This window comes from Gossypium hirsutum, chromosome D09 (assembly GCF_007990345.1).
Source record: "Gossypium hirsutum isolate 1008001.06 chromosome D09, Gossypium_hirsutum_v2.1, whole genome shotgun sequence".
NCBI lineage: Eukaryota > Viridiplantae > Streptophyta > Magnoliopsida > Malvales > Malvaceae > Gossypium > Gossypium hirsutum.
In genome coordinates, this window is record NC_053445.1 from 34,406,561 (window position 1) to 34,478,342 (window position 71,782).

Here is a 71,782-nt window from a genome sequence, read left to right on the forward strand (position 1 = left end):
TCGCTATCGGATGGGTCTCTGAGGGATGCTGAGATGACACTAGAGCAGCTGTCTTTGCTTGGGCAAAGAATTTCTGTTCCTCTGGTCCAGGAACTGGTGCATTTTCCTAAACTAATTACAATGTAGTATGCATTGGTTAAAATTTTCGGATTTCAAATAGTTCTCTTTGAAAACTGCCCTCTGTTATATGCTCATCATATATTCCGGTTGAATTATTCTTCTAGGTGTTGTACTGTTTTCGCTACTGTGTTGTCTGTTTGCTCAACCTTGTACTCGATCTAATCCAATTGTTCTTTCATTTACGATTAGCTGATATTGCTACATATGATTGCTCTAACTTTTATGGATGTGATTCGCAGGTCGGTCTTATCTCTGACGAAAAGTTGGTTGATCTTCTTGATCTAGCATTATCTGCGGATACAGTAAACACCATAAAGAGCTTGAGGGTGATAATGGAAACTGGTGTGGAGCCTTTAGCATTGATGTCACAACTTGCTACAGTGATAACCGATGTTCTTGCTGGCAGTTATGATTTCTCTCAAGAAAGGCACAGAAGGAAGTTCTTTCGACGACAGCCATGTGAGTCTTAAAAGAGAAAGTTTCTCTTAGTTTATGATAATGCTAAATAATTGGCTAAACCATCTATTTCCACTTGACTTCTAGTAATAATTGTGTGTATATATATTATGCTCCCCCTAAAGTTTTGTATTTGCAAATCCTACAATCCAGTGTCCAAAGAAGATATGGAGAAACTACGACAAGCATTGAAAACGTTATCTGAGGCTGAAAAACAACTGAGGATGTCAAATGACAAATTAACATGGTTAACGGCAGCTTTGCTTCAGCTTGCTCCTGATCAGCAGTATATATTGCCTATTTCTTCTTCTGATACCAGTTCTCGTCATAGTCCATTGCCTCTAAATGATTTGGGTGGAAGAGAAATAGTCCGTAAAGGTGGTGAGCTTGTCGAGCTGCGTAATAACAACACTAGAGTGTTGTCAACGAATGCTAGGCCTGAAAATCTCTATGCCGGAAGTTCAGCGGATTTTGAAACCAGTATCATGAAGGGTAAGAGACATGCTTTTGCTGGGATGGCTCCTCAAAGTGTTGCAGAAAATCACAACGGAACTGAAGGAATTTGGTTGGAAGTGCTCCAAAAGATTCAAGATGATAGTCTGAAAGAGTTTTTATATCGAGAAGGAAAGTTGATCTCTGTCAATCTTGGAGCAGGTAAACTCCTTGTAAGCTTTACGCTCATTTTTCATGTATTGATCATAAAGCCGTAACATACTTTTAGTACCGATACTACTATGACCGAGAAATTTTAGCAACTTGGGGCCATAATGATTCAGTCATTGATGGTCAATGGCTTTATGGAATTTAATGTTCTTGGTCAAGGCAGAATAGGATATTCTGAAATTTAGTTTCAACTCTTCTTTCTCTTCTAGAATGATAGATTTATGATCCACCATCCAAGTTTTGCATATTAATTAGACTTGAAATTTGTTCTTTTCTTTCAGCTCCAACTATCCGGTTGACGTTCAGTTCACAGGTGACTAAATCTAAGGCGGAGAAATTTAGGGGGCATATTTTACAAGCATTCGAGTCAGTTCTTGGTTCTCCTGTGACAATCGAAATTAGATGTGAGGCAAAGAAAGATGTCTATCATGGACTTCTTGATATACCACCTTCAGGGGATGGTCCATCTCAAATAGTCATGGATCCGGAGTCTAATTCCAGAAATAGGATGCCTAGTGCATCTTTTGGTGATATTAGCAAAAAGCCTATGAGAGATAGTGATGCCGGGGTCAGCCCCCAAGCTCAGCTGTTGCACCATGAATCTCTTGAAGCCAGACGGAGTGAAATTGTTGTAATACCAACTTCTCTACGAAAAGCGAAGGATAATGAACATGCCAGCAACGTAGAATCTAACCGAATAGATTCAACGGTGGCCGATGCTGCAGCTTATAGGAAATCGACATCAGCATCTACCTCGGGAAGACGGAAAGCTGGGGAGCTAAGTCAGAGTCATAGCATTGTTCGAAGTAAGGTATCCCTTGCACACGTAATTCAGCATGCCGAAGGACGTAAGCAGCGAAATGAATGGTCAAAGCACAATGCAATGTCCATTGCTGAGCAGCTTGAAAAGGAAAACCTGTACGTATATTCATTGCTTTTATGGGTTGAAGTTGCTTGATAATTTGTTAAGCAGCTCAATCCCTAGTTTTATTATCATAACTATTTTAGGAAATGCTAGGTAATCCTCGGTTCTGGATACAGGTTTGTGTCTGACATGGGTTTATGCAACTTGTTCCATGCTTTTTCGTGTATTTGGAGGATCCTTGAGAGCAATAACTTCATACCCATAATAAAAAATAGGGCAGACATTGGTAGTTCAAGCAACATGAAAAGTCCAAGTAACATGGAATCCCAATAACTTTAATTAACCATTAGTCATCGAAGGATCATACTATGACAAAAATTTAGAATAAATTAGAATATTGATAATTTTCTGCTGTCTTAAACGAAGAATTAACGTGTATTTGTAAATTTCAGGAGATTGGAACCTAGGTCAAGAAGCTTGCTTTGCTGGAAAGCATCTAGAGTAACTCGTCGGAAGGTAATGTTATTTAGACTGGTACGAGTGGTGGATATGTATATGTGCCTTACATAGGTGTATTCGATAGGGTTCTTAAGGGTTATATCTCAATACCCGTATTCAAATACACGTCGAAAATGGGTGTCAGGCAATGGTACTTCAAGAGAAAATGAGACACTGCGATTTACCAATGCTTGATCTTGCTTTTTGAGATGTTTCTTTATGTCCCACAGCTCTCTCGATTGAAGACTCGGACACGAAGACCACATCCAATATTGAAGCTTGTATTGTGTGGAAAATGTCTCTCTTCAAAATCTTCTAGGTAAGAACAAGAAAAAGAAATTTGGATGGCTTGGAATGGTTTATGCATGTATTCGAATTCATATTAATTTTGTAATTAGCTATTTTCAATCTGTTTATGAGCTTGATTCAGTGTCAAATCTTTTTCGTCAGATAAATGAAATTCGATCAGTTCTTGATACATGTATTCAACTCAGCCTCAACACATATTTATAATGAAAGTTTATCATCTTTATGCAGACGTTGATGTTGTCAAGCCTTCTTCCATCTTCCATCCGACCATGGTTGATCACGGATTTGATTTCCGCACTCAACGGCACATATCCATCAGTTCATGAGACATGCATTCAGCTCAGCCTCAGCACATATTTGTTGTGAAATTTTTTCATCTTTATGCAACCATTAATGATGTCGATCCTACTCCCACTTCCAGTCTGACCATGGTTGATTGCGGATTTGATTTCCGTGAGCACATATCCATCATTTCATGATACATGCATTCAGCAAAGCCTCAGCACATATTTGTTGTCCATAACCTTGTCTAACCTTCTGGTTCTGTCCAACCATGGTTGATTGCGGATTTGATTTCCACACTCGATGGCAAATATGCATTCGGCTCAGCCTCAACACGTATTTGCAATGAAATTTTATCATCATTATGCAGACATTAATGCCATCGAGCCTTCTTCCGCTTCCATCCAACCATGGTTGATTGCGGATTTGATTTCTGTATTCAATGGCCCATATCCATCAGTTCACTATACATGCATTGAACTCAGCCTCAACACATACTTGTAATGAACTTTATCATCTTTATGCAACTATTAATGTCGTCAGGCCATCTCCGACTTTCACCCGGCCAAATATTGACTTCAACAGTATGATGGTTGATTGCGGATTTGATTTCCGTGATCAATGGCACATTCATCTGTTCATGATACATGCATTCAACTTGGCCCCAGAATGTTTTTGTACTGAACTTTTTATCGTCTTTATGCAACCATTAATGTCGTCGTGCCGGCAGAAGATGACTTACACCCTATGATGGTCAGTTCCGAATTTGATTTCCGAGTCCGATGACACATATCCATCAATTCATGATACATGTATTCAGCTCAGTCTCAGCACATATTTTTTGTGAATTTTTATCATTTTTATGCAACTATTAACGTCGTTTAGTATATCGGACTTACTAAAAATAAATTAAAAAAGGGATGTTTATTTATTAAATCCTGTAATTTTTACGAATTTGAAATTTAGCTTTTGTATTTTTATTTTTAGGAATCTTATTTCTGATTTCAAAATTCAAGTTAAATTTGAATCTTATATATATATTTTTTTAGTTAAATTTATTGGCATGACATTTTAAAATAAAAAAAAAATTTACTTGACTAAAAATTGACATTGTAATGAATTTAAATTTTACAAAATAATCTTAATAGTGTTAACGATTGGACTTAAATTTTAAAATAAATTTTAAAATCCGAAAAACAGAGATTATATTTCTAAAAATAAAATCATAGGGACTAATTATAAATTTTTGAAAATACAGGGGCTTATGGCGTATTTTAACCTTAAATTTTATTTATTAGGTAACAACGCATAGACCGTTGTGTTTTGTGATGATCCAAAGTTTAAAAAGAAAAGTTTTTTGACTTTCCTTTTTATTGGATTGACCACCGCCCTATTCATACGTGGCATTATCGTAACCGACAATTAGTGATTGTCATTGGAGGCAACGATATGGAGAGTACACGTGGATGAATGTAAGTCAACGATGACGGTTGACCCAGTTGTATCACCGCTTGACACGTAGCACCTCACCTTAAGACTCTCGTGTCCCATTGCCAATATTTTTTCTTTAAAAAGACAAAATCCATTTTTTTTTGGGTTGTGTTAAAATTCGAATTTACATTTTCCTTTAAATTTTTATTTAATTTATTTAGTTCAAACCTATTTGATCTTAAAATTTTAACAATTAGAATTCATCCGACTTGAACTCAAATTACTTTACTCTAAAATTGATTCGTACCCATAACTTTAACGTAAAAAAAAATCTGAACATGAAATTATTCAAACTCAAAATTAATCAAATAGATAACTTGAAATCAGAGGTGAAGTCAAAAAAATTGTTGGGAAGATCGAAATTAAATTATATATTTTTACGATAGTAAAAATATAATTTTACCATTTTAATAACTTATATATTTATAATTTTTAAAGAATTAAATTAATTTTTTATCATTTTTAGGGTCAAAGTACAATTTTATTATTATTAAATTAAAATTTTATAAACTATAAAGAACTTAAATGGAAAAAAATCATTTTAGGGAGACTGAGGCCCCTACCAACCCTAAAATTGCCACTACTTGAAATGCTCTGAATCCAATGTGGTTAGAATCCGAAATGAAAACTTAACACTCAAAGCTAAAATAAAAACCCAAATATAGAAGCATTCAAATTTGAAATGATTGGTGTCGAAAACTTCAAACTTTGAGCTGAAAATTTTAAAACCTAAAATAATCAGAGTTACCATTTAATTTACAACTCTAAACAGAAGTTGAAATTTTTATTACTTTCTTAAATTTCACACTGTGTGAATGAATAAAATATAATAAAATTAAAGTCTTAAATTACTAGTCAATAATAAATATAATTTTGTGGATAATGAAAGATGTAAGTCTAAGCTTGACGTTATTCATGCTTCCTAATATTAATATAAAAAGGATGAATTATGAAGAAAATCAAGGTTAGAGTGTGAAATGCCAAATTTCAATTATTCTTTGAATTTGAAACGCGTTTTGACACCGTTTTATGATTCACCATTTTACATTGCATTTCCATCGTCACATTCATCAAATTAAAATTCGGGCGTTCTGTTTGATTAAATAAATTTTAAAAAAAATTTAAAAAATAAAAATTTGGCTCAACTGGTAACCGTCCATTTCAATTAATTTATGCCCATTCTCGGATCAAGTGGTTCATTGTCAATCTTCGGATTGATATCTTCATTGATTCTCGACCCAATTTACTGAATGCCGTTCAAACCACCTTGATAACCTATAATCTATTTATAATATGTAATCTATCTATTAATATATATATATAAGTGTAAATTTAAAGAAACATTTAAGTCAACATAAATACCTTTTATTATTCATTATATTATAAAATTTATTATTTTAATTAATGCTTAATATGATAATTAATTTTTTTAATTCTCATATTAAACAAATTATAATAATATTTAATATGTCAATCTTAACCCCGCATTGGAAAAGATATTTTATGATAATAATTGACACATTATTATTAAAATAAAATTTGGTTAGACAAAATCACATCAATATTGAATTACGCTCTGTATTTATATTAAATTAAATATATATTTTTAGATTAATTATCATTTATGCCGTGGCATGTTGTTGCCTGTGAATCTAATCTAAATTTTACCATTGAAATTTAAGCTATGGTATTTAACGATGTTGTGACAAAATTTAAATATTTTTTTGTTATAAAAATGCTATTATTAATTTTACTTTTACTTTATAATGTTTTCTAATTATAGCTATAATTTTATGAAAAATGTTTACTTCCTTATCTTGTATTTATATTGTTTGTATAAGAAGATGGTTTTTTAAACATATCCTCGTGGGTAATTTGCTTATGGAGAGCCAATTTTAAATAAAATTTAATGGTGAACAAGTATGATTACAATTAAGAAATAGATAGGCTAAATGTTAGACTCATACCAAACCCCTCTAATATATCCAGCCTTTACAAGAATCTACATGTTTTGATGTTGGCATCTTTGCTTTAAATTATTACAAATGGTGAAGTGTCGATGAATTTGAAGCAAAAATAAATTATTCCAAAATTATGGAAAGAACTACCTATAACAGCTGTCCACATGTAAACCTTCCATTTGCTATGAATTTAATGTCTTTTACTATTTTTTAGGGTAATTTTGATACCTGAAAACACGTACTCAAATGCATGCATGTGTGCTTTTTTACAAAAAAAAAAAAAAATACACCGGAGGAAAAATTATTTCCAAAAATGAGCTGTTTGTTATAGTGTAAACTGGTGTTGCTTTTGTTTTTCTTAAATTCAAAAGGGTGCCATCTAATACATTGGCGGCACCCATTTTTAAAAAAAAATTTCATTTTTTCCTCTCATCATGTATACTCTGGAAAATACTAATTTTTTTTTAAAAAAAATACATATTAGTATCGTTTGGCATAGCGGCGATACCAATGAAAAATTCTTTTTTCTAAAAAGAAACATAATGATTGACTGAAAAGTTGGGCCAGTGACACCAATTCACACTATAACAAATAATCTAATTTTGTAAATAATTCTCTCAACCTATTTTTATAATTAATTAATTTTTTATATATATTATATATATTAAACCATGCATGTGAGGCTTAAATTTTTAGTAAAAAGTCCATATTATGTTATCTTCAACATATATTAAAAGGTGAATTAATGTTTAGAAAATTTGAAAAAATAAGGCTAAGAAAATGAATATAAAAATTTATAGTGATCTGGTCTCAAATGTTTATTTTCACTACTTAATTTTTTTTCAATCCACTAATTGATACATTTTTAGGACAATTTATGACCTTTACACAATCTCTATTATTTAATTTGGTAAAACAAAACCACCATCCCTTAAGGTTTAGACAGGTCTATTCTTAACATTTTTGGGCCCTAGGCAAAATAATAAAATAGGGTTTTAGGTTTCTTAAAAGTTGGAGAATTTCTTTTTAGGTTCCTTAAAAGTTTAAAAAAAAATTGGGCTCCTTAAAAACTGGAAAACAATATTTCAGACCCCTTTTAGCCTTGGGCCCTGGGAGGCTGCACCTCCAGATGACCCCAGAGCCAGACTTGAGTTTAAAAAACCTAAAGTAATCCATCAAAAAATAAGAAATGAAATAAGGAATATCAAACCTCTCAAATGTGAATATTCAATGGTTTGCTTTCACAAATGCAATAAAAACATTTGGAAGAAAGAATGAATAACAACAAAACCCCACAAATTTTTATACAATAAATGTTTGGATTTTTGCTCTTTTAACTTTGTAAACTTGTTTCTTGTCTTCGTTTGAGTGTCCTTCAATTATATTTATACTCTCCTATAGATTTGGAAACATTTGGAGCCATTGGAGAGTTTCTATCCGTTTGAAACATTAATTTCACACATTTAATACAATTCGTAATATCATGTCACATTGCTAAAAAATAACCGCTAGAAAACACAATGTCTTGAGGCCTTGAAGGGATGTCTCGAGACACAAAAAATAAATCTCAAGACTTTGAAGAGATGTCTCGAAACCTTGCATCATTGGACCAAAAATTTGGTTACTAATTTGCATGTCTCGAAACTTTCAAGCCTATGTCTTGAGACATGGCTGAATGTCTCAATACTTTCAAAGTAAGTCTCAAGCATTGATTCTCATGAAGCAAAATTTTGCTTGCATGTCTCGAGATATAGTTGGGAAACTGCGTAATTTAACTTAGAAACATTTTTAAAGAACTTATGAGTATTCAAAAATATCAAGAATAATGAATTTAAGCTTTATAAGATTCAACATTATAAAAAGTTAGATATATATTAAGAATCTAAACAAATATCTTTTATATAAATATAAATATTATTATATAGAGTATGTAAAGATATATCATTTGATACTTCAAATAAATAAATGATGTAACAAATTAAAATTCTTACATGTTGTAAATTTATGCTAACAAACTTTCTTATATTTTTTTATGGGTAAAAACATTATCTTATATACAACTCTAAATAATATCAACATTATACTTAGAATTTTAATTTTATACATAAAAATTTGATTATAATATTACCAATTTAGCCCCATTTTGTATTGGTATATTACATACACAAATAATTATATTAATCCTATATGAAAATAAATTTATGTATTTATTTCTTTAAATATATACAGTTGACTCAAAATTAAAATTCCATGTATACATATAAATCACAATTCAAATTTCTTATGTATACTTATACCAAATAAAAATTAATGTATTAAATTACACATTTAACTAAAATTCGTATATATATTTGAATATATAAACAAATGATGCATTTCATAAATCATCGTACCATAATATATATACACATAAATGGCATCATAGGGATGAATAATTTTATAATGCAATGCATTATATAAATCAATATTTTTTTTAAAAAATCGGATCGATAATTAAATTAATTTAAATAAACAGATGATAAAACACTCCATCCATAACATGTACAACACGTCGTAATAATTTCTTTCGCCACTTATTGTTGTCGGCTTGTTTTGAGTTGGATTTTCGTTTCAAAGGTCAACCTGTTGTAATTAGTGTGAAACATTTTAGTCAAAGAAATATTTTTTAAAGAATATTTTGCCAGATGGAACTCGGGCAGCACCTTACAAAGATACAGCTATCATTCCTTGGACTTCATCTATACCTACCTATAAAAGCTGTCCACATGTTATACTCTTATTTGAAATTTTATGATAATGCCATGTCTTTTACTATTTTTCGGGGGGTAATTTTGGTTGGAAGGGTGAGAAGTAAATTATAAATGTTTGTGGGGTCAATATGAAATTTTACCTCTATACTAATTTATATTCTTACAATTTTAAAAGGGGTACTAAGCTAATATGGAATAATTGTGAAGTTTAGGGATTTACTTGGACAAAAAAAGTTCAAACCCTAATGTGAGAATAGTTGTCAAATTTAGGACCCAAAAAGAAATTTATAAAAACTTATAAAATTGATTCAACTGTCGGTTTTGAACAATTTGCTCAATGACGGTTTCAATCCTCATATCCAGACAAAATACCGACTGGTTTCTAGTTTGATTGGTCAATCCCACTAGTTATTAATGATAATGACTATGTTAAAAAAAGGGGTAAACTACACCCAAGGGCACTGAACTATTAGCAAATTTACATTTAGGTTACTCAACTTCAAGAAGTTATAAAATATCACTAAATTATTCGAAAGTTTTCATTAAAGTCATTGGGCTGTTAAAATCGATACTATATGGCCTTCCCTATTCTCACCGCCACACCAATTGAAAGCTTTCTCCCCCCTTCTCTTCTACAATTCAATTTTTTTTCATAAAATAGCTTTGAACGTTTCAAATCTACGAACTAAAATCTAAATAACTTTCTTCTCCGATCATCGACACTAACCTTCAGATCTACTTGGATCTAAGGTATGTTATTCAACTCATCAATGGGTACTGATCCACCATACCAATTGTTGAATTGTCACTTGGAGCTCGCTAGCCGAACTTTAAAAAAATTACTTAATAGCCCAGTGACTTAAATAAAAACTTTCAAATAGTTCAATGACTATTTTGTAATTTTTTGAAAGTTTGTGACCAAAACATAAACTTACTAATAGTTTAATAACCTTAGGTGTAGTTTACAATTTTATTGTTGTGTATGAACAATTGCCAAGTTCAAAGCCTAACTTGGATCAATAAAAAAAATTTGAATCCCACTATGAGAATAGTTACCAAATTTAATCCCAAAAAGCATATAAGGAAAAAGGCTTGGGCGAAAGTGGTACAAATAATGGAAATGAAGATCTAATATTAATATATTATATATAAGGGCAATTTTATAATTATCTCAAGGCAAATTGACCCGATCACAATAGAGACGGAAAAATTCAAACTACCCGATAGGTTCTAAACCAATCCATTTCAAATGGAGGGATTTTTTTAAAAAGTGGATGATGAACGAGGCATATGATTTTTTTCTTTTCAACAATAAGTATATAGTATGCCCCGCCCCGCTACATTATATAAAATTATTATTTTACCATTGTCTATATAACTATTAAACGAGTGAAATTTTAATAATATATTATAGAAAAAATCCATATATTTTATGTTAATTTTTTTTTCTTTGAAGAACTGTGTTGAAATATTTACTTAGTTTTAAAAATATTAAAAATACGTAACAAAAAATTAAATAAAATAAAATGGAATGAAATAGGAATGAATAGATCCAATATCCATAAAAGTAATAAGGAATTTCAAGATTATACTCAATAATAAAACGAAATGGATGGTGAAATAAAACATGTCAATTATAGAACTATAGTTGTAATAACCCATTTTTGCCCGGCCGAATAAATTCCAAAAATAAATAAAAATTAAAGGTCCATATCAATAGTTCAGTCTTTTACAAACATTGACCCAATAAAAAGTAAAACCAAATTCAGTCCAAGCCTAGATTACATTAAGCCTAATTAGAAACCCAATTAATTACAAGCCCAAACCCGAATTACCCAAAATCAAAACCCAATAACGCAAATGAACCCAAAACACCAAACATTAGCCCGAAACCAATAGCAGATGAAGGATCGGTAAACCCTAGCAGCATTTAGCCCCAGCGCGCGCCGCAGTAGCCAGAGTTCCCCTCCACGTGAGTCGCACCTCCACGTATACCTCCACGCCAGTTGTACCTGCAACGAACACAAGTAGCAAGCAGCACGCAACTAGGATAGCAGAAAAAAATGGGATAACAGACGAGATTTTGGGGGGATTTATTTTCTTTTATTTTGTATTTTCGGCTATAAAAAGAGTCGATTGATTCATTGAAAAGGGGGAAAAAAGAGGAGAAGTATTCTATATTAAAAAAAATACACAAAAAAAGTCATTGAAGGTAGTGACCGAATCTTTTTTTCATTTTTCTTTCTTTGTTTTTAATTTATTTTATTTTAAAAATAGAATAGAGAAATATTGAGAAAGGGGAGAGGAAGGTTACTTTTGCCTTCGGATCCACTCAAATGGGGCCAAAAGTCCAACGAGGCACGTCTCCGGCCATCGTTTGCGGAGGAATTGCGGCGGAGGTGTATTGAGAGGCGAGCAGCATATTTTAAAAAAAACAGGCTGGAAATGTTTTTTTTAATTAAAAAAGTTTGTTTAAATAATGGTATAATACGGTGCCGTTTTTGGCTAAAGTCCATAGCGCCAAAACGACGCCATTGAGCGGCTCTTAACCCGCGCAGTGACCCGACCCAGGGAAGGATCCGTTCATTTTCGTCATTTGGCCAATTTGTGCATTTAGCCCCTCGCATTTTTAATTAATTTAATTCATTTTCTTTTATTCTCTACAATTGATACTCTAAATTTTATTCAATTTTCGATTTGGTCCTGGTGAAACGGTGCGTTTCAGAGGACAGGGTTTATTTCGCCATTCGGTCCTCCCCTCTTTAGCGCGCATCCAATCTAGTCCCGATTTGTTTTGTTATCTTAGAATTCATTACAATTTTGCCTTCAAATTCTGTTCTATCTTCAATATAGTCCAATATTTAATTTAATTCAATTCAATTTATTATTTATTACTCTTTAGGGTTTTAATATTTAAGCTTAATATTATTTTAAATTCATCATTAATATTTTAAATTTATCACATATTATTATTTACATTTATTGTTTATTATTTTACATATTTTCTATGCAAAATCAATATAATTAATATACATTTTTTTATGGTTATATTTTATAATAAATATATTTTTTTAAATTCACTTTTATGTATTTCTATGTTTTAAAGAAATATGGAATAATACTCTTACACATTATTATTATTATATATATACATAATTTATACTAAATTATTTTTATTCTATGCTATGGATTTCATATTATCCTAACTATTACCTTTAAATTCTCTTTTAAATATGTTTATGTATCCTCTTTCAAATTTATTTATGTGTACAATCTATTTCTTTTAAACCTTATTTTATTATATATTTTATTTATTTCAACTTTTTATCTATATTATTATGTATATATTATATTAAGTTTTTTTTACTTCATATATATTTCTTATTTAAATTAATATTTGTATATTATTTTATACATTTTAATTTTTTTCTTGTATAATATTCGCTTCAAAGTTCATTTAAAAACTATTATTTATATAGTGTTTATTTTTTTAACTCTATTTTCAATCTATTACAAACTCATATATTGTTTATTTTAAAACCTTTGCACGCATAATTTATTGATTATAACTTCTCCTTTTGTTATTTTTTTTTATTTTAGTGTATCTTTTAAAATTGATTATTAATTCATTTGATTTTTGAAGGTTGATATTGATATTTGCATAATGTATAATTGAGATTATTGTTGTTATGCTTGTTTATATTTTATTTATTGATCATTCATTATTCATTAGTATACATTTTATCTTCAAATTATCCTTTTGCATTGTACATTATCACTCCATTACATTTTATTCGTTTAAAAGGTTACGCCTAATATCGTTCAAGTATCAAAACTATTTTATTCAAAAGCTTTCAAAATAATACTATATGTCGTTTTTGGAACTTCGAGGATCCGTGCCCTAACTTACAGTTTTCGATATTCTTGTCGAACTAAAATGGCTAAACATTTTTAGTTTTCAAATATACCAAGTTTCAATAAAGATTTTTAAAAGGTTAGCTTATACTCGGGAATTCAGGTGTTGCATCCTAGCTTACTTGATATGACATTTTGTGCCTCGGGATGAGAAGGCCTTTTTACATCCAAGTTTATCCAAGTATTGTTTTAAAAAATATGACATTAATAAAAAGGGGGATCGTTTTCAATTTTTACAAATTTTTGACGTTCGACTTTAAGACATTAATAAATCAATTAGGTATTAATTTTGGGCGTTTCGAGGGTGCTAACCCTTCCTCATACGTTACAGACTCTCGAATCCGTTTTTCTAAAACTCGTAGACCAAAATCATTTTTTAAGTGATTCAATCACATCTCAATAAAAGATTGGTGGTGACTCCAATTTTCATTTTTAAATCGACAATTAATTTTTTTCAAAAAAATAATTTCGATAATAGTGAATTTAGCAATATTTATCTCATTCCGCTCCATTATCATCCATTCGTGTCCCATCCGTCGGATTCAAAATTTTAAAAAATCTGAAACTATGGAGTCGGGTGGAAGCCGTCAGTTGGGAAAAATTTTCAATCCCAGAATAGAATGGTGGATGAGAGTGCCGTTTTTCTTTAGTAAAACCAAACTAAAAAGACAGCAAAGAAGGCCCAAAAAGTCAAAATCCTGGAAAAAGTTTTAACAGTCATTCATTTCTTTAAACAGTAGAGTAGGAAAATGAAAAGGAAATGAATGGACAATAATATATATGCATTTATATATGGATTTATGGAAAATTCATTTCATTTTCCTACATCTTCCTAAACGCGTAATCTCTTTTCATACAAATGATGATCTCTCTTCCGTTTCCACTTGTGTGTATAAATTAGAAGCTTTTTTGAATGGTTTAACGACCCGTTTTTGCTATCATATATACAAACATCCTTTGAACATTCTAACAATAACCCAGAACTAGAATAAGCCTGAAAAATCTTGGGTGTTCTTTGTTTTGTTTTGTTTTTTTCAATTCCTTTTGGATTTTCATGTCATTTGCTTGTTTTAGATTTACCCAGACCTTCGTTTTTGGAGCTTAACGATAATGGCGACGGCGGCTATATTCTCATCCATGAGGCGGCGAAGATCGCCGTCTGTGGAGGCGTTTTTGGCTCCGGTGGACTTATCTGAAGTAGCTCTCGTTCAAACCTTAGTAGCCATCTCATCGGAGCTTGTTTCTTGCTTTTCCGACAAGGTTTTCTTCTTTCAACGAAGGAATTCTCGGTGTTTGATTCGGAAAATCGAGGTTTTGGTTGTTTTGTTGGAGTATGTGAAGGATTCAGAATCTGGGTCCATGTCAAAGTTGCCATCAACAGCCATTTTGTGCTTCAAGGAGCTTTATTTGTTGCTTTACAGGTCAAAGATATTGCTTGATTATTGTGCTCAATCAAGTAAGTTATGGCTTTTGCTTCAAAACCCTTCAATTTCAAGCCATTTCCATGATTTGAACCAAGAGATTTCTACCCTTTTGGATGTTTTCCCATTAAATGATCTTGAGTTGAGTGATGATGTTAGGGAACAAGTTGAGCTGTTGCAAAAGCAGGCTAGGAACCCTAAACTTTATGTTGATGAAAGTGATGAGGGCTTAAGGGTTAAGTTGTTTTCATTTCTTGATGATTTTGGTAATGGGAGGATACCAAATCATGGGGATTTAAGGTTGTTCTTTGTGGAGAGGTTGTGGATTAGGGATTCCATAAGTTTTAGGCGTGAAATTGAGTTTTTGGAGGAACAAATTGTGAATCATGAAGGGGATATTGAACCTACTGCTTGTGTGCTTAATGGATTTGTTGCAATTGTCCGGTATTGTCGGTTTTTGCTGTTCGGTTTTGAGGAAGATGAGGTTCTGTTCTTGTCTCGGGGTCAGAAGAAACCAAGAAAAGGGTTGATTGCTCGAGAGATTGCCGATACCTTTTTAACTGTTCCAAAGGACTTCTGTTGTCCGATATCATTGGAGTTGATGAGAGATCCGGTGATAGTTTCAACAGGACAGACTTATGACCGGAGTTCGATAACTAGGTGGATCGAGGAAGGGCATTGTACTTGTCCAAAGACAGGGCAAATGCTTGACCATACCCGGCTTGTTCCGAATCGAGCTTTGAGGAACTTGATCGTGCAATGGTGTACTGCCCATGGTGTCCCATATGATCCACCAGAGACTAGGGATGCATCGGCAGAGTCTTTTGCCGCTGCTTGCCCAATCAAAGCAGCAGTGGAAGCCAATAGAGCAACAGCAACGCTTCTTATCAAACAACTAGCAGATGGATCTCAGGGAGCTCAGACTATTGCTTCTAGAGAGATTCGGTTATTGACTAAAACGGGAAAGGAAAACCGTGCTTTTATTGCAGGGGCTGGGGCAATACCGCACTTACGGAAGTTGCTGTCATCTTCAAGCCCCATTGCTCAAGAGAATTCTGTTACTGCAATGCTGAATCTATCCATTCATGATAAAAATAAACGTCTAATTATCGATGAGGATGGTTGTTTAACATCAATTGTTGAAGTCTTGAAGCTCGGACTCACAACAGAAGCTAGGGAAAACGCTGCAGCAACATTGTTCAGCCTCTCAGCAGTTCATGACTTTAAGAAGAGAATAGCAGATCAAGAAGGAGCAATTGAAGCCTTAGCAGGGTTGCTGAGAGTGGGAACCTCAAGAGGAAAGAAGGATGCTGTAATGGCTTTATTTAATTTGTCGACTCACACAGATAATTGTGCAAGAATGATCAAGGCCAGAGCTGTTGCAGAACTTGTAGGAGCTTTGCAAAATGAAGGTGTTGCGGAGGAAGCAGCAGGTGCATTGGCCTTAATAGTCCGACAGCCAATTGGGGCCGAAGCAGTGGGGAAGGAAGAAATGGCAGTGTCCAGGTTGATAACAATGATGAGATGCGGAACACCCAGAGGGAAAGAGAATGCAGTTGCAGCATTGCTCGAGTTGTGCCGCAGTGGTGGTGCCGCTGCGACTGAGAGAGTGCTTAAGACACCTGCATTGGCCGGTTTACTTCAAACTCTGTTGTTTACGGGTACAAAACGAGCTAGACGGAAGGCTGCATCACTTGCTCGAGTCTTTCATAGGTGTGAGAATACGTCCTTACATCCCAGTGGATTCAGAAATGGTAACTCAACTACAAACATTTCAACTTTCGGTGGTGATGTCTCAGTGCCTATGTCCTTATCAGTGTTGTAATGGTAGCATCATCCTCTGGTGTTGCCCTCCTTAACCATATGAGTTCCCATTTTTGTTGGTACCATATATACACATATAAATTCTTTCATTTAAATTTCAAATAATGAGAATAACAATTACAGAATTGAGATACCTGATGTGTTGTTTTAGCAATAAACTGGGATGTAATGTCCATTGAATTAGACGTCAATGATAACATATAGCTTTGCATTTTGATGGTGAAGCATATGATTAATAATACAAACACAACATAGAGGGCAAATTCTGATACATATCATCATGATCTCATCATCATAGGATTTCAGCATGTATGATTCAGGCATGTTATTTAGACTTGAGCGTGAATACCATATATCTGGATTCGAGAATGTATTTGATACAGGCATGAAATCATAGTTTTATAGCTAAGCGTCAGACACAAGTTTCAAATGCGGATATTTAAAAGGAAAGTGTAGAGTCAAAGCAACATAGAGCTGACCAAAATCGTATAACGCTTTTAAGTTTCTACATTTACACTAACAAACATATGCTTCTAATTTGCATCAGGCTACAACTTTAGCTTTAAATTCAAACTTTAAAGGGTCCATAAGTTGGTTTTCAATTTAATTTTTGGCTAGAAGCTACTTGACATGCAATGCAAGCATATATATGCAAGAAGAATATCTACCTTTACTTAAAGGCCTATGTCCATAACTCCATCAAAATCTGATTCCTTGGACATAATTTCCTGTCTGTCTCATGCTTTTTGTTAATTGAGGCATCACGGTTTTATCCACAAAAGACACATCCCCGTCGAACTCTAGCATACCATGAATGTGAGATTCATGACTCCTTTTCTACTGCAACTTCATTATGCACCATCAATTTGTTGTACACTACTTTTATCATTTATCTACAGAACTTCATTCCTACTTTCCAGCAGAATGGATTGATTTTTTAATGTCAGATTTATTCAAGAATCATTCCTTCACCAGCTAAGAACTCATGAACAACGCCATTTACTTCAATCATGCTACATCCAGGCTCCTTATTTACTTTCAGGGCCTTCATTTTTTTCCTCACATTTAAAACATCATCCCATCTTTTCAGTGCTGCATATGTATTAGATAACTGAACATAACCAGCACTATCTTGCGGATTCAACTCTAAGAGCTTCCTAGCAACATACTCTGCCATTTTCACATTACCATGGTTTTTACAGGCACTCAATAAGGACTCCCAAAGCACATGAGCTTCTTTCAGTTGCCTTGTTTCTACAAGCTCCAAAGCCTCCTCTAATAACCCGACCTGACCAAGGAGATCCACCATGCAACCATAGTGCTCAATAGCTGGTTCAATTCCATAATCATCAACCATGAGTTTGAACATCTTGCGTCCCTCGTTTAAGAACCTGGAACGACTGCAAGCAGTCAAAACAGCAATGAAGGTCACCTCGTTAGGTTCAAAACCTTCCGTAAGCATCTCTGAGAAAGTCTCTAATGCAGTTTCTCCGTAGCCATGCATCCCTAAACCAACAATTATGGAATTCCATGTACTAATATCCTTCTTTGAAGCATTTCTAAACACATTTACAGCCTTATCAATGTTCCCACATTTTGAATACATGTCAACAAGAGCTGTAGCTATAAAACCATTGGTGTCTATCCCATTCTTATCGATATAACCATGAATCCATTCACCTTGGCCCAAAGCACCAAGATGAGCACATGCAGACAACACATTGACCAATGTGCAAGTATCTGGCCTCACTTCCTCACGCTGCATATCTTCAAAAAGCTCCAAAACTTCATCAAAACGACTTGCATGAGCATAACCTGTAATTATAGCATTCCAAGACACCACATCTTTTAAAGGCATTGAATCAAAGACACTTTTAGCTTCTTCGAGTAACCCTGAACTTAAATACCCGGAAATCATGAAATTCCATGACTCCACATTCCTTTCATCCATTTCATCGAATAAACCACGAGCCAATCTTATGAATCCCGTTTCAATATAAGCGCTCAACAAAGCATTCCAAGAAACCACATCTCTGTCAGCCATTCTATCGAGAAGGCTCCGTGCAAACCCAAAATGCCCACTTTTTCCATAAACATGAATCAAAGTATTAGCCACGAAAATATCAAACCCAATCCCCAGTTTCAACGCCAGACCATGAATCTGCATCCCTTCTTCAACCCCACAAAACCCAGCACATGCCTTCAAAGCAAAAGTGAAACTGTACTTATCGGTCAAAACAGGGCCTCCTTCAAGCATTTGACGGAAGAGGAAGAGAGCATTTTCAGGGGTACGACTATTAGCATAAGCTCTGATGAGGGAATTGTAGGAGAAAGAGTTTGGGTCAGTAATGTGAGTGAAAACGGAGTGAGCGTAAGAGAGGGTGATGGGGTCGGGATTTGAGACGGCAAAAGAGATGAGCTTGTTTGAAACGAAGGTATTATTGGGGAAAACACCAGTTTTGAGAAGATGAGCATGAGCTTGGTGGATTTGGGAAATGGAAGACGCCATTTCTGTGAAGGGAAGTATTGGTAGCTGAGATAAGGTTCCACTCATTGTCTCTTGTATTTCTCTGTAATAAAGTGTACTGAAGATAAAGAACAGACATTGAAGACGAATGGCTGCTCCGAAAAAATATAAATAACACTAAACCATATAGACTAAACTATTACTAATTTTCAATTTTAAAAAATTACAAAAGGATTGTTAAATTATTCAAATGATTTTCCATTAAAAAAAAAGAGTTGGAAAATGATTGCTAAATTATTTAAAAAAAATTATTTGAGTTTTTAGAAAAAGGTTTAATTAACCACTTACAAAAGACGATTAATACCATGAATCAATATTCATCAATAAGTATAATATTCCTTAAATTTAAGTCGATTTGATGACTAGTGTCGAAGATTAAAGAATGATGTTGTTTGAAAAAAATCGAATTGTAAAAAAGAAAGAAAAGAGAATTTTCAATTGGTGTAGACGGTGCGAATGAAAAAGATAATAAGTCAATAATTTTAACATCCCAGTGACATTGGGTATAGTTTACCCTATAAATAATTGTTTATGTAACAAAATATTTTTAAAAAGTTTGATATAACAATTAAATATGTTTTGTGTTAGAATCCTATCATATGCAAGTGTTTTTTTAGGATACTGTCACGGGTCAATCAAACACTAATTTAGTTATGAAATTATTAAAATATCCTCTCATATTCAAATTAAGTTATTAAAATATCACATGTTGATTATGAAAAAGGTGATTGAAAGTTTTTGCAGCAATTCTAGGGACCAAGTCAATGTACAAAAAACACAGATTTTTTTTCTCTAAAAATGTTCCTAATGACTTGAAAGGGAACATTAGTTGTGGCCTAGGTTATTCACATGTAGATAACTTGGGTAAGTATCTAGGTGTCCCACTTCTACATTAGAGAGTGACTAAAGATACTTATTATTATATGCTGGATAATATGAGGAAAATACTAGCTGGGTGGAAAGCTAAGTTGCTTTTACTAGTAGGAAGAATTACTTTAGTGAAATCAGTTTTAGCGGCTATACCCATGTATGTCATACAATTGATAGTCATTCCAAAAGAAGTATGCTCTGAAATGGAAAAAAAATATTCGGAATTTGTTTAGGGGCACACTGGTGAGAAGAAAGGGATAAACCTTGTCAAGTGGGAGGATCTCTGCAAAGACACAAAAAATGGTGGTCTTGGGTTCAAGAAAATTGATTGTCAGAATGATACGTTCCTTATGAAGATTGGTTATAATCTTATCAGAAAGCCCGAGCAATTATAGATTCAGGTTCTTCGTTTGAAATATAAGTGGAAGGGCAATGCACCTATTATCTTATAGGTGGGTAATGTTTCTCGACTTTGGAAGGGTATTTGTAGGATCTAGAGCAAAGTACGGGAAAATGTTGTATGGAATGCTAGGAAGGGTTTAGACGTTGATTTTTGGAGAGATACTTGGGTGAATGAATGGTGTCCTCTAATGAATGTCTGTACACAACTCGAAATTATACCCATTGAACATGTTCCTATTGTGGAAGTGGTTTTGCCGAGTGGAGATTGAAACTGGGAGCTGATAAAAGATATGTTTTTACCACCTGTGGTTTCCTGCATTGCATCTTATAAGCCTCATTTTGTTAGTGATGTAGATAATTTTGTTGGATGGGGCAAGGATATCACATGTTTTCAATTCAATCTACTTATTCTTCCATTTGTGGAGTGGAGACGGCTAGGGGTGGAAAATCTGGCATCGAGTTTGGCATTTACCAAGACCTAAAAAGGTACGAGTTTTTCTTTGGCTAGCTTTTTAAAATAGGGTCCTTACTAATGAGAGCAGAGCAAGAAGGCATCTCACTATTGATGCAAGATGTAAAATTTGTGGACACTTGACAAAGAGCATTAGCCACGTCCTACGATTATGCACACCAGCTGTGGGTACATGGTTGGCGGTAATCAAGCAGGATAAGAGATAGAAATTCTTCACTATCAGATTAGAGGAGTGGATTGAGATTAACCTAATAGATCCAGATTGTTTTGCTAGCGATACGAATGATTAGCAGACCCTTTTTGGTGTTATTTGTTGGCAGCTTTGGATTAAGAGGAATAACTTTGTTTTAAATGATGAATTCATTGAAGGTGAGAGTGTTTTGGAGAAGAGCTACCAGATGATGGACAACTATCTTCAATCCAACTGTATCAAGTAAATCAATTGAGATAGAAACGTTCCAAAACTTACAAATCATTTAGATGGATTCCACCTGAAGATGAATGGCATAAGGTAAATACTGATAGTGATGTTAATAATGTGTTAGGAATTACTTCTACAGAGGGATTTATTTGTAACCAGTATGGAGTTTGGATTACTGGGTTTTCAAAAAATATTGGTTGCTGATTTATTACAAATGTGGAGCTGTAGGGTGCTCTTGATGGCCTTCAATTAGCATGGAACTTAGGGATTAAAATTCTGGTGCTTGAGATGGATGGTATTGAAGTAATTTAGTTTATTCAAACAAATTCAACTACACAACATCAATCTGCAGTGCTATGAGCTATAAAGGGTCTCTTACAACTTGATTGGATGATCTAGATTAAACATCTGTTTAGGGAGGGTAACAAGGTAGCAAATGGATTGGCACGAATGGCATCCTCAAGACTGTTAGGCAAGCTAATATATATGCTATAGTCAGATGAAATTCTACAATTACTGAATGATGATTATTCTAGAATGGCTTGGATTCGCTAGCCTACTTAAGAGCTTTTCTTTTACATTGTACCAAAAAAATTTATGAAATCCCAAGTTAAATGGCTTACTTGGATTAAGTCTTGGACATAGTGCACTTTAATTACTATTTAATAATTTACAAAATATTATTATTTGAATTTAATTATAAGAATATATAAATTTATTTTAAAAAATTATGAAAATATAAATGTCATAGAGCAAACCAACAATGAATCTATTTTTTTACACCCAATAATAACCTTGGTTGTCTCGACCATGAACAAGTTTAAATGTGACTAGACAACTTTATTTTAAAAGGTTTTTAGACTCGAGTCTAAGCTTGGCCTATTCAAATAGTCCATATCATTATTGAAAAACAATAAAATATTAAAAATATATTTTATATTCATATTCATATATTTATATTAAATTTAAATATATTTTAAGAATTATTTATTGTAAATTTGGACTAGGTCAGGACGATACAAGGATAAAAAACCCTTACTCAAGCTCAACGAGAGTTGAGATGGTCAAGTTAACTGGCCCATAGACAAGTATACATGTGACAAGTGTGTGTGATACATGACAGTTTCTTACCCCGTTTTACGAAGGGTTGAGATGAAAATATAAAATTTTTGGGTCAAAATTAAAATGCTTAAATTAAATTAGTACTTTTTTGAGGGGCCAAATTAAAAAAAAATTATTTGACCGAAGTCTAAAAAAGGTTAAATTGAATTTTTTTAAGTTTTGGGGCCAAAGTTAAAATGCTTAAATTAAATTACTACTTTTTAGAGACAATTAAAAAAAATTCATTTGACCAAAGTCTAAAAAAGGTTAAATTGAATTTTTTTAAGTTTTGGGAGGGGCTAGAAAGTCATTTCCCAATTAACCCAGTGGGCCAAAGTCCCTAGCTACAACCTTAACCTCCCGTATATCAAATAATAATATTTTATGATATAGTTTTTTCAAAAAAAAACTCTATATAATACATAGAGGAGGGATTTAGTTACGCCAATATAAAACAAAGTAGTTTTACACTTTCCCTAACTTATTGTGCTATTAATATTGTAACAATCAAATCTTGTATTTGTTAATATAATTATACCTGTCATGAAAATTTTCAAATCAATTTGATATTTTATTATATTGATCTAAAACTCTATCTATATTAATATATATTGAATGGTTGAAATTTTTTTAAATATAAAACAAATAATTAGAAATTTTTAATTTATGTCAAACTTGGCATGCATAATTTACATGAATGAAATATGAAATATGACGATTGAATTGTTAAAATATCAATCGTATAAAAGATCATAGAAGTACGTAAAACTTTTTAAATTTTACACCTGTGGAGGTGGATTCCTCTCCAATTCCATGGTCCTTAATCTCTCTCTCTCTCTCCCCACACACCCCATTTATCTATATAACTGTTGTCGAAACCCTTTTTTTTATAAAAGGGTCGACTTGGATTTTGAAAATAAAAACGAATACGGGAGTCGCCACCAATCATTTTTTGATGAGGTGTGATCGGATCACCTCGAAAAGTGGTTGTTTTTAATAAACGATTTGATTTTATTAAAACAACGATTTTGGTCCACGAAATTCAGAAAAACGGGTTCGAGATTCGGTTACGTATGAGAAAGGATTAGCACCCTCGTAACGCCCAAAATTGGTGTCTAGTTGATTAATTAATGTCTTAACGTCGAACTAGATTAATTAACAACATAATAAAAATAACAAAAAAGGGCTAATTCGAATTTTAAAACAAAGATTTGGGCAAAATCAGGAATAAAATAAAGGGATGGACCATTTTGAACGCGCGAATAACAAGGAGGGACTAAAAGAGAAATTTTCTCTTCCCTTCCAAAACGCCGTCGTTCCAGGAAGGACTAAATTGAAATCGTAAAAAAATTACAGGGTAAAAATTAAAAACAACTAAAAGTATTTGATTGTAAAACCATTAAAAAGTGGAGGGCTGAAAAAGCAATTAGCTCTTCCGCTAAAAAACACGCGGATCCTGCTTGGGTCAGGTCGGTTCTCGAGTCTTATGCAAAACGGCGTTGTTTTGGGACCTATGCGCACAAGCCAAAACGACGCCGTTTGGCCCCGCTATATAAATCAATTTTTTTTAAAACCTTCATTTTCACTTCCCTTCCCAAAAAAAAACCAAAAAACCTCTCAACCCCTCTCTCCCTCTCCGGGCACCAGCACAAAATCCAGCCATCGACCATCGCGCCGGCTGCCAATGCCGATGCCGGCACCGCCGTACACGACGGCCGGGAAGCCCAAAAAATTCCCTTTTTCTTCTGACGCACTCCTTTGGCTTCCTCGAGCACTCCGATGACGGCGAAAGAGGTAAAAAAGGTCTTCTTTTTTTTGTTATTTCGAAATAAATAAAAAATGATAAAATAATATATAAAAAGGAAAAAAAATCACTTTAAAACTTTGTTTCGGTTCTTATGATTTTCGAATAACTCTTTTTTTTACATTTCATTTAAAAAAAAACCCCTCTACAGAGATGATATTCGGCTTTTATAGCCAATGTTACATGTTATTTCTATTATTTTCCTTGCGTGTTTCTGTTGTTTGCGTGTTTATCGTGTTTTGCAGGTGTTGATGGAGTAGGTGGTTGGGGCAGTAGCAGTGACAGTGGTAGGGGCTAGGTGCGCCACTTGCGTTGATGATGTGACAGCGGCGGCGGTAGGGTTTCAACTTTTCTGAAACCCTAGTTTGACTTCTGTTGGGCTAGGTTTATTTTGGGCTGAATTGGGTTTGGGCAGTTAGGCTATTCTGATTTGTAAATTGGACTTTTTATTTGGTTTGTTACTGGGCCCGGGCGAAATTGGGCTTGTACAACTGTACTTATCATGCATGTAAATTTTGAATCGGTTCGATAATTTTATCATATTAATCTGAAATACTTTCTATATATATAAAAATTGTTGAAAGCTTTTAACATAAAACAATTTAAAAAATAGTAATTTACTCCAAACTTGACATGTATAATTTATGTAAATGAAACATTAAACACGATAATTGAATTATTAAAATATAATCATACAAAAAAGTATAAAAGTATATAAAATTACTTTAATTTTGCAGTGTTATAAATACATCCCTTCATGGGTGATGATAAAATTGCTTTGAAATCCTTCTAAAAAATTTTAAAAAAAGTTAATAATGATAAAATTATATTTTGACCCTAAAAAATTATAATTCAAATTTGACCTTGAAATGATTTTTTGCCTCCCCTTTGCGTCCCCCGCCTCACTCACTCTCTCACACACACACACTATTATTTAAACTCATGATTGACTTTGTATCACGAGTTAATTAAACACCAACTCAATTTAAGAAATTATTAAAATAATTTTTAATATTTAAAATAAATTCTATCATTAAGATGATATTTTTTTATATTTTAATAAAACCAATAAAATTCTTATAAAGCAATATTAAAATCCATGCCACCAATATTTACAAAACTCTACCTTTGCCACTCCAACTAAAGCTTTATTTTAATATTTTTCATAAGCTTTACTATTATTACACAAGCTTTTCTTTTTTCTTTAACTTGAAAGTTGATGTAATTTTATACAAGTTATTTCATTTTTAGTTTCAAACTATACGTTATATTATTAGTATATTGTAATTTTCTCAAATACACGTGTTTATAAAAATACATTTTCCACACACACCTGTGATAGATTAACTATTGTGTATATATAAATGTAGGTTAAAGTTATTGGGAGGTCATTGTGTTATAAGGATTGAATCAAATTAGTCCCTTTAGTATTAAATGGATAAATTTAGTCCTTATACTACTAAAAAGAATCAAATAAGTCCAAATTGTAACAGAGTTAACATTTTCCGTATAAAAATGTCTTGAAAATTATTATTTTTTCAATTGCAGTTCAATTCCAAACCAAAATTTTTATTTACAGAACCATAAAAACTTTAAAAATATTAGCTTTGCTAAACAATAAATACTATTTTTTAAATAATAAATGTTAGAAGGGCTAATTTGATTAGATCCCAATAATAGAGGGACCTCTTAGGTACATTCACCTATATATATTTTTATATATATAATGTGAACAGTTTTCTGCCCTATACGTAACGTTGCATGCATTTCGCATTTTTATTTTCGTTTACTATAAACCCTAAATTCAAGTCTTAAATCCATTATTTCCACCTTTTTTTCAGGATTATCAACTACTCTACTTGAGCTTCCTTTAATCTTTCTTTTATTAAAAAAAAAAGAATAATTTTTCATCGATCGGTTTCTTCAATGGCCGCCGCTTCATCTCTGAGCTCTCTACTGGTTTCTTCCATGGCACTCACCTCTCCCATCTTTCAATCTCATTGCCTCAATAACACCACTTGCAAGAGAGGTATTGATATTATTTGTTTTCATAAATTACTCGAGTTTTTTTTCTTTTAAATCCTTTAATTTAGCTTGGTTTCGATAGAATTGAGCTCAAACAAACCAAGCTATCGAAAGGTTGAATTCGAATATCTTAATGTTTGATTCGAGTAGCTTTAGTACCTTAGTTTTGATAACTTAACAATCTAGTGATTTGAATAAAAAATTTCGAATGGTTGTAACTTTTTTAAGTTGAGTGATCAAAATGTAAACTTATTAGTAGTTTAGTGACCTCGGGTGTAGTTTACCCAAAGAATTATAAAAATATAGGTAAATAAAATGGTAAAGTTTTGTTTCTCAAACTAATTTATTCCGGTTTAATTATGATTTTAGTCTCTCTACTATGCCAAAATTTAATTGGGATAATTTGATCTATATACTTTAATGATTTAATAATATTAACACTATTATCAATTAAACTGTTACACTTTAACACCAACAATTATCAGTTTTATTAATTTAAAACTATTAAAATTAGAATTAGATCTTTTATTTTTAATTAGTATCGAAAAAATTTTATTTGGTAATTGAATTTGATCTTACGAGAATTGAACTAGTTAATCTTTTATTAAATAAGCAAATTTATTTGAACTTAATTAAATAATTAAGTTAAGCCGAGTGAATATTAGCTCGACTGGCATGGATATTGTTGTCAATGCAGGAAGACGTGAGTTCGAGTGCGCTGAAGGGTATTATCCTCCTATTTATAGGATGGGGAGAGGCTTTATCTAGTTCTAGACATCGTGTCAAAGATAACAAATATAATCAAACTTAAACGATTTAATCCAACCCGATCTGCATGTAATTTCAGAAGTTTCAATTCCTAACAGCTTTTTTCTCCTTTTAGGTACAACAATGGCGGTTTCCTTACAGACTGCAAACAAACCAGTGATACACCACGAAAAGCCGGCAAACAAGCAGCGGCGTGTTGTTGTGACGGGGATCGGCCTTGTAACGGCGCTCGGTGAGGATCCGGACGTGTTCTACAACAATGTTCTTCAAGGCATTAGTGGCATAACAGAGATTGAAAAATTCGACACTTCTCAGCTTCCATCTGTAAGTTCTTAGCGATCAGAAATTGAATCACAACTTATCAATTTTCTTCAAATGTCTGAAATTTTTGATCCATCATTAAACTCTTAGTTGATTTTTTTGGCTAATTGAAAAAATTTGAGATTTATTCCCTAGTAACATATGCCAAGGGTAGTAGCAGAGAAAGGACGAAGGTAGAAAATTTTTTGGTAGGGGTCAAAATTAAATTAAATTTTTTTATGATAATCAGAATCCAATTTTTCATTATAAGCTTAAAACTGTATAGTTTTTTTAGAAAGACTACATCACAATTTTATCATTTAGGGGTCAAAATTATAATTTTACCATGTATTAATTTATAACCTTTTGAATTTTAAGGGGCTAAAACAAAAATTTTCCATTTAAAGGGGTAAAGACCCTGCATACCCCTCTAGTGCCGCCCATGCGCCAAAGGCAAATAGGAACATTGGTCTAAGAAATGGTGAAATTATAGTTTAATCCTTTTAAAAATGATAAAATTATAAGTTAAAATAATAATAAAATTGCATTGGACCTTCACAAAAGTTTATATTTCAATTTTATTTTCTAAGAACAGTTTTGGCTTTCCCCCTCGCCATGTCACATATATATGATCTGTTAATAAACATATCAAATTGGAGTCAACGATTCGATTAGGATTTTTAAACCGAAAATGTAAAGATTTAATTTTATTTATTAAAAAAACAGAAAATTGGTGCTGAGCTTAAGTCATTCTCACCGGAAGGTTTTGTTTCATCAAAGCTTGCAATGAGAGCTGATAACTTTATGCTTTACCTTATAACCGCCGGCAAAAAGGCCTTGGCCGACGGCGGGATTTCCGATGAAGTTAATGGACAGCTTGATAAAACTCGATGTGGGATTATTGTTGGCTCTGCAATGGGAGGTTTAAGGGTAAACACGATTCAATTCTTTTATATATATATATTATATTTTTCATAATTAGAATTGTCAAAGGGTTGAGCAATATTTTAAAATCGAAAAATCGAAAAATATTTGAAAGTGTTTGGAAAAAAATATTAAGCTTGAAAATGGGTTACATTAAAATTTTTTATGTCTATTTAAATAAGAGAGTCCGACTTGAATATTCAAGGTTTGAGCTAGATAAATAATGTTATAATATATTATTTATAAATATGACTAATTTATATATTAGATTTAAAATTTTAATAAAGTAAGAAATAAAATTATAAGATAATAAATAAAGTTAATATTTTTAAAAAATGTGTATGGCCTAAATGGATTAGGTTATAATCATTAATTTACAAATACTTTTTTAAAATTTAAAAAATTTTGAGAACTCGTATATCGGGTTGAGTCAAGTTAGACTTGAACAAATATGAATAGTGATGATACGATATATATAAGCTTGACCTAAACTACATTTAGCTTGATCATAGATACCTTTATTTATAATTAAATTAATAAAATAAAATAAGATGATTTTATTATTAGATGGTAATCTAGGTAGAATCGAACTTACCCAAAGTAAGAAAAAAAACTTAATCCCAAACTTGATTCACAGATAGCTCGACCCTTAGATAAGTCTACTTTACCAAGATCAATTGGTGTCGATAGTACTCGAAAACCAAAAATCAACAGTGTCCTAACTGGTGTCGATGGTGCTCGAGCACCAAGCTTGGATGATGTTGTGATGATGCTAGAACATAGTTGGTCCCAAATGGTGAGAGTATATGTTATCAGTCAAATACTTGTGTTTGATATATATTCAAACACGAGTATAAAAAAAAACTTCAAAATTGTTGAATATATTCACATATATATATATTATAAAATTTATATCCGGCACTCACACTCAAAGTAAAGAATGTTTTCTATTTCTCTCTAATTATGAATTTTGTGGATATTTTTGAAACAGATTTTCTATGAATGGTTTGAAAATATGTTAATTCTTTCAAGGAGGCCAAATCCATTTAGTGTGCCTATGGCAGGAAACAACATGGGTTGTGCAGCACTAGCAATTGAATTGGTACCTACACCACTCATTCAAATCATAATAATAGTAATTGAAAATCGATTAAAGGTTTGAGGAAAAAAGTTGACTTTATTGGGAGAAGTATTTGAATGAATCATTGAGAGTCTAAATTTTTTAATGGGTTGGTATTAATTTTAGTAAAGATTTTGTCTTCTGATTTTGTTTAGGGTTTAAGTGCTTGACCAGATGACAAAGTTCAAAGAGTTTAAGGGCCTTGTCGAGGTGCCTAAGAAGGTTAATTTATTAGTATAGTTATCCAACAATGCCCTATATGTTATAGGGCATTGGTTCAAACCCCTCCAAGCAAAAATATGAGATTTCCTTGATGAGTGGTTCTCCTTCATAGGCACTTAGATAAGGTGCTCGCGTTTTATAAACTCGTTAGTTTCTTCATGTAACCTCTTTAGGCACTCGGGCTCTCTGCTGAGTCCAGAGACAAAACTCTCACCGAAAATAATACCAACCCATTGATGGATCTCACAGTTTTTGACGGACAACATTTCACAGACTTTTTCTAATGGAGTCGACCTTCTCTCAACAAATTTATTTTAATTTTTATTGAATTAAATATAATTAAATATAATTATTTAACATCAGATCAAATTTTATTTTTTTATATATTTAAAAAAAATTAAATCACAGGGTTGGATGGGTCCAAACTATATAATTAACGCAGGTTGTGCAACAAGCAATCATTGTATTCTCAGTGCAGCTGGTCACATTACTGATGGAATAACTGTGAGTCACTCATTTCTATGTCTCAATTTATGGATGTTAAAGGAGTTTATGAGTCCGGTCAAGTTTACAATGAATTTATATATGATATGATTATCGAGTTTTAAAAAGTGTTAAGTTTAATTTATATATGGTCTTAACACAATATTATTCACTAGGCTGGACTTGATCTCAATTATGGGTTTTAAATATGATCTAAACTTATTAATATTTGTTAATTATTAATCCAAAATTGTTCAGGATTAATCTTTTAAAAAGTCCAACATGTTTTATTTAAATATATACAAATTAACACATTTTTAAATATTTATATTATATTAATAAGTATTTAATTTTTAGATGATATAAATTATATAATGTGTAAAAAAATATACTATAGAATTAAAAATTAGGATAAGTTAGATCCAAGCCTTGAATATTAGAACCCTATCTCGATCTATCTTTTAAATTGACTTAAAAATATTATATTAATATAGCTTTAAGGGTTAACAAAGTTTTAGTACTTAGAAAAAATCAATGAAGACAAACACTTTTGATTAAGCTTTCAAACATTAAAAATACATTGATTAAGTTTTTTTTGCCCATAATTTTCGTTGTTTATTATTACATTAAAAATTATTGAGTTAACCGTTGTGATGATAAAGTGATGGCCTGTGCCAGTAAAATTAGAAAAATATAAAAAATATTAGAGAGTTGGGATTAAGTTATATTTTTATAAGAACTAAAATTTAATTTTGCTTTGGCTTATATCTTTATGGTTTTCAAAAGGACTCAGTTATAATTCTCGTATTTTTTAAGGGACTAAATTATAATTTTACCATATATTAACTTAAAATTTTATATTTTTAGAGACAGAAAATTTTCATGTTAGGGGCCAACCCCCTCCCTTCGCCACTAACAGGTCGTTGAGAAAATGACTTAAAAGTATATCAAATATCCAAAAACCTATAATCATAACCTGTGGTGAAATGAAAGAAAAGTAAGAACCACCGTTTCTCTTTTTAAATATTTTTATAATGTTTTATAATTTTTAATAATTTTAAATTTTTATACCATATTCAAAATAAATATCGACAAAAAAATGTTTAGATTCAAATGTACTTGGATTTCTATTTATCCAAATTCATTTTAAACTTAAAATTTTAATTTTAATTTTTTTTTTGTTAACATGAAATAACGCTAACATCACAACTGTAGACTCAACAGTCATTAATAGTCATGTCAGCACAATAACGGTCAACAACAAAAACATTAATTAAAGAGCTCAATTGATTGATTTTTTGAAAAAACACAAACTTTTTTTAACACTTAAACCTATTTTAAATTTTAAATAAATATTTATAAATTATTAAATAGTAATTTAGACGGATCCAATTTTCTAAACTTCTCTTTTTGTTTTATATGTTCATATTCAATATTATATTTGGCATAGGGGCAAAGTCAGAAAATTTCTTTTAGGGAGGTCGAAATTAAATTGTAATTTTTACAGTAAAAAAATATAATTTCATCATTTTAATAATCCATCTTTATAATTTTTAAAAGATTAAATCAAATTTTTATCATTTTTAGGGAAGACAAAATATAATTTTACCTTAATAGTTTAAAATTTAAAATTTTTTAAAGAACTTAAATGAAAAAAATATCATTTTAGGGCGACCGCACTATCAGCGTCGCTAGCTACATCCCTGATCCAATACATTTAAACATAAGTACAAAAATATAATATTTAAATATATGAAAATCATTTAAAGTTGAACATATTTATGTTAGATCAAGTATCTGTATCCAATACTATAAGATGATTTTGCAGGACATGATGCTTTGTGGTGGTTCCGATGCCGGAGTTCATCCAATAGGTATACTTGTATATACCTTATTTTATTTAGACTGGGGAAGCCAAAAATCCATTTTTGGCTAAATTTTAAATTATGAATTTTTGAAGGGATAAAATATAATTTTATTATTATATTAATTTATAATTTTATTTTTAAAATTTTAAGACTTAGAAATAATTTTATTGTTTTAGAGGGCCAATGTCTACCGCCAGTTCTACTTGAGCGTGAATGGTAAATTTGCAGTTTATTCTCTCTAAAAACTTTCAAATTATAAACTAATATAACAATAAAATTATGTTTTTACCCTTAAAATTTAATTTTAATCTAAAAATTTCTGGTTTCATCCATGTCCTAATACTTAAATCTATGTCGGAACATAAATATCATATACAAATACTTCGAAATAAAAGTGAAGAATCAGATTAAGGTAAAAGTACAATGGAAGTCTTTATACTAGAAGTCAAATTATATTTTGCCCGATTTACTCAAAAAATTAGACAAATTAGTCTTTGTATGTTAGATCAAAAGATCAAAGTAAATTGATTTTTTCTGTTAAAAATTTCATCAATTTGTGCTATTAAAAACCAGCGTGAGTAATGGAATAACTAGACAGTGACATGTGGCATGTCACGCATAGCTCATGCTGACGTATAAAGACCAATTTTTAATAATAGAATTGAATAAAATTTTTAACAGAAAGACCAAGTTTACTCTTTAATCTAATGTACAATAATTAATTTGTCCATTTTTTGAGTAAAAGAGATAAAATGCAATCCGACTCTTAATACAGGAATCTCCATAATACTTTTACCATCGCAGTAAGATATTTACACATTATTTCTTTTAGATCATGAACTTACCTTCATTTTTTTTTATTTTTTTATAAATGAAGGTTTGGCAGGTTTCGCGTCATGCAAAGCTCTGTCTAAGAGGGACTGTGACCCGACCAAAGCTTCATGTCCTTGGGACACTGTAATACCCTACAACTTCAAGCTCTTTTCAATGACGGCTTCTTACATAATTTTTGGTCTAATTATGATTTTCAATCATTCTAATTTAAGAAAATAGAGATTATTTCCTCTACTTTTAATTTGTCGCAATTTTATCCTCGTTCTTTACCAGAACTTAGAAATTAATCCAATTTTAATAACAATAAAAAAGTAAACATAAAGCTGTTGATTTTTTTTAGTTAATTTTTTGCATATAAATTATTGAATTGCTGATTTTTAGGTCAACTATTTAACAAGAAGGTTTAACCGTGTTATCAAATTAGATTAATTTCTCAATTTCATAAAGTACGAGGACCAAATTTTGATTAATCAAAGTATGGGGATTAATATCTCAATATTTGTAAGGTAGAGAGATGAAATTTGGAATTAAACAAAATCACCATTTTCCCTTCTTTTTAAAAAAAAAATAGAATCGTGATGGAATTGTCCTTGGAGATGGAGCTGGGGTTTTGCTCTTGGAAGAATTAGAACATGCCAAGGTACATTTCTCTTATTATAGTTGTAAATATTTTTAAGGATTTGGTATGATTTTTTTTCTTAATTTTGATTGTAGATTTATTTTATATGAAATGCACAGTCAGATATGGCTATAGGGGTTTGGTTATCTAAATATGTGGAGGGATTTTCGATTTTTTTGAGAGAACTCTTTGAAGAGTTGCTTGCTTGGAATCAATAGATCCATCAACGGGTCGGTATTGTCCTCGATCTTGTCTCTCAACTTTGTGAAAGCCCAAATACATGAGGCTGCCGGAAGAGGTGATGGATTCAACAGAGTGGGATCTCCTCGTCGAGACGGGCCGTACGTGGCGCACGGCTACCTAACAAGGAAATGTGAGCATTTAAGGGCAATACGCACAGCCTCAAGCCTATGCCCTACAACATATAGGGCAATTACGCAAGGTCTTGGGTCCTACTAAGTACAAATGCTCACATATCCTTGTTAGGTAGTTGTGCGTCACGTACGCTCTGTTCCGACAAGGCGATCCCACTCTGTTGAATTCACCATCTCTTCAAGTAATCTCGCACACTTAGGCTTTCTCTTAGTTGAGAAGCAAAACCTTGATTGATGGCAATATTGACCCACTGATGAGTCCGCCGACTCCTAATAAACGACACTTTGAAAGCTTTTCTTGAAAGAGTCAATCCTCCCTTAATAAAATAAATTTGTATTCGATTATGATGATTTGGTATCTAAAGAGAAAAAAAGTTGAACTATGTTACACAAGCTTTTCCATTTTTTTTCTTAAAATATTCGAATTTAACACTATAATTTAGTACATATTTAGACATGAATAGGAGATATAATTCTCTAAATATATGAAGAAAAAAAAAGCATATTCATATCCCACACAACTTCCTCCCTTTTCATTATCGTCTTGTGTGTTAATAATGGCAGCGAAGAGGTGCAAGAATTTATGCTGAGTTTTTGGGTGGAAGCTCTAGTGCCGATGCGTATCACTTGACTCGGCCGCATCCCGACGGTAAATAAATCTTCTCTTGCCTTAGTAGTAGGAATGACAAAATAATCCGAATTTATCAAATCCTAACTTCACTCATTAGGTTTTTTTAAAATCGATTCAATATAAAATTTTTAGCTTTGGATCTGTTACGAGTTTAGATCGAAACTATCATGTCCCATCCGAAAATATTTACCAAAGTATCCATCTGTTAATTTTATAACTATTCTTATCTATTTTAATTAGAAACTCTTAAGGCTTTTTTGTAAGATATGATTACATGTATTTTATTTAATGTTGTAAAAATTAACATAAGATATAGAATTATGTAATATATAGGGGCGGAGCTTTTCTCAAATAAAATTAAAGTAAAGGGACTAAATCCACAAAATTTAAATTAAAAATTTTAAATAAAATAAAGTTGGAGGAAGGGATGGAATTCATAAAAGGCAGGGCTAGCAAAAAAACCCGTCCTACCCTACCTCATTACTATATCTCAATTAATAGTTATTCTGTTCAAGTCACTGGATTAGGTTTGATTAAACTCATTTGCTTAGTAAGAAGACTCGATTAACATGCTCAATTTCAAATTAGTTCAGTTTGAACCAGATTCTTCAATATTAATTATAAAAAAAAATACTCGATTAAGCTCTAAAGTCTAAACTACTCGACAGAAGCGTACGTTAAGATCTTTTAATTCAACTACTTTGATTACTCCAACTGCTCAAACTTAACAATAACCGAACCCAATTTACAGGTATAGTTGGTTGTATAGAGAAAGCATTGGCAAAAGCAGGAGTTGCTAGAGAAGATGTAAACTACATAAATGCACATGCTCCTTCTACACAAGTTGGGGATTTGATTGAATTTGCAGCCTTGGTCCGTTGTTTCGGCAACAATATGGAGGTAAGCAAATCATTAAATATCGCAGCTTGAATTTAAAAAAAAAAATCAAAATCAAATTCAAATTCGAGATTCAATGATAATTGCATATTTAGGTTTGAGCTTAGAAGCGTTTAGGGGTTGAGATGTTTATCTATGATCAAGTTTTATATGATATTTGAGAGCATTTGAATAAAAAGAGTTTGTTTTAGAAAATATCGATTTTTTCATTTCGACATTCGAGAAGAGAGTTTTGCCCGATTTATTTTTTAATTATATTTGAAATTTAATAACTAAACTTTAATTTGTTTTTTTGTTTCAGTTGAGAATTAACTCAACAAAGTCCATGACTGGTCACCTAGCAGGGGCAACAGGTGCTGTGGATGCAATTGCTACAATTAAGGTAATCAAATTAGGGGGTTTAGGGTTTTTGTCTATGAACTGAGTCGGGTTGCTCATTTAAATTTGATTCGGAAACATGAAAAAAATAAATTTTTAAAATTTAAAATTGCATCAGACATTCTCGAGATTCGTAATCTCTAAAACATTTTAATTAAATTCTGAAATCAAATTATCGTTTTCAATTGGGTTCTCCCACTAGTCTTGTTGTAAGATTTTACGTTAATTGCCATCTAGGATTTGATTTGTTTAAAAATATTTATCAAGCTAAACGTGTTTATAGAAAGAACTACGTTAGATTCGAACTGATATTTAATGTCAAAGTTGATAGTTGAACTGATGAAAAGGATTTAATTGTAACAACAATTTAATTTAAGGATTTAATTAGAACTCTTTAAACATTAAAAATAATTTAGAATTTGACTCGGGATATCTGTTCAGATAACCCTAATTAAATTTAAATAAAAAAACATTATTGTTATTTGGACTAGTTGGAAATGTAAATTATTTTAAGTTCACCTCAAACAAACAGAAGACCCAACCCTTAAACAATTTTATTCTACAATTAGAGGTGAGCATGGATCGAATGGAACAAGGCTGCGACCCGATTCTTGAAAAAAAAAATCTAAGCTTAGCCTTGAGCCGACTCAACTCAACCCATTCAAATAGCCCATTTTACCATTTAAAAATAATAAAATATTGAAAATGTAATTTTATAATTGAATTTGACCATTTGCCTGAAGTAAAACAAAAAAGAATTTCTCACCGAAGTTCGATTTGAGCCAAGCCGGGCTACTAGGTCAGGCGGTCACTCAATCCATGAACAAGTTAGTTCATAGCAATGTTATTTAAATTAGGTTAGACTAGGAATCAGCCGGAGTATTGGTCCAAAGAAAGGCTTTAGATCGGTTGAGTCAGTTCAATCAAGCTAAAAAACACGTTGAACTGACAGTTGATCGAATTTTATTTTTTATTTTTAATGACTTGATTGATTTAACCACTGATCCAATTATGAAAAGCTTGGATTATAGTTTTAAACTTGGGTTTTTCTCTCGTTAAATGCAGGCAATACAAATTGGGTGGGTACATCCAAATATCAATCTTGATAATCCTGACAAGGCTGTGGTATGAATTGTTGGGAATATTTCTTTTGAGTAAACTATACTAGTAGTCATCCAATTATTAGTAAAATATTTTTTGGTTACACAACAATGAAAAGTTATAAAATCGTCATCCAACTATTTAATTTTGCCTTTTTTTTATCACCAGGTAGTTAACGGTGATAACTTTTAAAATTGGCATAATAACAACTTTAGCTTTCAACATTTATGAATTATGTCAATTTAGTCTTGATTCTAAAAAAATATAACCCTCAACATTTACACATTGTGTAATTTGGTCTCTTGTTTTTTTACAGTTTTGCTTTTCTTTATGATTGAGGGTTAATTTTAAAAGAATGAGAAAGGATGAGAATTATGATCTAGGAATTTTTTTTTTATATTTTCAATCAAGTTTCGCTAATAAAATTGTTTTTTTTTATTTAGCTTTTTAGGTGAAAGGGTTATAACGAAAAGTAAAACTATAAAAAAGACCAAATTACTCAATGCCTAAATGTTGAAGGTCGGATTTTTTAGAATCAAGACTAAACTAACATAATATATAAATATTGTGGGTTAAAGTTGTTAGTAAGTGACCAAATAAGACAAAATTGAATAGATGGGTGCCATTGTTGTTACTTTTCATAGTAGGATTACCAAAAAATAAATTTACTAATATTTGGGTAACTACTAGCAGAGTTTACCCCCCTTTTTTTCAATTATGATGATTAGCCCGATCAAATTTTCGATTTAATCAAATGAACCGATCAATTTAGTTAATTTATTTAATTTAAAAATATATTTTTCAGGACATGAATCTACTTGTTGGCTCAAAGAAGGAAAGGTTAAACATTAAGGTAGCATTGTCAAACTCCTTCACATTGGGTGGGCAAAATTCATCCATCTTATTTGCACCTTTACACAGTGAATAAAAGTAAGCTTTCCTCACAATAATCCATAAGAATTTGCAAATTTAGATCAATTAATTCTTCTCAAATAATACTTATTCTGATATATATATATATATATATATATTTCTTCACTTCGAAATGTATTGAAACTTTTTGTAATTAGAAAGAATAGGATATTACAATTTCGGGATTGAATCTCATATTCGAATGAAACTTATAAAATTAGGCAAGTTTAACAAATACAACTAGTTTACTTATGTTAAATAAGCCCTTATACTTTTTACTATACTTAATTAAGCCCAAAAGTTTGATTTTTATTTAAATTAGTCCTTATTTCAAATGAAATATTGGTTTATAAGAGTTTTATTTAGGTGTAACTTAAAGGTTATGGATTTATTTGGATACTAAGGGCTTATTTGAGTACAATGTAAAGTTTAAGGGTTTTTATTTGACCATTGTATTTATCAATAAAAATGTACTTATTATACATGTAAACTTTTTTAATTAATATAATATCTCTATCATGTCAATCCAATAAGCAATCATTATTAATATGTAAATATGCAAAAAGAAAAAAAAGTCAATTTTACACTAAGAGGATCCCTCTCTTTTATTTTTAATTAAATAATTTTAATGTAATAAATTAAATCAAGGTCATATCCAATTTTTTTAACTTATGAATGTGTATCAATTTAGAGGTGAGCATTTGATCGAGTTGAGTGAAAAAATTTTGAGTTAGTCGAATTAACGGGTCTTATTTTGTCATCTTAATTTGATTTGAAATTTTTTTGAATCGAGTTGAATAAAATGAAATTCAAATCGAGTCAACTAAATTTATTAGAGTTAAACTAAAATAGTTAAAATGAAGATATTAAAATCTTGTTAACAATGACTAAAATGTAAGTTAAAAAAGCATAAATTTAATACCATATATATTTGAAAACTCTTTTTTTTTAAATATAATTTAACATTTTATATAAATTTTAAGCTATTTATATTTTTATTAAATTTTGGGAAAAATATAAATTATGTATATTTTTAGGGGAACAATTTGTTTATTTTAAAAAGCTGCCAGCAACTTAAAAGGTATTTAAGTCAATATGTTATTTGAGTTGTAAACTACAACTCGACTAGAATTCCAAAAATCAAACCACTTATTCGAATTGATTCAAAGAACAATTAAATAAGTTAATTCAATTAATTCGAAATTCAGTAAAAAAATTAATTTCTTTAAATTAAATCGAATTTTGCTCACCCTAATCAATATAAAGAATTTTGCTGATAAGGATGGAAATACATAATTAAAAAAAAAACTTCAAATTAACAAAAGTTTCATTGAAAGAGGATTAAAAATATACACAGATTAGAAAATCATATAAAAATATTATGTGCAAAAGACCTTAAAAAAGAAAAAAAAAGAATTATTTTTTTTCCTCTCTCAAGAACTCCAAAAAGGAAAAAAAGAAGAAGTGATTTAACGGTTGGGATTGTTCATGATCCAATCACCCTAAACTATCTCACCGTTAAAAACCCATCTATTATTATATATATACACACACATATATATGTATTGATTCTTCAAAAGAAAATTCGTCATATTCTTCTCTCTCAACGTTCCAAAGCACTTAATCACAATCCTAAAATATCAAACACAAATTAACAAAAGTTATTATAAAAATAAAAACACAAAATTATAATTAAAAAACCATAATTAATTAATTTAACCATTAGATGAGGCATAAGATTTTACTTTTTTTACTTTATTTTTATTTTTAATTTTAAAAGTTAATAAGACAACATTTTACCTTTTTTTTCATCTTCTTTTTTTCAACATTTTGAAGTTTGAGAACTAATTTAAATTGAGGGTCATAATTTAAAGATGCTTTGTGCAATTAACTCTTATTCTCCTTTGCCTTTCTTTAGTCTTATGGCAGACTACACGAAAATCAATGAATATTCTTAAAGAGAGGCATTCATAAGGTTTTAACTCGGTTTGGATTCATGTAACATCAATACCATACATAATAGTTTAAATTTGAGCGCTCTAAAATATATGTTAAAATTTTATTAAATCTTATCCATATTTAAAAATGATTAGCCTAAATTCATCTAGCTCGCCTATACAGTTAATATTTAATGTTTTATATATTTCTATTTTTGGAAGATGAGTATAATTTATAAATTTTAAAAAGATTTTAAAGCACAAAAGGTAAGATAAAGAGAGAGAACGCACCCATGGTAAACAGTGACTTAAGGGGTCAACGGAATCAAGTGCTTCAGCCTTCAGCTGACGATTTTCTTCTCATGAACCTCTTTAAATCCCCACCTGGTGTCCCTGCTGCACCCATATACATATATAACACGTCTTAGGTACATATTAGGGGATTAACAGCAAGGGCTATTGAGGTGTAACCGTAAAGGTTTAATCTCTAGACTCTAACAAAAGTTTAAATAGTTTTTTAATGTTAGAGATAAATCCAATCGGTAGAAAAGACTTTTACCCTCGTAAATGAATTATAAATTATTATATGATAAAATTACACTTTAATCGAGAAAAAGTGGGCATAGACAAAGAGGATAGATAGGGGACAATTCAATGGGAGAATTTCATTTATAGCCTTTCCTCAAATTTTCAAAATTCACATTTTAATTGTTAACATTGTCAAAAATTAGAGCTGAATTTTGAAATTTGAAAAGTAGAAGAATTAAATTCTTAAAAATTAAAAGTATGATTAAATTCTAAATTTAAGATATTATGAGGACTTATGGTATATTTTAACCAAATTTAAACAATTGGAGGTTAAGAAAATGGAACTTACGTGACAATGGTGTCGCAGGAGTACTAGACCCAAGAGGAGAACCGGGAGCCGAACCCGACTCCATAGTTCTAAAACCAGAGTTGCTCCTAAGAATCGTAATGCTCCTAGTTATCATCATCTTACCATTATTATTATTATTATTATTCTCATAATCATAATCATCATGATAATGATCCGGCGCAGGCGATGATCGTTTCACTGAAAACGAATCGTACTTTCGTAATTTTCCGAGGCCGCTTTCCGGCATCGGTCCGGCTAGCGTTTCGTCCCATAGTTTTTGCAGGAACCCCATGATCGAATATTCCGTTGAAAAAACCGATCTTTTTAAATCTCTTTATATTTAACGTAACACACCGTCGAAAAGGCCGCAAATTTATACAGCATATGAATTAAGCGTGAAATTTTTTATTCTTTTGGGATCTTGAAAACGACAGTTACTAAGAGATTGGGGAAGGAACGAAACGGAAGAGGGGAATTTCGGCGATCGAAGAGGTGGGGATATGTTGAAAGAGTTTTTATTTATTTTTTAAATTATTGGACAACAATGGCAGATTAGGGTTCTTATAGAGGGAAATGTAATTTCTTTTTTCTTTTCATTGATTGGCTATAAATTGGGGAAAATTTGTAGCCACTAAATAAATAAATAAATAAAACCACATTAGGTTAAATTTTATCCTCAAATATTTACATATTTTATCAATTTGGCCCCTTTTTTTCTTAATTATGTTTGACCATTAACCTTTTGAAATGAGTCAAATTGTTTTTTAAAGTAAATACTGAGTAAAACATTAATTTTTTAATGATGTTGGCATGACAACTCATGTGACAATCCATGTATACTTAATGCTATTGACATGACATTATTTGTCATGTATGTCATGTTATGTCAATCAATAATTTATTTAAAAAATAAAAAAATTTAAAAATAAATAGCGTAAAGCACATGTGGATTGCCATGAAAGTTGTCATGTTTAAAATTTTAACATTTTAGTTAGACAATTATGTTCTTTTTGAAAAATTCAAGGTCAAATTTGACTCTTTTTAAAATGTTAAAGGTAAAATAAAGTCAAATTTAACTTAAACAAAAGAATAAGGGCTAAATTAAAAAATATATAAATATTGAAAATTAAATTCAACGTTACACCAATTAAGTTATGGTGTGAAACTAAAGCTGTTTAGTGTCAATAATGAATGTGTTTAAATTTCACATTTTTTTCGGATTTGGTAATTTACCTTTCTAATCTAGGTAATTAGTTATATATTGTTGTAGGCCAATTTTAGCCCATTTACATCAAAACCCAATTTAGCCTTACCTAACCCACTAAAATTAAACCCAAAACCCAAAATCTTAACTACCCAAAGCCAAATTTACATCAAAACCCCAATGGCCCAAACCCTAAGCCCAAATCAAAATAAAAAAACCTAGCCCACAACTTAAACTTTTCTCAACTAGCCACTCATTTTTCACCACCAACTCCACTAGCCACACCTTTTCCACCACCAACTCCACTAGCCACTCTTTTTCCACCACCAACTCCACTAGCCACACCTTCTCCACCACCACTTGTACCTACAAATGAAGACATAAATAATAAAAAAATATTTTGTAAATGGCTATATAAGCCTTCTCATATTTTGTATATGGGGGGGGATTTTTTTGGAGAGTTTTAGGGGGGATTTTTTTTTGGAGAGTTTTTGGGAGAGAAAATTATTGTAAAGGATTTTTGGAGAGGTTTCTTTTTAAAGTAATTAAGGAGAAGAGTTATTGTGAAGGCTAGTTTTTAGAGAAGCTAGTTTTTTTTTTAAGATTAATCAAAGATCAAAGCAAAAGAGGTTTCTTTGTCTATTCTCATTTTAAGTTCTTTGTTTACTTATTGTTTTCCTTTCAATCTTATTTTGTTTCTTTTATACGAAAGTAAAAAAATAAAAGGAGGAAGCTTACCCATTTTTACCGAAAAAGTTTTTTTGAGGTCCGGCTGCCGTGTACGGTGGCGCCGGCGGTGGTCCGGCGACCGAACGATGGCCGACCTTGTGGCCGAAAATCATCCACCCTCTCCCTCTCTCTCCTTTTTTGTTATTATTATATTTCTTAATATTATATTATATATATTCTTTTAATATATTAGGTATATTTTAAATTCTATATTACGTATATATATATTTTATACTATTTTATTTATATATCTTTAATATTATATTATTTATATATATTTTTCTACATGTTATCTTATGTATATATCTTAACTATATTATGTATATATTTTTAACACTATATTATGTACATATTTTTAATATTATCACGTATTTATTTTTTATATATGTACATATTGATGTAGTATTATTAATAGTATTTTTTTTAAACATCGTTATTATTTCTAATATATATTATGTACATCTTTTTTATTTCTATTTTATTTTTTATTTTTTATTTTTCAATATTAATTATTATTATTCTAATATTTTGATATTTTAATATTTTATATTTTATATATTTTATTATTCACATCATTGTTCGTATTTTTTGACAATAATATTCTTGGATTTTTTTTACTATCATTTTAAAAACTTTTTACATTTTAATTTTAAGAATAAGGCAATGTATCAATTTTAACATTAAATCATCGATTTCATCGCTATGTTGGGTGAAATTAATCGGCTCGTGTTAAAAACGGGACGCCCTTCTAAAAAACAAAAAAAAAATTGCAACTTCTCATTTCATTCAATCGAATCACACTTAAATGTCAAATTGAATTCGTATTTTTGAAAATCAAGACAACATGTGTTTAATAAGATACCAATTTTGGGCGTCGCGAGGGTGCTAATAACTTCCTCGCGCGTAACCGACTCCCGAACCCTAAATTTTCTCTGGATTTTAACGTAGACCTAAACTCAACCTTTTATTTGTTTTAATAAGAGATCTAATAGGTGTCCGATCACACCTAGGAAAAAGGATCGGTGGCGACTCCCTGTTTATTTCAAAAATCAAACGTCAAATTTCAAACTTTTTTTCAATAAATCGCCACAATTAGCGACCAAGTTAAGCTAAAATTTTTACGTCGCTACAGCTGGCGACTCCACTGGGGACCAAACTTGCGAGTCGAGTCGAATTAAACTCGCGTTGTCAAAATTTTCAAAGTTCCTTGTTCAAATTAACATTTAGTCGTGATCCTCAAATTTTTTGTTTTCAAAAAATCATGCATTTGCATCGTGTTGTATATATTCTAACTTGTTTTATCCGGTTGTTTTTCAACTTTAAATTTTTGTGATTTTAGTTTTGGTTTAGTTTTTTAAGTAAAACGTAAAGGTTTATGAGTTTTTCCCCACATACCGTGCACTTGCATTTTCGCATAACATGAGCTCTCTACCCGGGCTCCTTCCGTTTAAGTGAAAGTAAATGCTACACCTTCGTGAGTTAACTCGTCCCTTCGCACAGGCTAGTGAATACTTTCGGGTTACATATGACTTATGCTTTCGTGAGTTAACTTGTCCCTCCGCATAGGCATAAGTAAATGTAATCCCTCGAATTGAACTCGTGAGCCTATGATGGGCAATGACTGAGGCTATATACTAATCTTAGTAGATGACAGTACGGACAATTCGAGTACCTATCTAGAGCCAAAACCGCATATAGTGAACTGTACGAGCCACCTAACTAGAGCCATGCCTAACCTTTGTCCGTTTACTAGTCACCGAAATAAGTACACCGGAAAAACACATCTTACCTTCTGCTTCTTTTACATTTACGCTTTCTATGCAAGGGAATTGAGTCCATTGGACCAAGGAGCTTAATTTGTTAGATTTTCCATAGTTTTTCTCTGTTCATATGTGTTATGCTAACCAAGGTTGTTTGTCTGTATTTCTATTTTTCATCATGCATCATAGACATCTTGTTAGGAAAGGGTTGATTAGAGATTGGTTGCTAAAAAGGGGTTTCTGATAGAGGAGTCAATTTCACGAGTGACCGAAACGTTGTGTAATAGACTCTTTTGATTAAGGAAATGCCTAAATAGGGGCTATCTTGAAATTAACACCAATTTATTGCATTTCTTTCATGACTAACAGTCATTTGACATTCATGCATTCATTCATTCATTGCATATTCCATACTCGTTCGCTGAGGTTAAAACATATAATTCGCTAGTTGTGCATACCATACGGGAAACCAGGGACATTCCACGAAAAACTGCCTAGCCTTTAAGAGAAGAGTTCAAGGACTCATTGATGCAGGTATCCTACGATTCGATAGTGCCAGTAATGCAACTGGGAACCCATTCCCTAACCATATCGAAAAGGATATGAGCATAGTGGGAAAAGTGGACGAATGGAAAGTCAGAAGATGTGTTTCGGAAATAAGGACGCCTCTGCAGAAAATCTGGGAGGTACTGGTTAAGAAAGGATTGCTTTGTCACCCCAATAGAATTCTCGGAGAAGAAGGTCAAAGTTTTTGCAATTTCCATGGAATTGTGGGACACGACATTCAGTCGTGTGAGGAATTTAAAAGGTTGCTTCAAGACCAGATGGATAATAAGGATATTAAGATCCTTAACAAAAGGGAAGACACCAATGAAAGAGAAGTATGCGCCTCTGATAGCCAGTCATCAGGTCCCCCTTATAGCGCTGATCAACCGTTAGTAATTTATTACGATGCGACGAAAGAGCCGGTGAAACCAAAAATGATAATCGAAGTACCATATTCTTTCCCTTACAAGGACAATAAAGCAGTACCATGGAAATATGACGTTAATATCGTCACACCTGAAGATGAAAAACCCAAAGCCATGACTGGAAGCGTCGGGGAATTAGGTCATTTCACTCGTAGTGGAAGATGTTATTCGAAGGAGATAAAGAAGAACAGTGACTTGAAACAGAAAGGAAAAGCATCGATGCATATGACCGATGATAAGCATGAAACTGCGCCTGAACAAAAAGCTAAAAATCCTGTGGACGAGGAGGAAGCACAGGAATTCTTAAAATTTATCAAGCACAGTGAGTACAACGTGGTAGAACAATTGAGTAAGCAGCCAGCGCGAATCTCGGTATTATCTCTGCTGTTGAATTCAGAACCACACCGAAACGCTCTGCTGAAAGTGTTAAATCAAGCTTATGTGGCAAACAATGTATCCGTTGAAAAACTGGATAGGTGGATGAACAACTTGAATGCGGATAATTTCATTTCTTTTAGTGATGATGAAATACCGCCCAATGGTAGAGGCTCAGTGAAAGCATTGCATATCACAACTCGTTGCAAGGGCTACATAATACCGAACGTGCTCATCGATAATGGTTCGGCACTCAACGTTATACCTTTGGCCACGCTTTCCAGAATTTCGATGGATTTGTCCCATTTAAGGCCCTGTCATTCTACGGTAAGGGCATTCGACAGGACAAGGCGTAAAGTCATGGAAAAAATTGAGATCCCTCTGGAAGTGGGTCCCTACATATATGATGTCGAGTTCCAAGTCATGGACATTACATCCTCATATAACTGCCTTTTGGGAAGACCCTGGATCCATTCTGCTGGAGCGGTCCCATCATCCCTCCATCAAAAGGTGAAATTTATCATGGATGGCTGTTTGGTCACTGTCGAGGGAGAAGAAGACATTGTCGTATCTATCTCTACTGATGCGCCATACCTTGAAGTGAGCAAGGACGTAGTGGAATGCTCCTTCCGATCCCTTGAATTCGTCAATGCCACATTCTTCACTGAGGGAAACAAAATTCTCGTGCCTAAATTGTCGAGAAATACTAGAATGGGTGTCAAGTTGACTGTAGGAAGAGGAGCTCGAGTGAGAAGAGGTTTAGGGAGATATCTGCAAGGAATAGTCAGGGCTCTAAAACCAGTGCAACATAAGGCCCGATACGGTTTGGGGTTCCAGCCGGACATGCGTCAAAGAAGAAGACAGTGGAAGAAAGATCAAGAAAGAAGGATCGCGAGAACCTTAGGCCGAGAACCAGAATAGGAGCCTATAGAATTCCCTCCTTTGTCAAGAACATTTACGTCTGCGGGAATGATATACCCGAGGTAGGACAATGCACAAGGCACAATGTTAATGATCGAAAAGGGTTTTCAGAACATCAGTATAAATGTCATTTACAAAGGAGCTGACACAAGTAAAGATGTCTCAAGGATACGCCTTTGTCCCCCTGGTTTCATGTTGAACAATTGGACTGCCGAGGACCTTCTTGTAGTTTATAAGTCTTCAGAGTAATGCTCAAACATTAACATTCTATTGTGTCCTTAGATATAATAGAATTCTTTTGTAGGAGCTTGCATTCGCTCTTTATCATTTAAGTGAATATCAATGAAGATGCATTTTGTCACGATTTTTCGCATTATCACTAATTTCATAATCATTTTCTCATTTCATAGCCTATCCTTACATTTGCCTCATTGCCATGACATAACATTTTGTTTGTTGTTTCCAATACTTGGATGTCTCCCGATAGCTTCCTTTTCCATTCAACTTTCAGGTGCTCAGATATTGACGACATGAATAAGCCCGTTACGAATCTTGAAATTGATTTTGAGAAGGCTGTTTGCTTAGGAGAATTTGAAGCCGAAGAAAATGCTAAAGATTATGTCTCGTCTCCTGAATTGTTAAGAATGGTGGAACAAGAGGATAAACAGGTTCTGCCTCATGAAGAATCTGTGGAAACAATAAATATGGGCACTGAAGAGAGGAAACAAGAAGTGAAGATTGCGACTTCTATTTCAGAAAGTACCAGGCATAGTTTGATCACTTTATTCCGCGAATACAAAGATGTTTTCACGTGGTCATACCAGGACATGCCAGGGCTAGATGAAGATTTAGTGGTCCATAAGCTCCCATTAAAGCCAGAATGCAAGCCCATCCAGCAAAAATTAAGACGGATAAGGCCCGAAATGCTGTTGAAAATAAAAGAGGAAGTCAAGAAGCAATTTGACGCTGGCTTCCTACAAGTCTCCAAATATCCAGAATGGGTGGCTAACATAGTCCCGGTACCAAAGAAAGATGGAAACGTACGAATGTGCATGGATTACCGTGACCTGAATCGAGCAAGCCCAAAAGATAATTTTCCCTTGCCACATATTGACACGTTGGTGGACAACACAGCAAAACATTCATTGTTTTCTTTCATGGATGGATTCTCGGGGTATAATCAGATCAAGATGGCCCCTGAGGATATGGAGAAAACTACCTTCATAACAATGTAGGGAACGTTCTGCTACAAGGTGATGCCATTCGGGTTAAAGAATGCTGGGGCAACATATCAGAGGGCTATGGTGACGTTATTCCATGACATGATGCATAAAGAACTAGAGGTCTACGTCGATGATATGATTGCTAAATCCCGAGGGGAAGAAGAGCATGTAGTGAACCTCAAGAAGTTGTTCGAAAGGCTGAGAAAGTTTCAGCTAAAGCTTAATCCAGCCAAATGTACATTTGGGGCTACCTCGGGAAAGTTGCTAGGCTTCATTGTCAGTGAAAGAGGTATCGAAGTTGATCCAGATAAAATAAAAACCATCCAAGAATCACCACCTCCGTGCACGCAAAGGGAAGTTAGAGGATTTTTAGGGAGATTAAACTACATCGCCCGATTTATCGCTCAACTTACCAACCAATGCGACCCAATCTTTCGGCTTCTTCGAAAACATAGCCCGGGAGAATGGAACGAGGAATGCCAGGTGGCCTTTGATAAGATAAAACAATATTTGTCCAGTCCTCCAGTGCTAGTACCGCCAACTCCTGGAAGACCATTGATATTGTATTTGACTGTGTTCGAAAGTTCAATGGGTTGCGTACTGGGGCAACACGATGAGTCAGGAAAGAAAGAAAAAGCGATCTACTACCTCAGCAAAAAGTTTACTGAATATGAGGCAAAATATTCGTCTATTGAGAAATATTGTTGCGCTCTGGTTTGGGTAGCTCTGAGACTCAGACAATATATGTTGTATCACACGACATGGCTAATTTCAAAGCTGGACCCAATAAAATACATGATGGAATCGCCGGCACTATCAGAAAGAATGGCAAGATGGCAGATCCTCCTTTCGGAATATGACATTGCCTATGTAAGTGAGAAGTCGATAAAAAGGAGTGCAATAGCTGACTTCTTAGCAACTCGAACGACAGAGGAATATGAGCCTTTAAGATTCGATTTCCCAGACGAAGACTTAATGTGCATCACAGAAATAGAATCCGAGTCATCAAAAGAGAAGTCGTGGAAGATGTGCTTTGATGGTGCGTCAAATGCTTTAGGGCATGGAATTGGAGCAATCCTGGTATCACCAGACGGGAATCATTATCCGTTCACTGTAAGACGGAACTTCTTCTGTACCAATAATATCGCAGAATATGAGGCCTGTATCATGGGGCTTCGTGCAGCTATCTAACGAAACATCGAGATCTTGGAGGTGTACGGGGACTCAGCCCTAGTGATTTACCAAATCCGTGGAGAATGGGAAGTGAGGGACTCAAAATTGATTAAGTACAGCGATTTAGTGGCTGGATTGATCAAGGAATTCAAAGAAATATCTTTTCATTACTTCCCACGAGAAGAGAACCAACTGGCTGATGCCCTAGCCACTTTGGCTTCAATGTTCAAAGCAAGTAGAGAAGCAGAAATAATGCTCCTCAAAATGAGCATATACGAGGTCCCTGCACACTGTTGTAGCATTGAGAAAGAAGTAGACGGACGGCCTTGGTTCCATGATATCTTAGAATATATCAAGAATCAAAGGTATCCCGAACAAGCGAATGAGAACGATAAAAGAACAATTAGAAGAGTGGCAGCGGGATTTGTTCTTGATGGGGATATCCTGTATAAAAGAGGAAAGGATCAGATGCTTTTGAGATGTGTGGATGATGTTGAAGCCAGAAAAATACTTGAAGAGGTCCATGAGGGAATTTGCGGAACGCATGCCAATGGTTTCAATATGGCCAGAAAGATCATGAGACTCGGTTATTATTGGCTGACAATGGAAAGTTACTGCATCAATTTTGCCAGAAAATGCCACAAATGTCAAATCTACGGCGATAAAATTCATGTAGCCCCTTCACCCCTTCATGTCATGACTTCTCCGTGGCCTTTTTCTATGTAGGGCATGGATGTCATAGGGCTAATTTCTCCAAAAGCTTCAAATGGACATCAATTCATTTTTGTGGTTATCGATTACTTCACAAAATGGATTGAAGCAGCTTCGTTTGCCAATGTGACGAAGATTGCAGTGTGCAAGTTTTTGAAAAAAGGAAATCATTTGCCGATATGGTTTGCCTGAAAGAATCATTTCAGATAATGCAATGAATCTGAACAATAAGATGATGGAAGAAGTGTGCAAGTAATTCCAATTAAAGCATCATAACTCCTCGACCTATCGCCCAAAGATGAACGGGGCTGTGGAAGCAGCCAACAAGAACATTAAGAGGATCATTGGGAAAATGACTGAGACATATAAAGATTGGCACGAGAAACTTCCATTTGCTTTGTTTGCATATCGCACATCTGTGCGAACATCTACGAGAGCAACTCCTTTCTCTCTAGTCTATGGAATGGAAGCTGTGCTACCTATCGAGGTTGAGATCCCCTCTCTGCGAGTATTGATGGAATCAAAGTTAGAAGAAGCAGAATGGGTTCGAGCTCGATATGATCAGTTAAACCTCATTGAAGAAAAACGTCTAAGGGCAATTTGTCATGGGCAAATGTACCAAAAGAGAATGATCGCAGCCCATGACAAGAAGGTACGACCAAGAGAGTTCCATGAAGGAGAACTCGTTCTGAGAAAGATTCTCCCAATATAAAAAGATCTGCGAGGAAAATGGGCACCAAATTGGGAAGGACCATACGTTGTAAAAAAGGCATTCTCAGGAGGAGCTTTAATCCTTACCGAGATGGATGGGAAGGAGTTACCGAATCCGGTGAATTCAGATGCGGTGAAGAAATATTATGCTTAAGATGAAAACCCGAAAAGGGCATCTTAAAAAAAAAGATCAGGGCGAAAACCCGAAAAGGGCGTCTTGGTTAGTACAAAAAGATTAGGATGAAAACCCGAGAGGGCGTCCTAATGAAACAAACCTGGCGGTCGAACGATAGGTCAAGTAGTGAGACTACAGTATTTGAAGCACTTCTGAAAGCTCGAAATTTTCTACGCAAGAAGCCATGCTCGAAAAGATTATTGATTGAGGAACGTGGAAGAGTTCATGTGTTGAATATCTAGAGCATTTGTATCCGTTGAATACGACCTTTTCTTTCTTTTTGACATTTTTACTCTCATTGGTTAACTTTCTTTGTTTGCCACATTTGAAATAAAGGAATATGAGATATCCTTTTTATCCCTACCTGACCATTTTCATGCATCTCATTATGTGTTTATTTAATGATAAATAGTGAAATGACATACTCTAAACAAAAGAAATGTCAAGCATTACCCGGATAAGAATTCGATAAGTGCAAGATCTTCAAAGCAAGAACAAAGTTTATCCAAGGGCAAAAGGGTGATATCTGAGAAACGTCGATTACTCGTAAAGCTCGAAGACAGGTATGAGGCCTGAAGAGAAGGTCGAGAATCAAAGCAATGAACGCAGATCCTCAACAATCATGGCGAAAATGACATACGACCAATATGCTTAAGGAGCAGTGCATAATCATGTAGGCATAAAGGCATTTAAGACAAACATGTGCATATCATGATGACATCATGCATGGCATATACAGGTAATCCAGTAAAGCAAGAAATCTTGAATGAGAGTCGCACTGAATCAAAGGAAAAGATACCCGAGTTCTACCAAAGGACTAGTTATGGTATTTTGATGTTTAATATTCATGCTTTCCAAGGAAAATCAACTCATATTGCGAGAGATGAGTTGAGCCTCAAGACACGTTGAGGTATTTTTAATTTTTTTTTTCAAAATCAACTCATATTGCGAGAAGTGAGTTGAGCCTCGGGGCACGCCGAGGTATTTTTAGTTTATGTTTTAAATTGACTCATATTGCGAGAGGTGAGTTAAGCCTTTTAATTTTTGTTTTTCAAAATCAACTCATATTGCTAGAGGTGAGTTGAGCCTCAGGACACGCTGAGGTAATTTCAATTTCTGTTGTTAAAAAAAAATCAACTCATATTGCGAGAAATGAGTTGAGCCTCAGGACACGCTGAGGTAATTTCAATTTCTGTTTTCAAAATTCAACTTATATTGCGAGAAATGAGTTGAGCCTCAAGACACGTTGAGGTATTTTCAATTTCTGTTTTAAAAAAAAAATCAACTTATATTGCGAGAAGTGAGTTGAGCCTCGTTTCACATGCTGAGGTATTTTCAATTTCTGTTTTTAAAAAAAATCAACTCATATTGCGAGAGGTGAGTTGAGCTTCAGATTACACACTGTGGTATTTTTTTCAACTCATATTGCTAGAGGTGAGTTGAGCCTCAGGACACGCTGAGGTAATTTCAATTTCTGTTGTTAAAAAAAAATCAACTCATATTGCGAGAAATGAGTTGAACCTCAGGACACGCTGAGGTAATTTCAATTTCTGTTTTTAAAATTCAACTTATATTGCGAGAAATGAGTTGAGCCTCAATACACGTTGAGGTATTTTCAATTTCTATTTTCAAAAAAAAAATCAACTTATATTGCGAGAGGTGAGTTGAGCCTCGGTTCACATGCTGAGGTACTTTCAATTTCTGTTTTTAAAAAAAAATCAACTCATATTGCGAGAGGTGAGTTGAGCTTCAGATTACACACTGTGGTATTTTTTTCAATTCATATTGCGAGAGGTGAGTTGAGCCTCAGGACACGATGAGGTAATTTCAATTTCTGTTTGTCAAGAATCAACTCATATTGCGAGAGGTGGGTTGAACCTTTTAATTTCTACTTTTTCAAAATCAGCTCATATTGCAAGAGGTGAGTTGAGCCTCGGGGCACGCTGAGGTATTTTCAATTTTTGTGTTTTAATTTCAACTCATATTGCGAGAGGTGAGTTGAGCCTCAGGACACGCTGAGGTATTTTCATTTTTCATTTTTTTAATTTATGTTTCAAAAAAAATCAACTCATATTGAGAGAGTGAGTTGAGCCTCAAGACGCTGAGGTAATTTCAATTTTTGTTTGTCAAAAATCAACTCATATTGCGAGAGGTGAGTTGAGCTTCAGGACACGCTGAGGTGGTTTTAATTTATGTTCATCAAAAATTAGCTCATATTGCAAGAGGTGAGTTGAGCCTTGGCTCACAAGCTGAGGTATTTTCAATTTCTGGTTTTCAATTTCTGTTTTTCAAAAATCGACTCATATTGCGAGAGGTGAGTTGAGCCTCGGGACACGCTGAGGTAATTTCAATTTCTGTTTGTCAAAAATTAACTCATATTGCGAGAGGTGAGTTGAGCCTCGGCTCACATGCTGAGGTCTTTTCAATTTCTGTTCTTCAATTTCTGTTTTAATTCAAAAAGTCAACTCATATTGTGAGAGGTGAGTTGAACCTCAAGTCACATTGAGGTATTTTCAATTTATCATCAAAAAATCAACTCATATTGCGAGAGATGAGTTGAACCTCAAGACCCGTTGAGGTATTTTCAATTTTTGTGTTTTAATTTCAACTCATATTGCGAAAGGTGAGTTGAGCCTCAGGACACGCTGAGGTATTTTCAATTTTCGTTTTTTTAATTTATGTTTCAAAAAAAATCAACTCATATTGCGAGAAGTGAGTTGAGCCTCAAGACACTGAGGTAATTTCAATTTTTGTTTGTCAAAAATCAACTCATATTGCGAGAGGTGAGTTGAGCCTCAGGACACGCTGAGGTGGTTTTAATTTATGTTCATCAAAAATTAGCTCATATTGCAAGAGGTGAGTTGAGCCTTGGCTCACAAGCTGAGGTATTTTCAATTTCTGGTTTTCAATTTCTGTTTTTCAAAAATCAACTCATATTGCGAGAGGTGAGTTGAGCCTCGGGACACGCTGAGGTAATTTCAATTTCTGTTTGTCAAAAATTAACTCATATTGCGAGAGGTGAGTTGAGCCTCGGCTCACATGCTGAGGTCTTTTCAATTTCTGTTCTTCAATTTCTATTCGTAAAAAAAATCAACTCATATTGCAAGAGCTGAGTTGAGCCTCAGGACACGCTGAGGTAATTTCAATTTCTGTTTTCAAAATTCAACTTATATTGCGAGAAATGAGTTGAGCCTCAAGACACGTTGAGGTATTTTCAATTTCTGTTTTCAAAAAAAAAATCAACTTATATTGCGAGAGGTGAGTTGAGCCTCGGTTCACATGCTGAGGTATTTTCAATTTCTGTTTTAAAAAAAAAATCAACTCATATTGCGAGAGGTGAGTTGAGCTTCAGATTACACACTGTGGTATTTTTTTCAATTCATATTGCGAGAGGTGAGTTGAGCCTCAGGACACGATGAGGTAATTTCAATTTCTATTTATCAAGAATCAACTCATATTGCGAGAGGTGGGTTGAACCTTTTAATTTCTACTTTTTCAAAATCAGCTCATATTGCAAGAGGTGAGTTGAGCCTCGGGGCACGCTGAGGTATTTTCAATTTTTGTGTTTTAATTTCAACTCATATTGCGAGAGGTGAGTTGAGCCTCAGGACACGCTGAGGTATTTTTAATTTTCGTTTTTTTAATTTATGTTTAAAAAAATCAACTCATATTGCGAGAAGTGAGTTGGGCCTCAAGACGCTGAGGTAATTTCAATTTTTGTTTGTCAAAATTCAACTCATATTGCGAGAGATGAGTTGAGCCTCAGGACACGCTGAGGTGGTTTTAATTTATGTTCATAAAAAAATAGCTCATATTGCAAGAGGTGAGTTGAGCCTTGGCTCACACGCTGAGGTATTTTCAATTTCTGGTTTTCAATTTCTGTTTTTCAAAAATCGACTCATATTGCTAGAGGTGAGTTGAGCCTCAGGACACGCTGAGGTAATTTCAATTTCTGTTGTTAAAAAAAAAATCAACTCATATTGCGAGAGGTGAGTTAAGCCTCAGGACACGCTGAGGTATTTTTAAATTTCTGTTTTTCAAAAATCAACTCATATTGTGAGATGTGAGTTGAGCCTTGGGTTTACATGTCAAGGTATTTTCAAAATCTACTTTTGCGAGAGGTGAGTTGAGCCTTGGCTCACGTGCTGAGCTATTTTCAATTTCTGTTTTTAATGTCTAGTTTTACAGAGTCAATTCATATTGCGAGAAATGAGTTGAGCCCAGGATCACATGCCGAGTAAAGAATCAATATTAGAGCTGATTGAAGACACCATATTTTGTCTCCCTGAAGTTGCAGTGGAGTTAATCGAGGATATCAGATCTTGCCTTTCTAAAGTGGCAGAAGAGAAGACCCAAAACCTTATCTCACTGAAGCGATAGAAGAGCATATTGAATTACATTGGAACATATTGAAGCTACAAGGCATATCTCCGAATTTGCAGTGGATTGAACCAAAGCTACAAGATGCGATGGACTGGAAAGAGACTACCTGGATGAGAAGAGCACCAAAGAAGTCCATACTTAGCAAGACCGGGCAAAATTGGCCTTTCTTTATATCTTTGCTCTATTCTATTTACACGATAATAAGCAAAGAGGGGCAGTTGTTGTAGGCCAATTTTAGCCCATTTACATCAAAACCCAATTTAGCCTTACCTAACCCACTAAAATTAAACCCAAAACCCAAAATCTTAACTACCCAAAGCCAAATTTACATCAAAACCCCAATGGCCCAAACCCTAAGCCCAAATCAAAATAAAAAAACCTAGCCCACAACTTAAACTTTTCTCAACTAGCCACTCCTTTTCCACCACCAACTCCACTAGCCACACATTTTCCACCACCAACTCCACTAGCCACGCCTTCTCCACCACCACTTGTACCTACAAATGAAGACATAAACAATAAAAAAATATTTTGTAAATGGCTATATAAGCCTTCTCATATTTTGTATATGGGGGGGATTTTTTTGGAGAGTTTTAGGGGGAATTTTTTTTGGAGAGTTTTTGGGAGAGAAAATTATTGTAAAGGATTTTTGGAGAGGTTTCTTTTTAAAGTAATTAAGGAGAAGAGTTATTGTGAAGGCTAGTTTTTGGAGAAGCTAGTTTTTTTTTAAGATTAATCAAAGATCAAAGCAAAAGAGGTTTCTTTGTCTATTCTCATTTTAAGTTCTTTGTTTACTTATTGTTTTCCTTTCAATCTTATTTTGTTTCTTTTATACGAAAGTAAAAAAAATAAAAGGAGGAAGCTTACCCATTTTTACCGAAAAAGTTTTTTTGAGGTCCGGCTGCGGTGTACGGTGGCGCCGGCGGTGGTCCGGCGACCGGACGATGGCCGACCTTGTGGCCGAAAATCATCCACCCTCTCCCTCTCTCTCCTTTTTTGTTATTATTATATTTCTTAATATTATATTATATATATTCTTTTAATATATTAGGTATATTTTAAATTCTATATTACGTATATATATATTTTATACTATTTTATTTATATATCTTTAATATTATATTATTTATATATATATTTTTCTACATGTTATCTTATGTATATATCTTAACTATATTATGTATATATATTTTAACACTATATTATGTACATATTTTTAATATTATCACGTATTTATTTTTTATATATGTACATATTGATGTAGTATTATTAATAGTATTTTTTTTAAACATCGTTATTATTTCTAATATATATTATGTACATCTTTTTTATTTCTATTTTATTTTTTATTTTTCAATATTAATTATTATTATTCTAATATTTTGATATTTTAATATTTTATATTTTATATATTTTATTATTCACATCATTGTTCGCATTTTTTGACAATAATATTCTTGGATTTTTTTACTATCATTTTAAAAACTTTTTACATTTTAATTTTAAGAATAAGGTAATGTATCAATTTTAACATTAAGTCATCGATTTCATCGCTATGTTGGGTGAAATTAATCGGCTCGTGTTAAAAACGGGACGCCCTTCTAAAAAACAAAAAAAAAAACTTGCAACTTCTCATTTCCTTCAATCGAATCACACTTAAATGTCAAATTGAATTCGTATTTTTGAAAATCAAGACAACATGTGTTTAATAAGATACCAATTTTGGGCGTCGCGAGGGTGCTAATACCTTCCTCGCGCGTAACCGACTCCCGAACCCTAAATTTTCTCTGGATTTTAATGTAGACCTAAACTCAACCTTTTATTTGTTTTAATAAGAGATCTAATAGGTGTCCGATCACACCTAGGAAAAAGGATCGGTGGCGACTCCCTGTTTATTTCAAAAATCAAACGTCAAATTTCAAACTTTTTTTCAATAAATCGCCACAATTAGCGACCAATCTAAGCTAAAATTTTTACGTCGCTACATATATATATCAAGGTTAAGACTTTTTCTAATGCCCTAGAGGTGAAGTTGGATCTGAAGAGATTATAAATAGTCGTGGGATAAGTTTAGATATTGTAGCAGTAAAAATAAATATTGTAACAGGAGATTAAAATAGTTGTTGTAACAATAGTAACAAATATTAATGTGGTGAAATTAAAATCAACGGTGAAATATGCTTTTGAATTCAACACAATGGTTGCAATGCGATTAGCTATAATAAAAAAGAAAATTGAAAGGAAATAATAATCATATGTATATTTATATAAGGGTTGAAAGTAATAATGTAATAATGAAGCGAGTCCTAATCCAAGTTGATTTACGGATCCTAGTCGGCATTGGAGGAAAAATATCATGGATGGAGGTGGTTCGATGTGCTTCTTCAGGTGGACTGCTGCGTGATCATTGTGGCAAATGGGTGGCTGGTGTTACTCGAATGGACGCATCACAGCTGAGGAGGCGTAGCTATGGGGGATATATGATGGACTGACGCTTGCTTGGGAGATGGGTTTTAGGCCAGGTTGTGTAGGAATCTGATAGCTTGGCTGCTGTGAAGTTGCTGCGGGATAAGCAAGATAGAGGTGGTGGTAGAGCAGCAGTTTCTTTACTGAATCGAGAGTGGCTGGTAAAGGTGGAACACATATTTCGGGAGGTTAACCAGGCGGCGGATTTTCTAGCTCATCAAGCGTCGACTCAAGGCTTAGGACGGCAGGTACTTCGTTCTCCATCACTACGGTTATTGAACATTTTGCACAGAGCAAAGCCACTGAGAGAACAGTGACTATCTAATGGAGACGACATATTATAAAATTTTAAGGGTAAAATGCAAAAATAGTCACTTTTATTTGCCTCATATTACATTTTAGTCGCTTATGTTTGAAATGTTACGTTAGTCACTTACATTATTATTTTGTTACGAAGTGATCACTATACTATTAAACTCCGTTACTTCCCTAACAGCAGTATGGCAGTCCAAATGAGTTTTAAATGCCAACTTGGATGTCTAGTTATTGGGATGAAAATATGTTTTTAATTAAATAAATTTAATTTGGAATGCCACGCAAGACATTCAAGTTGGCAATTAAAACCCATTTGGACTGCCACATAGGACTGTCATTAAAGAAGTAATGGAGCTTAATGGTAGAGTCATCATTTTGTAACAAAACGATAACGTAAGTGACTAAAACGTAACATTTCAAATATAAGTGACTAAAATATAATCTGAGGTAAACAAAAGTGACTATTTTTATAGTTTATCCAAATTTTAAATTGAAATTTGGGAACATTCACATAAAATATTTTCTTCTTTTAAAATTTTAATTTCTTCTCTAAATATTAAATATAAACAAATATTCATTTTTCGTTTAATTATTTTCATATTGATTAGAATATTACATTTATATACTTTGGTCGTTAAATTCCAACTTCGTCAGTCTTTTTCAAGTTTTATTTCATATTATTCTCCCTACTTTTTAAATGTGAAAATATAAATTTATTGGTTAAATTTAAATTAGTTATAACGTAGTCAACGAGGCGAACGGACGTTTAGGCCTAAGGGTCTTGGCCCCAAAGTTTTTGAATATTTTAATTATATCTTTAGCTTTTTTAAGATTTTAATTAAGTTCCTAAAAATTTCAAAATTCTCATTAAATCTTTGAAGTTTTTTAAAAAAATTCAATTAGACCTTTCAATTATTTTTTAAATTTTCATTAAACCTTCAAAATTTTTAAAAGTTTTAATTAAACTTACCAAAGAAATTTTAATATTCTCATTAAAACTTTCAAAACTTTTAAAATTCTAGTTAGTCCCAAAACTTAAAATGGAGACTAAAAGCTCTGATATCTTAGGCTTAGTTTGGATGGGCGGTGCGTTTACTTTCGGTGAAGTTAAAAACAACGGTGGCGTTGAGATTAGTTACTGTAGCGATGAGACTGGATACTGTAGCAATAAGATTAGAAATAGCATAGGGTTTGTGTTTGGATTCAAACGCAGTTGTAACAGTGATGTGAGAATAGAAAATAACAATTATGGACATTAGATGAAAATATGTATTTAAATATAATAGATAATTAAATTTTATTAAAATTATATTTACATTGATTAATAAAAAATATTTTTAAAATATATGTTAAATAATAATTAAAATATATTAAATATATATTAAGTATATATATCAAAATTATATTTATCTTAAATAATGTCATTAAAACTTATTAAACAATATTCATAAGAAAAAAAATCATATTTATTTTAAATAATAATCATTAAAAGTTATTAACATAATTTTCGTATTAAAATAAATATTAAAAATGTTAAGAAATTATTAATTAAAAACAAATACAAATGAAATGGGTAAAGTGGACTTTTTCCACTTTCACTAGGTTTTAGTTTCCTCACTGCAGTTGAGGCTCTAGTGCAATTAAAATTTAACTAGAGTGTTATCCAAACATATCTCTAGTAGAAGCCAAACTGAGCCACGCTCCAGTTGGAGTAAAATTTGGCTTGGAATCTGAACGCATTAAGGGATTAGTTGCATCCAAAGGGGGCCGTAGAGTTATTTGTTCCTTATTTTAGTAGGATTTTAGGATTTTTAATTTATTTTATAATTTAATTTTGTTAGATTTTAGAAATTTTATTTCATTGATGTTTTAAGTTAATTATATATTTATAGTGTTAAATCTGACTAGTTTTCAATGTGTTTTTATTCAATATAGGTCCAACAAAGCATGAGAAATAATAGCTTGACATAAGTAGATTTCCATTCCAACAGAAAATGTCTCCGCTCCAACAAAAGCAAATAGACAGCTGTTCGCTCCAATGGAAAGATTTCTCGTTGGAGCAATGCATATACTTAATAGTTTTTAAAAGGTAATGATTTTTAGGGGTTATAAAAGAAGAAAGAAACCAAAAAGGATGAGAGAAGAGAAAAAAGAGGAGGAAGAATCCAAGCTTTCATGCATCAAGAATTGACGGATGGATTCCAACGAGAAGACAGAGTTTCTCCATCGCTTTTCCTTCTTGTTTCCTTTTATTATGTCTAGTTATTGTTTTGATTTTAAGATGTTATCCAAATTCTCCATGAACTAAATCTCTCTTCTAATGTTGCAATAGATTTCATGCTTAATTAATTGAATGTTATCTATTTCCATCTCTTTTTATTGTTAATAGAGTTCAGATTATTTATTCGTTCTTGTCTATCTTGGATAATATAGTTTGGTCAGATAGTAGTTTGACAAAACTTAAAAAAATTGGAAGAAGACTTTTCATTTTAGGTTTAGAATGAATAACTATTGATCTTAATAAGATCAGCCAACCTGTGATTCGTAATTAAGATAAGAATATACTTGATAGTCAAATTAAAATAGTTCTTAAATTACCTGGAATTGAATTAAGGGAATTTTAGTTCCCCTGGTTAATAATCAACTCTGTTAGAATAAACTTGGTGAAAACAGATCAATTAACTAGCACATTAGATGAAATTCTAATCCTATAGTTTTACTATTGATTATTTATTTGATTTGATTTGCATTGTTTATTTTTATTTATTAATTGGCTAAGTTCTAGAGTAATATTTGATGATTGACGTTTCGATCAGTAATTGATCTTGCGTGTCCGATTTTCGGTCAATAGAGAGTAACACGTGCAAAAAAATTGCAATATAGAAATGAACTTTATTTCTTTATTTAACCTGTAATATAATATATAATACTAATTTTTATCCAGTGTAATACACGGGTTAAGTTGTATGTTTCAATTTTAATTTCTTATTAAAATATTAAATATAAAACAAATATCCATTTTCGTTTAATTATTTTCAGATTTATTAAAATATTATTTAAAATTCAACCTTGTGAATGTCTTTCAAGTTTTATCTCATAATCTCTCATAGGTAAAAAAATATTCTATAAGTCTGTATAACTTTAAATTTTAGTTTTTATATTTTTATTTTAAAAAAATTAGTCCTTTATTTTTTGGATTTAAAAATGCCAGTCTAATTGTTAACTCGGTTAAAATTCTTTTGTTAAATTCTCATTAAATCTTTAATTTTTTTTTTAAATTTCAATTAGACTTCTCAAATTTTTTTATAAATTTTAATTAAACCTCTAAAATTTTTGAAAGTTTTAATTAAAACTGCCAAAATTATTTAAAATTCTCATTAAAACCCTCAAAATTTTTAAAAATTTAGTTAGCTATCCAGAACTTAACACTACGATCTACCACTACTTAGTTACATAGTTAATAAATGAATTTTTTATTTCAAAATGGTACAACAACAAATTTAACAAAATTAAATAAATATTATCAAACAATTGAACCTGAATTTTGAAATTTAAAAAAGTAAAAAGGCTAAATTCTTAAAAATAAATTATAGGGGCTAAATTCTAAATTAAATAAAGTAAAAGGACTTATAGCACATTTTAACCTCTTTTAAAATGCCATGAGCTGTCAACATCATTATAAAATCTTTGTCTCTTTCTTAAAAATTCTTTAAAGGCCAGTTTTGTCTTTTGAAAATTAATTATTATGTTAGGACTAAATTAAAAGGGACAAAATAATAGAATCATCAGTTTCAAACAATTTAAAAAAAAAAAGAACAAAAAGGATTATTTTTTAGGAACTCAATTTTGTAGGTTTAGATATTAGGATTAGATAAAATATATTACCAAAAAAAAAAATTTCTTGCACATATATACAGAAATACAGTGCATAAGATTTTTTTCCGGTTGTTTTGATACAATTTTGTTAAATAGAATTACTGGATTTTTTTTAATAATTAATTTTATAGGAAGAAAAGGAAAATTTTTACTGAATTTTGTAGATTTAGATATTTAGATTAGATAAAATAATTATCAAAATATTTTCTTGCATGTATATACAGATAGGATAGAATTTTTTTAAACAAAATTATTGGGTTTTTTTTTTTACTATTGAAAACGAGATTTTCATAATCAAATATCAATAATTTCATCATTTATATTGATTTCTTCATAAAGAATCGCATTCTGGGTTCTGGGTTTTTTTTTCGGCTTTTTAAGAATGCTTTGTAACGGTCTGTTTGCGTACGTGGCTAGAATCTGGAGGCTGGATGCTTCATTGATCGTTGATTGATTGGGATTTGAGGTAATGCTGTTTCATATATCTAAACCTGAATTGTGCATAGATTTGTTTATTTGGTTATTAGAAATGTATTTTTATTAGTGTTATTTTGATGGGATTTTGTTTTAATTTTTAGGATTGTTTTCTGAATGACGGGCATCGAGTTGATTCATGAGAAAAGGCGTGTTTTGATCGTATATTTTAGTGATAGGATCAGTATTTTACCCTTTTTGAGGTTCAATTAATTGTGATTTATGTCAAATTTTTCGAATGCCATTTTAGTTGAATTCTAGAGTAGATTGTGTTGCCAGGCATTGATTTGGATCAGCATTTGATCAAAGTTCAAATAGTAGAATCGGGGTTTCGATTGTTCTTACGTAGTTGAGATGGAGAAGTATGAATTACTTTGATAGGTTGATCGGTAGGCATAATAGTCGGTTCTTGATTGTTAGAATTTCTGATTTTCGATGGTTGCACTTGGTGGGATTGTGGCTTCGTTTCGGATTGAACTGCATGCTGTATTGTTTATGGCCTGTTTTGAGTTTCAAATGGAGCTACCTTAATGAGCAGGGGCATTAGGATAGTTTAAAGATGGATGCCACTAGCAAGACGATTTCTGAGCTAGTTAGTTTAGTTAAGTCATGGCTCCCTTGGCGATCCGAGCCTGATAATGTGTCGAGGGATTTTTGGATGCCTGATCATATCTGCAGGGTGTGCTATGAATGTGATTCTCAGTTCACATTATTTAACCGTAGACACCATTGCCGACTCTGTGGCCGAGTTTTCTGTGCCAAGTGTACAACAAACTCGGTTCCTGCGCCATTGGATGACTTCAGTATTCTCCAAGAAGAGAGGGAGCAACTTCGGGTATGTAATTATTGTTTCAAGCAATGGGAGCAGGGCATAAATGCTATCGATGATGAAGTGCAAGAGCTCGATGAGGATATTAGCTCTTCACCGTCAGCTGCTAGCTTTATGAGCACTAAATCTAATTATAGCAGTAGCTATAGTCTTGGCTCGGTTCCATATCTGTCTCATTCGAGGTCTATTCCCAGCCCTCGTCAACTGTCTATGAATCGAAGCATGGATAGATCCAGCAAGAGAATAACAATGACAAGTGATGATCTTATGATGGATGTAGAAGATCCATCTTCAAACTATGAACTTTTGTCAGACAGGTATGGAATCTTGCATTTCTTAAAAATTTTCAGGTTTTTCTATCAATCAAACAGAACTTAAATCTGTATAGACATCTGAGTTTGCATGTGTTTGTGCATCACTCTGTAATCTGTCATTTTTTATCAGGGTTGTCTATCGAATAGAATACAGGAAACCAGAAACCAGTAGCCAATAGGATTTATTGGAGAGTTGAGTAAAACAAGGTATTAGTGTTCTATTCCAATCACTTATTGTTGCTTGCTTTTTGTTTGGCATCAGGAGTGATTATGATGACGACGACGACGACGATGAATACAGCATATATCTGTCTGATTCCGAGTCAAAGCATTTCTCTCAAGATAGTGGCTATTGTAGTCCTATCGGCTTTGATGAGACGAGCAATGATGAGTCGCATGCATTTCATCCCGATAGTGAAAACAATGACTCAAAAAATTTAAGCTGTTCTCCAATTGACCATAGTCTCCCTTCACCGTGTTTAGAAGGAATATCACAGATTGTGAAGGAAGATGAACCCGAAGTTGGTGATGAAGGTGAAATGTCATCGGCTTTATATGCTACTGAGCCTGTAGATTTTGAGAATAATGGACTTCTTTGGCTCCCTCCTGAACCCCAAAACGAAGAAGACGAGAGGGAAGCTCTTCTGTTCGATGATGATGATGATGTGGATGTTACAGGAGATTGGGGATACATGCGCAGCTCAGGTAGCTTCGGTAGTGGGGAGTCTCGGATTAAAGATAGATCGAGAGAAGAGCACAAGAAAGCGGTGAAGAGTATAGTTGATGGACATTTCCGGGCTTTGGTAGCTCAACTTTTACAAGTCGAGTGCCTTCCTGTGGGTGATGAAAATGACAGGGAGAGTTGGTTGGAGATCATCACTGCTCTTTCGTGGGAAGCTGCCACGCTTTTGAAGCCTGATAAGAGCCAAGGGGGAGGGATGGATCCCGGTGGATATGTTAAAGTGAAATGCATAGCTTCTGGATGTCGTCGTGAGAGGTAAATGTTACACAATATAACAATTGTTTCCATCCAATCTGTTTTTTGATTTTTTTTCCCTAATGAATTAGAATCTAAATTAGTATAGACCCTGAGATGACCTCTAAGACTGCTTCCAGATATACTATTGCAATAATTTTCGACACTCCGTTTTTCTGTTTCTGAGTTTTGTGATGTTTCTTATAGTATGGTTGTCAAAGGAGTTGTTTGCAAGAAAAATGTTGCTCATCGACGAATGAATTCAAAAATAGAAAAGCCTCGGTTGTTGATCCTTGGTGGAGCTCTCGAATACCAGCGGGTCTCCAACCAATTATCAAGTTTCGATACTTTGTTGAAGCAGGTATTTTCATGTTTATATGTTTCTTTCTGTTTACAATATATCAATTTTTTACTTCTGTAAGCTACTATTATTTTTTCCTTATGTTATATATTTTTTGATGTCATTAAACCAGGAAAAAGACCATTTGAAGATGGCTGTAGCGAAGATACATGCGCATAAACCAAATATCCTTCTGGTAGAGAAATCAGTTTCTCGGTATGCCCAGGAATATCTCCTCGAGGAAGACATATCACTTGTTCTAAATATCAAAAGGTCATTGTTAGAACGCATTGCTCGATGCACTGGTGCTCAAATAGTCCCTTCGGTCGACCATCTCTCTTCTCAGAAACTAGGTTACTGTGAAAAATTTCATGTCGAGAGGTTCTTTGAAGATCTTGGCTCTGCCGGACAAAGAGGGAAGAAATTGGCGAAGACCTTAATGTATTTTGAAGGCTGCCGAAAGCCATTGGGTTTCACTGTAAGTAATCAACACTAACTGAAACCAAACCGAAATGGAAGACATTAATGTATTTGTTTTTCAGCTGTTGCAGGTCTAATTTTTTAGTCTAACTGAATTTGTAAATGTTTTGCTTCAGATATTACTTCGGGGTGCAAATGGAGATGAACTGAAGAAAGTCAAGCATGTTATCCAATATGGAATTTTTGCCGCTTATCACTTGGCTCTGGAGACATCATTTCTCGCCGATGAAGGAGCCTCTCTTCCGGATTCCTCTTTTAGCTCTCCCATTACTGTGACACTTCTTGATAAACCACCAACTATTGCGAGGTCCATATCAACATTTCCTGGTTTCACTGTTCCGGCCAATGAAACATCCCAGGAACCTCCACTTGGTAGTGATCTGCAAAGAGCTAACAGTATTCCCACTTTAAATATTCCGTTCTCGGTTGTTAATCGTGCTTTGCCAAAAGAAGCTGCACAAACTTGTTTATCTAATGGTTCTAGCTTGCCATCTGCACAATCCACTACCGAGAAAGTTAATTTAGATTCCTTTTCCAAGAAAACTGATACTGGTCCCAAAGAATCGTCGACTATGGGATCTTTTGTTAACAAAAGTGAGTCAGCCACTATGAGTAATCATCATGTCGGGCTGTCAAATTCTTCACAACACAATTCTACAGTACACATTGACCAAGAGAATTGTAGCACAGCAGTTGAAATTCAATCTGGTCTTTCGGAGGCATCATCAGTGCATCATGATAGTCAAAACTGTAATAACCAATCCCAGGAGCCAAAACCAATAAAAGAAGAATTTCCTCCAACACCCTCTGACAATCAGAGCATTTTGGTTTCTTTATCATCACGATGTGCATGGAAAGGGACTGTCTGCGAAAGATCCCATCTGTTTCGGATCAAGTACTATGGCAGTTTCGATAAACCTTTGGGTCGGTTTTTGCGGGATCATTTATTCGATCAGGTAAAGTCTCTCTTTTCCACTTTTATATATATTTGATCATATGTACTGCAGCAGTTCTCTTGAAACTAAAGAAATTACTGATCTTTCAGAGTTACCAATGCCATTGTTGTGACATGCCTTCAGAAGCTCACGTTCATTGCTATACTCATCGGCAAGGAACCCTCACCATATCCGTTAAAAAACTCACCGACGTTTTCCTACCTGGTGAAAGAGTTGGAAAGATTTGGATGTGGCATAGATGCCTGCGATGTCCAAGAACCAATGGTTTTCCTCCGGCTACGCTGAGGGTGGTGATGTCCGATGCTGCTTGGGGTTTATCTTTCGGGAAGTTTTTGGAGCTTAGTTTTTCAAACCATGCTGCAGCAAGCCGGGTTGCAAGTTGCGGCCATTCTTTACATAGAGATTGTCTTCGTTTCTATGGGTAATTTCCTTTTGCTTTTATATTATCAGTTGAATGCCATATCCGAGTACAAATAGTTGCCCTTGTAAATATGTGACAAAAACCAGCTTTCGTGCTGGCTCTTGACCCATAATAAGTATAATGCATCACATTGTGTCATTAATCATTATCGCATGTTTTCTCAAGTTGAAATCAATCATTTTGTTCATGCAAACTTGTTTGTAGATTTGGGAGAATGGTTGCTTGCTTCCGGTATGCATCAATTGATGTACATTCGGTGTACCTTCCACCCCCGAAACTTGAGTTTGACTACGAGATTCAGGAGTGGATACAAGGGGAGAAAGATAAGGTGCAAGGATTAACAGTTTCGGTTTCGGTTTCGGTTTCTTAAAGAAGCTGATTTAGATCTCACTTCATTTGTTTATTTTTTTTGTTATTATAAATAGGTGGTCGACCGGGCTGAGCATCTGTTTTCTGAAGTACTCAAATCCTTAAATCAAATAGCTGAAAAGAAAATCAGCAAAGGGGCACCTAATAGTACCGTGAAATCACCAGAATCGAGGAATCAAATTGCTGAACTAGAAGGGATATTACAAAAGGAGAAACTCGAATTCCAGGTAAGACTTCCTTTATGTATTATATATTTTTTACTTTAGCAAAACAGCCGGATTGCCGGTGATTATGTTGACCATGTATGGTTAGATTTCCATTACTTCTGTTGGAAAACTTCTACAACTGAAAAACAAATGTCTAATTTTCATTGCTGTTTATATTTTCCGGTTTTTTATTTCTCTCATATTTGGTTTAGGAATCATTGCAAAAGGCTTTGAATAGGGAAGTAAGAAAAGGGCAGCCTGTTATTGACATTCTTGAACTTAATTGGTTGCGGCGGCAATTACTTTTCCAATCTTATATGTGGGACCATCGCCTGGTTTTTGCAACAAATTTAGAAAATTGCAGGCCGCAGGACAATTACAGCAATTTGATTTCAGGACACGAGGAGAAATCTGTAACTGATGATGAGAAGCTCAAAGATGTGGACATGTTGGAGCATGGAAAAGGCTCCGAATGCTGTGACTTGTCTCCTGTGGATGAAAAGCTTGATAGGGGATCTGACCAAAGAGAATTAAATGGCAATGCTGATAAGTCGGACGTGATCCAACGAGAACTGGACGTAAGTGGAGATTTGAGTCTTGGAATTGAAGAGTATGGTAGTCTTTCTGCTAGTCAGAGCATGTATGACCAATCGGGCTGTGAGAAACCTACTGCAACTGTTCGTCGAGTCCTATCTGAAGGCCACTTTCCTGTCATAGAAAACTTGTCTGATACCCTTGACGCTGCTTGGACCGGGGAAATTCAACAAACAGTTGTATTGTGTATGAAAGATTCATGTGATCTTTCTGATTCTGCTGCTGCAGGCACAGCAACGGAGAGGTTGAATTTGGAAAACCATTCTGAAGGAAAGATCGTGCCAAAGGCTCTTTTTTCTTTTTCACCTTCATTGTCCACTAGAGGTTCAGAAAATTTGGAAGACTCGATAAGCTGGTTAACGATGCCATTCTTAAGTTTCTACCGTTCATTGAACAAAAACTTCTTAGGAAGTGCTTCAAAGCTTGATACATTCAGCGAGTATGATCCAGTCTATGTTTCATCATTTCGAGAGTTGGAAATGCAAGATGGGGCTAGACTGCTTTTACCTTTGGGTGTTAATGACACTGTTATTCCGGTTTACAATGATGAGCCCACGAGTATGATATCATATGCACTAGCATCACCTGAGTATCATTTTCAGGTAAGCAACAATGGGGATAGACATAAAGACAGTGGGGATTTAACTACCTCCGTATCTGCAGATTCATCAACTCTTCGGTCTTTCCTTTCTGTTGATGAATCGACCTTTGATCCCCATCAAAGTTTCAGTTCAATAGACGACGGTTCTGGATCTCGTAGCCTGATTATGGACCCACTCTCCCGTACAAAGGCTTTGCATGTCCAGGTTTCCTTTGGAGATGACGGGTCAGCTGATAAAGTGAAATATACCGTCACTTGCTATTACGCAAAGGGGTTTGAAGCATTAAGAAGAATGTGTTGCCCATCAGAGCTAGATTATATACGGTCCCTGAGTCGGTGTAAGAAATGGGGTGCTCAGGGTGGCAAGAGCAATGTCTTCTTTGCAAAGACCTTGGATGATCGGTTTATCATTAAACAGGTTACGAAGACAGAGTTGGAATCGTTTATAAAATTTGCCCCTGGATATTTTAAGTACTTATCTGAATCAATTAGTTCTAGAAGTCCGACATGCCTTGCAAAGATTCTCGGTATTTATCAGGTGTTTGTTTAACTTCAGATGTTTTAATGCTACATATTATAATTGTTAATATATCGTTCATTGCTTACCGAAGCCGGAATAATTATTTTGTCTACTTTTATTTTTCTTGAAGGTTACTACAAAGCATCTTAAAGGCGGGAAAGAAACAAAAATTGATGTTTTGGCTATGGAGAATCTTTTGTTTCGAAGAACCTGCACGAGGCTATACGATCTCAAAGGATCTTCAAGATCTCGTTATAACCCCGATACAAGTGGAAGCAACAAAGTTTTGCTTGATCAGAACTTTATCGAATCAATGCCGACTTCCCCTATTTTTGTCGGCAATAAAGCAAAGCGGTTGTTGGAAAGAGCTGTCTGGAATGACACTGCTTTTCTTGCGGTAAGTTTTCAATCTTTTCTTGTATGCTTGTCCCCCCGAAGATGTTCTTAACATTCCAGGAGATCCATTCGCATGGTGCATGTTTATATCCATTATTTTTCTCTTCTTTTTGATTTTGCAGTCAAGTGATGTGATGGATTACTCGTTACTGGTCGGAATCGACGAAGAGAAGCACGAGTTAGTTCTCGGAATCATTGATTTCATGAGGCAGTATACCTGGGACAAGCATCTCGAAACTTGGGTGAAGGCTTCCGGCATCCTCGGCGGGCCAAGGAATGCAGCACCAACCGTAATTTCACCGAAACAATACAAGAAAAGGTTCCGGAAAGCAATGTCGACTTATTTCCTGATGATCCCCGATCAATGGTCTTCTTCTACCATGCCAAGAAAACCTGGGTCGGATACCGGTGAAGAGAATGGGCAAATCCGGACCTCGGTTAAGTGATTCTTCAAATCTGTGAGTGTATATTCATATCTTTGATTCTTTTTCCCCCCTTGTTCACATGATTGATTTCCATTTTTTCTCACAAAAAAACAATAAATTATAATTATTCTTTTAGGAAAGTTGCATGGGATTTTTTTTATAAGACAGAAATTTCTATCAGAGTTCCAAATTTTGATGATCTCTGCATGAAATTTTTTTGATCTTATAATTTTAGCATTCCACCATGTAAATGGATCAGTGAGTTAGATTCTTTTGTGATTCATATATATAAATTATACCATTGCTGATGGGTCTGGTTATTAGGTCAATCTAGTTATACAAACCGCTCTGGATGATTCGGGTTCGGGTTTTCTTGCTCCGGTTCTTCACTTTTCTAAAAATATCTGTCTTTCGTTATATACTGAGGATAAAACCTTTGAAAGATCACATGAAAAAACTTCAAAAAGGATCCGAACAACTTGGGAATTGAATGGCTGTGATTTATAGAGTTTAAATGGTTATTTGACGGTTTCAGCTCTCTTAACCGTCGATATATACCAAAATCGACAGTAACACATAGTTCTGCTCTCATAATGGTCAGTTCGAGCTCAATCTAACATTAATTTTCAAACTCGATCTCCGCTCGACACTTAATTGAATTGTTTAGGTTCAAGCTCGATTAAGCTCATTTATTAACTTTCACAACTCAAGCTCAACTATGCTCGTTTGCATTAAGCTCGAGCTCGTTTACACTTCAACCTTTTCTATATAACAAGGACAAAAATGTAATTTCATAACACAAAAATATATTAAAATGAAAAGTTCAATTAATTGAATCAGAGTATTGCGATACTCAAATCCGGTTTGATTGATAACTTGAGCTGCTCAAGCTCGACTCAAATAATTACCAAACAAATTAAATTCGAGTTTCTTTTTCTCCTAATCCAATGTTGAAGATCATACATTCAACCTCAAAAGGAGCTCTTAGCTTTAATTCTCCAATCTTTTTAATTTTTTTATGGAATATCCGTGTCCCATATAATATGCATACAAATATATATAACAGAGTTGTTTTTTTGCTATATAATATGCATACAAGTATGTGTATATATATAAGAGCTAGGGTTTTTACTGAAGGAATTTGTTAAAACCATTCCCCTTGAAGTTTGAAACCCCATCTTTAGGGTTTTTGAAGCCTCCACTATTAACAATTTGAATCCATCGTTCTCGAAGAAGATCAAGGATCTCTGCATCTCTGCATTCATTTTAACATTTGCCAAAAAAGATAAACTATTATAGATTAAAATCAGAGTAACTAAAACATGTGTGATTGAGTTCCATTGAATATCAGTTTCAAACTTCGAAAATATAACTCCTCAAGCTTGGTTGATTAATCTCATTTAAGTATAGTAAAAAATGAGCTATATCTGGGAGTGGAACTAGACATTTTGTATCAACTTAAGATCTGACTCTCTTAATAGCAGTGGCGGGTCATTGAAATTTGGGAGGTGTTTAATTAAAATTTTTTAAAAATTTTAAAGGATTTGATGAGAATTTCTAAAAAATGTTGGTAGGTTTAATAAAAACTTTAGAAAAAAATTCAGATTCTTGACAAATTTTGAGGTGTAAAAAAAATTTTCAAAATTTTCAAAAAAGCTCCCCTTACCATGATCCCTAAGCTAGGTCGAGCTCGACTTTTACAATAATTACTAGAACTCAAGCTTTTTTTTAAAGTCAAATTCCGAGCTCTTAAGCTCATTTGTAATCAATCAAACTTGAGCTCAACTTTACAATGATGATCATAATTCAAGCTTATTCTAAATAACTCAAGCTCAACTCGACAACGATGGAACACAATCCGAGTTTTATATACTTACCTATGATGAAAAAGAGTAGGAGAAATGAAACGAGGACCTTCATCATACCCTTCACAAACTATTTCACCATTATCATCTCTGTAACATATTACACCCAAAGCTTTGTCCTCAAAAACCTGTCAAAAAAACCACACAAACCACATCATGTTTCTCACTTTCTGGTCGGAAAACAATGGCCGAAAATACCCCCAAAAGAAAAAACTGATCATTTTTTGTTCAACCTTATTGTTGTTGGAGAAACCACTGATCTGAATTTCCGGTGATTTCTTACAAGGAACTTGGTTGTTTTGAAGCATCACGATCTTGTTCACATGTGGTTTCGATGTTCTAAAAGGAAGATTAACTGGAAAAGAACATGTAATTACAGACATTGAAGAAAAAATATTACAGTGAAGTAGAAAGAAAATGGAGGACAGTGAGAGAATTTATGCGTGTCTCTGTGTTTTTCTTTAAAAGACAAAAAATGATAACTACACTCATCTGGAAGGTTTTTTTTCTCTTTTTTAATTTTGACTAGTAAATACCAAGCGATAATTTGAAAATTAGTTTTATAGGTTATTATTCATAATATATCTTAGATTTAAGTTAG

The 71,782-nt window shown here is 33.2% G+C and overlaps 7 protein-coding genes across 9 annotated transcripts in view; 4 read left to right on the forward strand and 3 right to left on the reverse strand.

Annotated features, from left to right (window-relative positions):
• Nucleotides 1-3,939, forward strand: part of LOC107891761 (protein STICHEL-like 3) — a 6,418-nt gene extending 2,479 nt beyond the window's left edge. Inside the window, exons 1-7 of the mRNA XM_016816653.2 lie at nt 1-96; nt 360-579; nt 730-1,230; nt 1,521-2,157; nt 2,557-2,620; nt 2,833-2,921; nt 3,140-3,939. The exon at nt 1-96 is cut by the window's left edge and continues 2,479 nt beyond it. Coding sequence (XP_016672142.2) covers nt 1-96; nt 360-579; nt 730-1,230; nt 1,521-2,157; nt 2,557-2,620; nt 2,833-2,921; nt 3,140-3,146 — 1,614 coding nt within the window. The 3' untranslated portion in view covers nt 3,147-3,939. The remainder of the gene's footprint in view (nt 97-359; nt 580-729; nt 1,231-1,520; nt 2,158-2,556; nt 2,621-2,832; nt 2,922-3,139) is intronic.
• A 10,138-nt stretch (nt 3,940-14,077) lies between these two features.
• On the reverse strand, nt 14,078-19,109 carry LOC107891760 (pentatricopeptide repeat-containing protein At4g18840). The gene has a single exon (XM_016816652.2). It carries the CDS (start codon nt 19,107-19,109, stop codon nt 17,505-17,507), a length of 1,605 nt encoding a protein of 534 aa, XP_016672141.2. The 3' UTR covers nt 14,078-17,504.
• On the forward strand, nt 14,421-16,688 carry LOC107892605 (U-box domain-containing protein 17). The gene has a single exon (XM_016817670.2). The coding sequence runs from the start codon at nt 14,421-14,423 to the stop codon at nt 16,554-16,556; it is 2,136 nt and encodes a 711-aa protein (XP_016673159.2). The 3' UTR covers nt 16,557-16,688.
• Nucleotides 19,110-25,973: 6,864 nt separating the features above from the next.
• On the forward strand, nt 25,974-37,803 carry LOC107892936 (3-oxoacyl-[acyl-carrier-protein] synthase II, chloroplastic). 3 transcript variants are annotated; one of them, XM_016817954.2, is made up of 13 exons: nt 25,974-26,181; nt 27,061-27,269; nt 27,972-28,175; nt 29,161-29,271; nt 29,920-30,015; nt 31,823-31,868; nt 32,740-32,819; nt 33,268-33,336; nt 34,254-34,338; nt 35,072-35,220; nt 35,519-35,599; nt 36,661-36,720; nt 37,502-37,803. In XM_016817954.2, exons 1-13 carry the CDS (start codon nt 26,079-26,081, stop codon nt 37,622-37,624), a joined length of 1,416 nt encoding a protein of 471 aa, XP_016673443.1. In that variant the 5' UTR covers nt 25,974-26,078; the 3' UTR covers nt 37,625-37,803. The 3 variants fall into 3 exon arrangements, with proteins under 3 accessions (XP_016673443.1, XP_040956351.1, XP_016673446.1); XM_041100417.1 differs by having other exon boundaries at nt 36,661-36,674; nt 37,502-37,640; XM_016817957.2 differs by lacking the exon at nt 27,972-28,175.
• A 2,076-nt stretch (nt 37,804-39,879) lies between these two features.
• On the reverse strand, nt 39,880-40,714 carry LOC107892604 (dormancy-associated protein homolog 4). The gene is made up of 2 exons (XM_016817669.1): nt 40,423-40,714; nt 39,880-39,941 (listed from the first exon to the last, which is right to left on the reverse strand). The coding sequence occupies exons 1-2, from the start codon at nt 40,712-40,714 to the stop codon at nt 39,880-39,882; spliced, it is 354 nt and encodes a 117-aa protein (XP_016673158.1).
• A 20,616-nt stretch (nt 40,715-61,330) lies between these two features.
• Nucleotides 61,331-69,635, forward strand: LOC107891759 (1-phosphatidylinositol-3-phosphate 5-kinase FAB1B). The gene is made up of 12 exons (XM_016816651.2): nt 61,331-61,881; nt 61,994-63,035; nt 63,295-64,029; nt 64,216-64,369; nt 64,482-64,826; nt 64,945-65,784; nt 65,874-66,205; nt 66,410-66,533; nt 66,631-66,801; nt 66,993-68,513; nt 68,626-68,892; nt 69,014-69,635. The coding sequence occupies exons 2-12, from the start codon at nt 62,449-62,451 to the stop codon at nt 69,335-69,337; spliced, it is 5,400 nt and encodes a 1,799-aa protein (XP_016672140.1). The 5' UTR covers nt 61,331-61,881; nt 61,994-62,448; the 3' UTR covers nt 69,338-69,635.
• A 612-nt stretch (nt 69,636-70,247) lies between these two features.
• Nucleotides 70,248-71,659, reverse strand: LOC107891757 (uncharacterized). The gene is made up of 3 exons (XM_016816650.2): nt 71,415-71,659; nt 71,194-71,309; nt 70,248-70,571 (listed from the first exon to the last, which is right to left on the reverse strand). The coding sequence occupies exons 1-3, from the start codon at nt 71,562-71,564 to the stop codon at nt 70,445-70,447; spliced, it is 393 nt and encodes a 130-aa protein (XP_016672139.1). The 5' UTR covers nt 71,565-71,659; the 3' UTR covers nt 70,248-70,444.
• Between the last annotated feature and the right edge of the window lie 123 nt (nt 71,660-71,782).

Bases quoted from the DNA above. Each gene is read 5' to 3' on its own strand.
- LOC107891760 (XM_016816652.2), bottom strand. From the start codon at position 19,109: ATGAGTGGAACCTTATCTCAGCTACCAATACTTCCCTTCACAGAAATG.
- LOC107892936 (XM_016817954.2), top strand. From the start codon at position 26,079: ATGGCCGCCGCTTCATCTCTGAGCTCTCTACTGGTTTCTTCCATGGCA. The intron at 26,182-27,060 runs GTATTGATATTA...TTCTCCTTTTAG, and splicing joins TAACACCACTTGCAAGAGAG to GTACAACAATGGCGGTTTCC. The intron at 30,016-31,822 runs GTGAGTCACTCA...ATGATTTTGCAG, and splicing joins ACATTACTGATGGAATAACT to GACATGATGCTTTGTGGTGG.
- LOC107892605 (XM_016817670.2), top strand. From the start codon at position 14,421: ATGGCGACGGCGGCTATATTCTCATCCATGAGGCGGCGAAGATCGCCG.
- LOC107891759 (XM_016816651.2), top strand. From the start codon at position 62,449: ATGGATGCCACTAGCAAGACGATTTCTGAGCTAGTTAGTTTAGTTAAG. The intron at 63,036-63,294 runs GTATGGAATCTT...GTTTGGCATCAG, and splicing joins TATGAACTTTTGTCAGACAG to GAGTGATTATGATGACGACG. The intron at 64,370-64,481 runs GTATTTTCATGT...TCATTAAACCAG, and splicing joins TCGATACTTTGTTGAAGCAG to GAAAAAGACCATTTGAAGAT.
- LOC107891757 (XM_016816650.2), bottom strand. From the start codon at position 71,564: ATGTCTGTAATTACATGTTCTTTTCCAGTTAATCTTCCTTTTAGAACA. The intron at 71,310-71,414 runs GTTGAACAAAAA...TTTTTTTGACAG, and splicing joins GTTTCTCCAACAACAATAAG to GTTTTTGAGGACAAAGCTTT. The intron at 70,572-71,193 runs GTAAGTATATAA...AAATGAATGCAG, and splicing joins CCTACTCTTTTTCATCATAG to AGATGCAGAGATCCTTGATC.
- LOC107892604 (XM_016817669.1), bottom strand. From the start codon at position 40,714: ATGGGGTTCCTGCAAAAACTATGGGACGAAACGCTAGCCGGACCGATG. The intron at 39,942-40,422 runs GTAAGTTCCATT...ATATGGGTGCAG, and splicing joins TCCTGCGACACCATTGTCAC to CAGGGACACCAGGTGGGGAT.